The sequence below is a fragment of the Oncorhynchus keta genome, chromosome 2 (genome assembly GCF_023373465.1).
Source record: "Oncorhynchus keta strain PuntledgeMale-10-30-2019 chromosome 2, Oket_V2, whole genome shotgun sequence".
NCBI lineage: Eukaryota > Metazoa > Chordata > Actinopteri > Salmoniformes > Salmonidae > Oncorhynchus > Oncorhynchus keta.
In genome coordinates this window covers 74,402,440-74,471,985 of record NC_068422.1, presented here as the reverse complement: position 1 = coordinate 74,471,985, position 69,546 = coordinate 74,402,440, and the positions used below count along the sequence as shown (strand labels likewise).

Below are 69,546 nucleotides of genomic sequence, written 5' to 3'. Positions count from 1 at the left end.
TCCCACCACTACTATTATTCCTACAACTCCTTTTTTGTAATAACTGGTGAAACAGCGAAACCATCGATTCCAGTCACAATACACCATGATTGTTCTTCTTGCTATTTCAATCATACTGATTCCTCATTGGTAAGTTTTACTTTTCACCTTTCCAAGTTTTAAACCTTTTGTACTATTAGTTCAGCTGTTAGTGATGTTCAATTTGTATGTCATTTGCCATGTTAAGTTGGAAAACTTGCTTAATGATTACACCTCAAATTACTTTCAGGCTCAATTGTTTATAATGTCTCTGACCATGATGGATGGTGCTACATTGGTCTCTGCAACAAGACTTGTGAAATAGAAACACATTTGACCAGCTGTGGTACATCAACTACCCCAGTTACTCCTACTTCACCAACCACTTCACAGCCCCCAACAACAACAGTTCCACATGTAACATATCCATCTGAGAAGAACTGTGACCATGACCATCCTCCAAGACAGGTTTTACTCTGCTATAGATAATAACTTTTGTTCCATAGGAATTATTATTTACAAAGGGATGATTACATTACAAAAAAATAATCGAATGATTTTATGGACATTTCATGTAGGCCTAATATATTTCTGTGTTTGTAGAATGGTGACAGCTGGAACATAACCAATGCACCAACGGAACATGCGCCAACGGGAAGGTTATTTATGAGCATGTACATTGTGAGACTCCGAAGCCTATAGCATGTGAAAATAACTATCCTCCAATCAAAGTGTATGACGAATCTGATGCTGTTTCCACTATGAGTGTCAATGTAAGTTTACCACCTCCGACCCCAAAAATAGATATGTTTATTCTTTGTGTCACAAAATCCACTTTAGCCATTGATTTTAGTTCAAAATTATTCTTACTATTTGACTTGTTTAGGCTTATCTAATAGTTACCAGCAGTAAATGTATATGAATGTCTAACATTGGAAAACGTTCAGCACAGCACCATTAATTTAGCATAAAACATTCCACATCCGTGTCCTTTTAAATGCTAATCATTTCTCTTACTAAGGTATCTGCTATGGTTGGGGGAGACCCTCACTATGTCACCTTTGATGGAACATACTATGGCTTCCAAGGAAATTGTTCGCACGCCTTGGTCAAAGAAATCCTGCCAAAGTACAATCAGTGTTGTAATCGACAATTACTATTGTGATGCCCCAGATGGACTTTCCTGTCCTCAGTCTCTGACAATTTATTATCAATCTTACAAGATATTCATGACCAAGAAGGACGTTGATGGAGTTTTCACAAGTCTGGTAATTAAAATATCTCAAATACTGTATGTTCAAGAGATTTTCAGTTGTTTTTTCGTTTAAGAGGGATTAGTTTTGGGTTTAGCTTAGATATTGATTAGCTTCCATTTAAGATTGATATACTTCCTTTATGTATTAGATATAGGATACAGTTCTAGAATACTATTAGTATAAAAATATTGAATTATTGTAAACATTTTGTCCATCTCTTAATATTTTTGTCCTAGATTTATGTAAACCAGAAACGCATCATCCCAGCATATGAGACCAAGGACTTCCTCAGATCACACACAACGGAATTGAGACCCTTTTAGTCATACCAGCAATTAATGCCAAGGTGTCTTTCACTGGTCTCATGTTTAGCATATACCTGCCCTGGGACAAGTTCAGTGGCAACACTGAGGGACAGTGTGGTGAGTACAGGTGTTTTATGGTCACTTTGTTACGATGATTACCCCATGATGTCTCATTGTCTAACAATGGTTTTCAATCTTATTCAGGTACATGTGACAACAACTGACAGATGACTGCCGCTTGCCAAATGGGACTATAGATTCATCTTGTCCTGACATGGCACACCAATGGTATGTTGCTGACCACAATAACAGTCAGTGCACACCACCACCAGAGCCGATACCAACACCACCACCAGGCTGTGATCCACCCATTTGTCATCTCATTCAAAGTAAAGTAAGTAGCCATTAGTATTTACAGTAAACTAGCTCTTCTGTAGGATCGATAACCTCTCAATCATAATAATCTCAGTGCCAACAGTAACTTGACATACTAAAAACACGGCAATCATTTGACAAAGCCTGATGACAAAAACAAAGTGAATGATCATATTTAAGTATCTACCTAACTGAAGCGTGACATCTTTTCTAGGGTCTTTGAGAGTTGCCATAAGATAATCCCCTACGAGCCATTCCTTGTGGCATGTATCTTTGATGCGTGTTATATGGATGATGTTACCATTGGCTGCACCAGCTTGCAGACCTATGCTGATGCATGTGCACAAGCAGGAGTCTGTATTGGTGGAGAAATTATACAAATGGACAATGTGGTAAGTAGGTCACTCCTCAAGACCATAAAGCTCAGATAGCCTCTATGATGTTGCTTATTGGTTATTAACCTTTTTATCTCCCCCGCTACAGACTTCACATGTGAGAAACCCAAGGTTTATAAAGCCTGCGGTCCACAAGTTGAACCAACCTGTAATGCCTGGTATGTATAATGTTGTTGTTCAGTGGATGGGTATACGATGGGCAAAAGTCTTTCAGCTATTGATTTTTTTTTTTAAATATCTCTGCAGGTACAATTTCAAATTCATCCAGACTCAAAATGAGTTCAGTGTCATGGGAGATATACAATTGAGGGATGTTATTGTCCCCCTGGGACCACTCTTATGAGTTCCAGTCAAACTACTGTATCCCCAGCTGTGGTAAGAATTGTCAAATAACAGCATTGTATAATGAGGGTGTGGTGACTTACTGTATGGTGCTGTGATGGGCAGCTACATCCTGGCTGACCTTCACTTTGGGAAGCACAAAGTGTTAATTGTTCATTGCTACTGTAGTGGTCTTTGAAAGCTGGTTCAGCTTTTTGTATAACAAACAAAAAAATATCCACAGCATTTTTCACAGATACTTCACCAGCGGGTTTTGGTTTATTTTGATTGATATTGATTTCATCAAGTGCTTCCGGTATATAAAATGCATAATCAAAATGAAGTTGTGGAATGTATTTCAATTACTCCGTTTTTGTAATGTATTTTTTTTCTTTGGTTCATTAGATATTTGCCCATTGCCAAATGGAGAATGGAAAGAGGTAAAATTGTGTTTGAATTTCACTTACAGGTTTAAGCAGGGAAGAGAAACTATTAATTTCTGATATACACATTAACTTAGGATCGGCGCCCCATCAATGGGACAGTTGTAAATCATGCAGCGTTATGTCAAGATCGCAGATTTTAGAGAAACAACAAACGTCGGTAAATATAAGTGTCTTATATCGGCTGAAAGCTTAAATTCCTGTTAATATAACTGCACTGTTCAATTTACAGTAGCTATTACTGCGAAAAATGCCATGCAATTGTTTGAGGAGAGCTCCTAACAACAAAATAATTTTTTCACTGTGATAGGTTTGATAAATTCACCTCTGAAGGTAAAATGTATACTTATATTCTGAAATCTTGCTCTGATTTACTATCCAAAGGGTCCCAGAGATAACATGAAGTGTCGTTTTGTTTAATAAAATCCCTTTTCCTATCCTAAAAAGGTCCATATAGCACGCACAATCTATTTTGTATTTCCACTGCTCAATTTGCAAAGAAAGAATCTGTGAAAATCTCACCTTAAATGTTGTTTCAACGAGTCAAATCACGCTCGTATGTATTCAGAGATCCGAGAAGGTAACAAGACTTCACTATATCATTAGGGGTGTAGTATATCCTATAGAACACCATATTTGGTCAGAGAGTGACGCTTTCATGGCACGCCGATGACTCGGGCGGCCATCACTTGAACAATTGTATCTTTGTCAAATAAGCACCAATCGGGGTCAAACAAAGCTAGCTAGATAGCCAATGAGCTGGGCTTAACGGGAGTATCCGAAACCATGTATATGTCTTAAACTGTAGCTACTAACCTTGCACGACAGCATGCCTTTTCATTTTTGACAAACATTTCACAAACTTCAAAGTGTTTCCGTTCAAAATGGTACCAAGAATATGCATATCCTTGCTTCAGTGACTGAGCTACAGGCAGTTAGATTTGAGTATGTAATATAGACGAAAATTGGAAAAAATGTAATGTAGCTTGTATTTCACTTTTGGCAATCATGTAAAGTAATGTATGCACAATAATAATTATAATAATAATAATGTATTACAATTCTATAGTGCTTTCATAAAACCTCAAAGCGCTTCAGTAATTACTAATTCCACACACTGAATGATTGAACTTTGTACTGGTAGTGTCCATACAAACCTTAGTATACTTAAATTGTTCCTCATTGCAGGCTAATGAGACCTGGGTGAGCAACTGCCAGAGTGTGTGATCCGCACAGTCTGGAAATCCAGTGCCAGCCTATGGCATACAACATCAGCCTCCTCTCACCTGTGATCAGGAGGGCCTGTTGTTGTCGTAGAAACAGTTGACTGTTGTCAAAAGGACAAATGCGGTGAGTGACTTGTTTGGATAATGTGCTTTATATGTGGGCTTTTTAACATCTCGGTTAAAAACGTTAACATTTTCGGTGATTACCTAATATATCCAACCACTGTGGCCATTCGCAAAGTTTTTAAACAATCGTTTTCTTTCCAAACAGAGTGTGATGTCACACGATGCCTACTTCCAAGATAACTTGCCCAGTCGGATTCGAGACAGAGGCAACTATGGGAGTCTGCTGCCAACTTATCAATGTGGTGAGTTTGCGTCTGCATGTGTTTGAGTGCGTGTACAGTATTTGTGCATATCCTAGAAATCCCAACATGTTAGTTGCAGTATTGAATGATTATCCATGTTCTTGTGGCTTCTGTGGCTCAGTTGGTAGAGCATGGCGCTTGTAACGCCAGGGTAGTGGGTCTGATTCCCTGGACCACCTCCATACATAGAATGTATGCACACATGACTGTAAGTCGCTTGGATAAAAGCGTCAGCTAAATGGCATATATTATTTATTATTATTATTCTTTGCCCCACAGTGCCAAAGGATGTCTGTGTGTTTAACAACACTGAATATCAGGTGAGAATGCATTCTATGCTATTTTCATTTTGGCCAGTCCCACCACTTCTAAATTATCAACTTAATAAAAGAGTACAACGTTATTTTTACTTGCATACATAACTTAAAAAACAAGTTAAACTATGCAAATTCTTCCTTAAGCAATTAGAGGCCTCTATCAGGGTGCCAACAATGTTTTTTAGTCAATCCATTTATGAGATTAGATAGACAAAAGTGTCTCAATTCATAGACTTTCGATAGAAATATTATATTTTCTCATTCCAGCCTGGTGCCAATGTTCCTGGGGACAAGTGTAAGAATTGTGTGTGTGGTGACAGTGTAGATGCCCAAAGCCATCTACATATCATTGAGGTCATCCTACTGAATGTGACACTCACTGCCAGCAGGTAAGTGATCTCCATTGAAACATTGACACCCTTTGGCCTCATTATGTAATTCAACATACTTAGTGTAATGTGAGTTCTTATCCATGTCATAATATTATAATAACACTGATTCCTCTGTGTCCACTATTGGACTACTTCTGGATAAGTGTAATTACTAGTGAGTTACAAGGATCACACATTGGTATAAGAGAGATCATGTGCACATCATATCAAGGTTTTCTCCTCTCTGGTCTGTCTTCTTCCTTTCAGGCTATGATTATCAAGCCGTTCCTGGGCAGTGTTGTGAAGTGTGTACAGACAAGCTGTGTGGTTATGCTGCCAGATAACACCACACACACTATTCAGGTAAAATAGCATCAAGACGCATTATTTATCTCTCACAGATTCTCAAATTGTATTTTTTTTTACAATTCGTAAACATATCAGTCCTATTTCAGTTGATTATTTAAGAACATCAATATGTAATTTTACTATAGCCATAAAGTTTTATGCAAAATATCTTAACAATGACATACAGTACATCGTATGCACTTGAAGAATCTCCTGTTGATATCTTTCATATTCGCACCTCTACAGCCTGGTTCCGTCTGATACCATCGGGAGACAAGTGTCTGAAGTATGAGTGGTGAAGATTCAGGACCAACTCATCCCAATCGAGGCTAAGACTGTGTGCCCTGTCTTCCACCCAGAAGACTGGCGTACCCGTGAGTTACACAACCATCTGGCAAAAGATCTGTGTCTGGATAACTGGCCCATTTAAAAACAACTGGACAATGTGCAAAATCATATTCGTGAAATAAAGTTTAAACATGCCCAGTCACTCAGACCAAGGCCTGTTGCTTAATATAGTATGCCTACTGTGTATTTATGTGAGGTTATTGACACCTGTTGCTTAAAGTGAACAATACAAGAACACTGCACTGAAAAACATATGGAGACAGTTTGGTAAATGCTGCGTCAGTGACTTAAAAATGTTCTTGTTTTTTCTTCCATTTTCTTGTTTTTAAGGGAACTGAAGTCATTGCTCCCGATGGTTGCTGCCATGTCTGTGAGTGTCTTTTAACACCATCCTTTTTGATAGACATTTGTAAATCATTCTTGCCCTTTATCAGGCATTGGGGAAAGTGTTTTAGCTATTGCCATGGTCCTCAGGATGATTAACGTTAATTCATTTGAAAATGACACTTTTATGTGCAGGTATTCCAATAACTAAGCCATGCAATGTGACAAAGAGCAAAGTGTACCTGACAGCAATGGCTGCAAGTCTGCAAACAAGGTGGAAGTGACAACATGCAGTGGATCCTGTGTCACCTACGCCATGTGAGTATTTTGATCATTCCTGAAATATTTCAGAACACTAACACATTATTCCTCCCAATAAAATAGAATTAGGCTGCCTGTCTAAATGCAATCCACAAATGATATTTTCAGTAATAAATTATATTATAAATGGCTGTGTTTACAAAGGGAGCCCAATTCTGATATTTTTCCCAATTATTGGCAAAAGAGCTCATCTGATTGGTCAAAAGATCAGAATTAGGTAGCCTGTGTAAACGCAGCCAATGTTATATAATTACAACTGCTACCATCATTGCTTCCACATAATGACATCGTGTCTCCTTTCTGTTTTCAGGTATTCTCTTGAGGCCAACATGATGGAGCGCTCTTGTACCTGCTGTCGGGAAGAATCCACCACCAAGAAGGAAGTGGAGATGATCTGCCCAGACGGTTCAAAGTTCAACCACTCCTACATCCACATCAATAAATGTGGCTGCCAGAGGACAGAGTGCGTGACCCGGAGGAAACCCAGGTCACAAGGTCACGACGCAGGAGAAGATGAATGACTCTCCACTACCATCCCTTTACTGCTTAGATTAGTTCTCTATTTATGTTCAACTTGTTCATGTTCCTGCAAAGTAATCTGCTAAACATAGGAGAAATTGTTTCAGCTTCGTATTCATTTTTTATTTTATTTTTGCCAAAATAAAGTTGGCAATAGGCTGTGCATATATACCACAATCTTGTTTTCATTCCTTTTGATACTCCATTGAGAAATATTTGATTTCAGACACCCAGTTCAACAATGGCCTATCCTTTTCCAGACAAACAACCACAATTCAAAGTTTCAAACACTTTTTTTTATTTGGAGATGGTGTTAGGTTAGAGAAACGGATCAGTAATCAGAAGGTTGCTGGTTTCAGATCCCTGGCACCACTTCCTACTGTTGTTCTTGAGCAACACACTTAGTTAACCTTACATATCTCCAGGGGCAGCACTGAGGCTGACACTGTGCTCCTCCCTATACAGTACTAAAGACACATTTTCCACTTTGATGGACAAATAAAGTAATCAAATATTTGTCCTAACTCATCTATCATATTAAATAAATCATTGTCCTTGGTTTCACCGAAAACAAAAACAGATAATTTCATTTGAACTGTACCAGGTGTACAAAATGTACAAAATGCAAAGGGAAATACATGGGCCATGTGTGATTATATAAAACAAATGGAAATACATGGGCCATGTGTGATTATATAAAACAAATGGAAATACATGGGCTATGTGTGATTATATAAAACAAATGGAAATACATGGGGCTATATGTGATTATATAAAACAAAGTGTGAAATACATGGGGCTATATGTGATTATATAAACAAATGGAAATACATGGCCATGTGATTATATAAAACAAATGGAAATACATGGGGGCTATATGTGATTATATAAAACAAAGTGAAATACATGGGCATGTGTGATTATATCAATTATATTATATATTTCACCTTATTTAACCAGGTAGTTCTCATTTACAACTGTGAACTGGCCAAGATAAAGCAAAGCAGTGCGACACAAACAACAACGCAAAGTTACACATGGAATAAACAAATGTACAGTCAATAACACAATAGAAAAGTCTATATATAGTGTGTGCAAATAAAGTGAGATTACGGAGGTAAGGCAATAAATAGGCCATAGCGGCGAAATAATTACAATTTAGCAATTAACCACAAGTGTTAGATGTGCAGTAGATTAATGTGCAAGTAGAGATATTGGGTGCAAAGGGGAAGAAAATAAACAACATGGGGATGAGGAAGTTGGATGGGCTATTTACATATGGGCTATGTACAGGTGCAATGATCTGTAAGCTGCTCTGACAACTGATGCTTAAAGTTAGTGAAGAAGATATGAGTCTCCATCTTCAGTGACCCAGTCATTGGCAGTAGAGAATTGAAGGAATGGCGCCAAAGGAGAATTTGGCTTTGGGGGTGACCAGTGAAATATGGGTGGGTGCTGCGATGGTGACCTGTGAGCTGAGATAAGGCGAGGCTTTACCTAGCAAGGACTTATAGATGACCTGGAGCCAGTGGGTTTGGTGATGAATTTGAAGCGAGGGCCAGCCAACGAGAGCATACAGGTCGCAGTGGTGGGTAATAAATGGGGCTTTGGTGACAAAACTGATGGCACTGTGATAGACTGCATCCAATATGCTGAGTAGAGTGTTGGAGGCTATTTTGTAAATGACATCGCCGAAGTCAAGGATCGGTAGGATAGTCTGTTTTACGAGGCTATGTTTGGCAGCATGAGTGAAGGATGCTTTGTTGAGAAATAGGAAGCTGATTCCAGATTTAATTTTGGATTGGAGATGCTTAATGTGAGTCTGGAAGGAGAATTTACAATCTAACCAGACAACTAGGTATTTGTAATTGTCCACATATTCTAAGTCAGAACCGTCCAGAGTAGTGATGCTAGACTGGCAGGCAGGTGCGGGAAGCGATTGGTTGAAAAGAATGCATTTAGTTTTGCTTGCATGTAAGAGCAGTTGGAGGCCACGGAAGGAGTGTTGAATGGCATTTTATCTTTTTTTTTAGGTTTGTTTACACAGTGTCCAAAGAAGGGCCAGAAGTATACAGAATGGTGTCGTCTGTGTAGAGGTGGAGCAGAGAATCATCAGCAAAAAGAGCGACATCATTGATGTATACAGAGAAAAGAGTCGGCCCGAGAGTTGAACACAGTGTTATCTCCATAGTGCCTGCCAGAGGTCTGGACAACAGGCCCTTCGATTTGACACACTGAACTCTATCTGAGAAGAAGTTGGTGAACCAGACGAGGCAGTCATTTGAGAAACCAAGGCTGTTGAGTTTGCCGATAAGAATGCGGTGATTGACAGAGTAGAACGCCAGGTCAATAAATACGGCTGCAAAGTATTGTCTTTATCGATGGCAGTTATGATATCATTTAGGACCTTGAGCGTAGCTGAGGGTGCACGCGCAGCAGCTTGCCAATATTTAGGATCCCAGACGATACGAAAGAGAGGTTGAACAGGCTAGTAATAGGGGTTGTAAACAATTGAGGCAGACAATTTTAGAAAAAGAGGGTCCAGATTGTCTAGCCTAGCTGATTTGTAGGGGTCCAGATTTTGCAGCTCTTCAGAACATCAGTTATCTGATTTGGGTGAAGGAGAAGTGGGGGAGGCTTGGGCAAGTTGCTGTAGGGGGTGCAGAGTTGTTGGCCGGGGTAGGGGTAGCCAGGTGGAAAGCTCTGGCCAGTCAGTAGAAAATGCTTATTGAAATTCTCATTATCGTAGATTTATTGGTGGTGACAGTGTTTCTAGCCTCAGAGCAGTGGGCAGCTGGGAGGAGGTGCTCTTATTCTCCATGGACTTTACAGTGTCCCAGAACTGTTTGGAGCTGATGAAAATTCTAGCCTTTGCTTTCCTAACTGCCTGTGTATATATTCCTAACTTCCTGAAAAGTTGCATATCGCGGGGGCTATTTGATGCTAATGCAGTACGGCACGGGATGTTTTTGTGCTGGTCAAAGGCAGTCAGGTCTGGAGTGAACCAAGGGCTATATCTGTTCCTGTTTTTTTTAATGAATGGGGCATGCTTATTTAAGATGGTGAGGAAAGCACTTTTAAAGAATAACGGCATGAGGTCAATATCCTTCCAGGATATCCGGGCCAGGTCGATTAGAAAGGCCTGCTCGCTGAAGTGTTTAAGGGAGCGTTTGACAGTGATGAGGGGTGGTCGTTTGACGGCATACCCATTACGGACAGGGGCAATGAGGCAGTGATCGCTGAGATCCTGGTTGAAGACAGCAGAGGTGTACTATGAGGGTTTGAGGTTATACCTGGTAGGTTCCATGATCATTTGTGTGAGATTGAGGGCATCTATCTTAGATTGTAGGACTGCTGGGGTGTTAAGCATATCCCAGTTTAGTGGATCAATATACTCATTCAAATCAAAACTAATATTGCATAAAAGAGCACTCTGCCTGCTTTATAGCATGATCATGTTATACTGACTTGTCTACAACTGGCACGACAAGTGTTGGTGTCCAAAGGGACATTTTGCTGACAGATTTTGGTTAGTTGAGGCTTCAATGGCTCTTTAAAATGAGAAATACTCTCTAAGGTCTCTTGAAACCCCTTATCTTAAACAGAATGATGGTAATGGAATAATGGGCCCTTCAATAGACCACCACAGTCAAAGCACTTGACAAACATAAAATCGATTTCAATCAAAGTCAGTGTAGTGCCAATTGCTATGGACAGGACAGGACAGATATTTAGAAGATTATGCCTTGAGGTGCCACAGTGGATTAGATATGCATTTAAATTGTAATTAGATCAACAACTGTATTGACTCTGAATTAACATTGAAAGTCCCACCTAAGAAGCTAAACAACATTGTGTGCTCCACACTGACAGTTAATTATGATTAATTTCTCCCACTCTATTCAACATGTTTTAATATTACACTTACATTTACATAAAGGTTCCTGTTTCAACCTACCTCAATCTAACCTTTAGTTACACTTAACATTAAGCTGTCACCCATAAATCATCACAGTTTGTTTGAGTTATTCAGAGTGCTCATCAGCTTGCTCTGTATGATATTACTTCTGTATGCTGAATTGAGTTTACTCTCAACCTCAGTCTATTTACCCAGAGCTTGTGTAGTAATGGTTCTATACAAAAAACAAGTGTAGCTATGACGATAGAGCAGCCAAATACACAACCCGGAGCTGCTAAAATCATCAAACATTGTTTAAGTCTTTGGGTAAGGTGGAGCCGCACACAGCCTCTGGCAAGACCTAGGTGGAGATGCGTGGGGAAGGGTGGAGAGGCTATTCAGTCAACGAAGGCTTTGTTAAGAAAGAAACCACCTGGGGTGTAGACACAAGGGCATATGACATAGCCTAGGCAGTGTGAAAGACATTGAAAGGTTGGGCCAATTATCAGGCATAAATCAGTCAATAGCATTTTGGAAGAGCGCCCTAGGTGCGGTAGTGAGGTTTGAGCTCTGTATGAATTCCAGACTGACCACTATGAATATTCCATTGTCAATGTAAAGATGGGTCAGATACAAAAAGTACTAACCTACAAACCTTTAACAGATTCTTCCCTTTAGCAGATGAATGTAGACATGATCATATACAGATATAATCGGCTCTGTCGGCTCTTTTTTTATCATCCATTGCTGACAGAGCCTGGTCGGCTCTGTCAGCAATGGATGATAAAAAAAGTTACATGATTGACTTAATAAAAGAGGCAATTTTTCAACAAATGTTGATCACCTGACGGTACAATATTTAATGTCATGTGTTACATTCATGGCAGGAAAACCACTAAAACCAATCAGGATTTGGCTTGACCGAACTCCCAAATGAAGGAAACACCAACATAAAGTGTCTGAATAGGGCGTTGGGCCACCATGAGGTGCTATATAAGCTTCAATGCACCTCAGCATAAATTCTACAAGTGTCTGGTGGTACTCCATTGGAGGGATGACAAATTCCATAATTTGTGGTTTTGTTGATGACGGTGAAAACACTGTCTCAGGCTCCAGAATATCCCATAGGTGTTCAATTGTGTTGAGATCTGGTGACTGAAACACACAAACACAGACCATACACGCAATCTAAACATGATGGAATGTTAATTGCTTAATTAACTCAGGATCCACATCTGTGTGGAAGCACCTGCTTTCAATTTGCACCCCTCATTTATTCAAGTGATTTCTTTATTTTGGCAGTTACATGTACATCGGTTGTAAAATAAATTATTATCAAAGTAAAATGAAATGTAGAAAGGCATGCCGGTATATCAAACTTGTTTAAATGGGATTGTGCAAGTTCTCCCACTTAAAAAGATGAGAGAGGCCTGTAATTTTCATCATAGGTACACTTCAACTATGACAGACAAAATGAGAAAAGAAATCCAGAAAATCACATTGTAGGATTTTTTATGAATTTATTTGCAAATTATGGTGGAAAATAAGTGTTTGGTCACCTACAAACAAGCAAGATTTCTGGCTCTCACAGACCTGTAACTTCTTCTTTAAGAGGCCTCTGTCCTCCACTCGTTACCTGTATTAATGGCACCTGTTTGAACTTGTTATCAGTATAAAATACACCTGTCCACAACCTCAAACAGTCACACTCCAAAATCCACTATGGCCAAGACCAAAGCGGTGTCAAAGGACACCAGAAACAAAATTGTAGACCTGCACCAGGCTGGGAAGACTGAATCTGCAATAGGTAAGCAGCTTGGTTTGAAGAAATCAACTGTGGGAGCAATTATTAGGAAATGGAAGACATACAAGACCACTGATAATCTCCCTCGATCTGGGGCTCCACGCAAGATCTCACCCTGTGGGGTCAAAATGATCACAAGAACGGTGGGCAAAAATCCCAGAACCACACGGGGGACCTAGTGAATGACCTGCAGAGAGCTGGGACAAAAGTAACAAAGCCTACCATCAGTAACACACTACTCCCCCAGGGACTCAAATCCTGCAGTGCCAGATGTGTCCCCCTTCTTAAGCCAGTACATGTCCAGGCCCGTCTGAAGTTTGCTAGAGAACAATTGGATGATCCAGAAGAAGATTGTCATATGGTCAGATGAAACCAAAATATAACTTTTTGGTAAAAACTCAACTCGTCGTGTTTGGAGGACAAAGAATGCAGAGTTGCATCCAAAGAACACCATACCTACTGTGAAGCATGGGGTGGAAACATCATGATTTGGGGCTGTTTTTCTGCAAAGGGACCAGGACGACTGATCTGTGTAAAGGAAAGAATGAATGGGGCCATGTATCGTGAGATTTTGAGTGAAAACCTCCTTCCATCAGCAAGGGCATTGAAGATGAAATGACACTGCCCGGGCAATGAAGGAGTGGCTTCGTAAGAAGCATTTCAAGGTCCTGGAGTGGCCTAGCCAGTCTCCAGATCTCAACCCCATAGAAAATCTTTGGAGGGAGTTGAAAGTCCGTGTTGCCCAGCAACAGCCCCAAAACTGAAGACTTACAGAAAATGTTTGACCTCTGTCATTGCCAACAAAGGGTATATAACAAAGTATTGAGATAAACTTTGTAATTGACCAAATACTTATTTTCCACCATAATTTGCAAATAAATTCATTAAAAATCCTACAATGTGATTTTCTGGATTTGTTTTTGTAATTTTGTGTGTCATAGTTGAAGTGGACCTATGATGAAAATTACAGGCCTCTCATCTTTTTAAGCGGGAGAATTTGCACAATTGGTGGCGGACTAAATACTTTTTTGCCCCAATGTATGCTATGAAACATTTAAAAAATGCTAATATTTTACTGAAGCTAAGTTAATTTTGCAACAGCATGGGCTGTATGTGCTATATACAAACTAGTTATCCTGTTGAGTTTAAAAACACCCCAAAACTAATAGGTTGATACTGTTGATAGACTTAGTGGCCATATGAGAAAGCTGAAGTGATTATTAACGTTATAATAGTTGTGAAATAATACTTACAATAGTTGTGCAAAATTTCACATTAGTGTGTTAAAACAAATGTAAAATGATTTTCAATTATGTTTTTTATTATTTTTTATCAGGATGCAGTTCCTGGATCAGCTTGGTGAGTCACACTGGCCTATGAATCCTAACAATGAATACAATTAGCCTGATGGCTCCTTCGAGCAACAGCAGAGAGATAAATGTTTACATTTGGAAAATGTGTGCTCAAGCTACTGAACCAATAGAGTGGATGAATGTATTATTAATCTGTTATACATTGGCTGACTTTACGATGGCTGTGGAGATACACCATATTGTTCGATCAAACCTCAATACTTATTTATTATGAATATATCTGTAATTATACTTTAAAATATATATTACATAAAGAAAAAAAACATGTATTGTGTTATGGACACCAGGAGGAGTATCTGCTGCTTTCGGAATAATGGGGATCCTAATACAATACCAAATACCAAAAGCTCAAACCACTGGAGTGGAGATGATGCCTGAAATAAATAGATATTGAATGAAAGAAGTAAGGCACCTCTCCTTGTAAAAAAGGAAATCACATACAGTGAGGGGAAAAAAGTGTTTGATCCCTTGCTGATTTTGTACGTTTGCCCACTGACAAAGAAATGATCAGTCTATAATTTTAATGGTAGGTTTATTTTATTTGAACAGTGAGAGACAGAATAACAAAAAAATGTCAAAAATTGTATAAATTGATTTGTATTTAATAAATAAAATAATAAATAATAATAATAAATAAAGAAAAGAAAATAAATCTACCATTAAAATTATAGACTGATCATTTCTTTGTCTGTGGGCAAACATACAAAATCAGCAAGGGATCAAACACTTTTTCCCCTCACTGTAAGACTATTAAGTAACTTATCTTGTGTAATATAGATATATAGATACGTCTATAATAAAGGACATTATGAACCACCTGAGTTTATAATCCCAATAATAGAATACTTAATGAACAGCTAAATCTGTATGTAAATGCTCATGCTTAACGTACTGTTGATGTACTTAAAAACCTCATAAGACAGAACATTGAAGTCTTAAAGTCATGTTTAACCTTTGGCCCCACCTTTGTTTTAACCTTTAAGGTCCCTCCTCAAATACAGGTGGTTATAAAGACCAGATCCATCCTAAGCACCTCTCTCATATCACCTGTGCAGGACCTGTTCACTACCCACAGGATCACCATGGGGACAACCAAGGATACACCGATATGGAGGCTGATATGCCTGGTACTACTAATCAGATCAACACAAACAGGTTGGTAGAATATTCATTCATTTGCCTATATCAGAAACTGTTCTGATTATCACTATAATATAATTATTCTACATTTTTAAAGTCTGACAAATCTGTAAAATCTACATATTATGTCATAAATCAGACTGAATGTTAATTACAAATAGTAAATATTCAGGACAATACCAAATGATTATGATGATTGACACTCAGCAGGTCGATAGGTTTTAAAAGTTGTAACCACAAGTTTAGTATGATTAGGTCACTTTCAGATTTGATAACATATATATTTTGTATAAAATCTCATTATGTAAAAAAAATATATATTAACTACTGTGAAATGTACTAACACACAGAACATTAATTAAATGTATTAGAAAATAATTTTGAAGAATTCGACAGTAGGCATACAGTAGCAGTTGTTACGCAATCAGTAATAACAGTATGACAATAATAATCAGTTCTCCTGTTTTCTACTTTAGGGCAGCAAACACGATCATTATTCATCCTATTTCTGTTCCTTATTCACATTTGTTTATGAGATTGTTTCCATCTAAATTTGAAAATGTTACACATTTGTGGTGAAAAATCTGTAACTTTGTGTCATTATCATTAGTGATTGTTATCATGAGTGGTTGTAGCATAGTTTATAGTGTTATAAATACATAAAGCACTCCCCACACTGGGAGCGAGTGAATACTTTTCAAAGCAAATTTAGATCGGGAACAAAAAAAAGAACAGAATACAGTCAAAAACGTATGTATATCGTTCAAATAATAGTTGTGGTAAGTATGTCTGATATTATTCAAAAAGTACTGACAGGAAGAATTTGATGCCTAAATATGTAAAATAGGAACTGAATCGGAATTCAATGTGTTTGGTTAAGACAGCAGATGGCACTTGATTAAGGAATCTTCAGGCCTGTTGCATGTGTCAGCCAGGGCTGAGCATTTCATAAGATTTGACCCCACCTACGCAATTCAAAGAACATCAAAGTAGTTCAGGCACAGAAGACCATGAAACATTGATTTTACAATTGTTAGCCCCTTGCAGCTGTTTGACTTAATTGTCAAGTGAAATGAAGCGCCACAATAACCATGCAGCTTTTGGTAAAATAGGGGCTCGATTGAATCCCTATCGCCGTACTTGAAATGTGAAGGTAATTTCCGATTGAGCCGACATATGCAGCGTTTACCATGAACACAAACTCTGCGAACGCAAGAACAGTCCCTTTAAGATTCAATTGCACGATAGCGCTGAACTTTGGCAATACGGTTTGAATTGAGCCTTAGGTTCGCCGTAAATATTGAATGGGTCACATAATGCCTCAAATGCTCCTTGGTCTGGACATACTGCTGTGTAAATCAAATACACTTCTAAAAGCGCAGTGCAACAATCTATATCTGCAATGATTGAATTCCATCCGTAATGTACATATAATATTGTAAAATACTCATGAATTGCTTTTATTTCAGTGAGCCCCACCACAAGTGTAACAATCATCCCGACTATGATCACGACTATACCCACACTTTCAGGTAAATGACTGACAGAATGCACACCAAATAAATGACTGGGTATCCATCAATAAGCTAAGAAGGAACTGACATTTGTATTCCTTGTCCCTCAGGAATGAATGCCTCACACAATGACCAGGTCTGCAGCACATGGGGTAACTATCACTTCAAGACCTTCGACGGGGACTTTTTCCAGCTCCCCTCCACCTGCAACCATGTTGTGACCTCACTGTGTAAGAGCAGTTATGAGGCTTTCAACATCCAGATGAGGCGGCAGGTGGTGGACAACCAGCCCACCATTAGCAAGATCACCATGAAGCTGGATGGTGTAGTGGTGGAGCTATCCAAGGGTGTTGTTGTGGTCAATGGGCAGACGTGAGTTTCACTGTCATTTGACTTATACGCCATTCTGCAAGCACCTCTCTTGAGGATTTGATGTGCTACATTCTGGAGTTGAATAAAAATGACAATCATAACGATGACCTTTAACTATCTTCTTCCTCCTGAAGGGTGACCCTGCCGGTCAGCTTGTCTGGAGTCAGCATCATGAAGACTACTTCCAATGTGAAGGTCGTAGCCAAACTGGGGCTGGTTGCTGTTTGGAACAAGGATGATTCCCTAATGGTAAAATACCTGCTTTTATCATTTTCTAATCTTCAATGGTTGATTAGTTAACCACGTTAAATTTGTCTTTAGATTAAAAGCATAGCATCTTTGCCATTTGGCAATGATCAGCAGTTGATTGTGAGTGAAAGACACCTATTTTTGTCTGCACTTTGTCTCATGTTGGTTGAACCACTGTCTACTCCCCTCCTAAAATGTTAACATTGAAATGATCTGTGAAGATGTACACCCTATACACACAGAGGCTCATACTCCAATGTTTATTTGATGAAGTGTTTGCAAATATTTGTACATTTGAATGAGATTTTCTGTCACTCCCTAATACAAAGACTAATCAAAATAAAGTTTGGTAACGTGGAGGATAGCCAAGACTGAACATGTGAATAGTGCTGAAAAGGATGAGATTTTGTTGAGTAAACACATTGTGTCTGGTCATTCTACAGATTGAAATGAACGATAAGTACAGAAACCAGACCTGCGGACTCTGTGGTGACTTCAATGAAGTCCAAACATACAACGAATTCATCATCAATGGTAAAATAATTTCTGAAACTACCAAAACTATTGAAATGTAACTGTATTAGTGGAAAAGCTAATTATCAATGTTTGTGTTGTTGCAGGTGGGAAACTCTCCAGCTCTGACTATGGAAACCTCTGGAAACTGGATGGTCCTCTGGAAGTCTGTGAGGAGCCTACACTAACTTCTGATGAGAGTTGTGGAGATGAGGTATTACAATTCAAACCACAGAAGAAGAATACAAAAACAATATTAATAGAAGTTAGAAATGGCAATTATTCCATATGATCCATCAAATGTTTTCTATATGGGAACCTTTTATGGTTTGTCTCTATTTGTAGGAATTTTGTCAGCAGCTGTTCTCCAGTGCAGCTTTCAGTAGCTGCACTAATTATTTGGACAATGACGCCTTCGTCGAGACCTGCCTGGCTGACCTGTGCCACTGTGATAACAGCACCAACTCCTTCTGCCTGTGCAACACCATCTCAGAGTACTCCCGTCAGTGTGTTCATGCAGGGGGGAAGCCCCAGCAATGGAGGACTGAACAGTTCTGCTGTAAGCATGCAGATACTCTTCAACATGGCCACCAAACACTTAATGATCATGTTCACAATCTATTTTAAGCAAACTGTTAATCACCATGTTTATTTTCTCAGATAAGACATGCCCTAACAACATGGAGTACCAGGAGTGTGGAAGCCCCTGTGTTGACACCTGCTCCAACCCAGAGACCAGACAGTTGTGTGAAGACCACTGTACAGGCGGCTGCTTCTGTCCTCTAGGTAACACATAGGTTAAACTCTGTTGTACAAGTTAACCTTAATTAAGCACATCGTGAAAACACCACACTTTTACCCATTCTGCCTTTTATGTCAATGTGTGCAAAGTCTTTGATAATGATATAAATAAATATTTGATGTTTCTCTCAGTTACTTCCTGGAGTCAATGAAGTTCTCTGTGTAAAGAACACATTATAATAACTTAAATCTACTGAATTCTGCCTGATCTCTCACCAAAAAGGTACTGTTTTTGATGACGTCAACAACAGTGGCTGTATTCCAGTGAGTGAATGCCTCTGTGTCCACAATAGACAAGTATACAAATCTGGAGAATCTTACACCAGCAACTGTAAAGAATGGTAGGCCACGTACATTATCTGATTTAAACATCACATATCCCATGCCTTATTTTCATGAATCATGCCAAAATCTACAGTGTGATTATCAAAACTATATCCACGTAAATATTTCTAAAATACTGTATGAATGCAGTTGTGAGATGAGTATACATGTATAAATGTTCCCTTTAGCACCTGTGCTGGTGGTCAGTGGGCCTGTACAGACAAGGACTGTCCTGGAACCTGCTCTGTGGAGGGAGGATCCCACATCAACACCTATGATGGGAAAGCCTACACCTTCCATGGGGACTGCTCTTACATTCTGACCAAGGTCAGTGCATGTGGTGCAGCATAGCAAAGCAATAGAAGCAAGAAGAAACTCTTGATAAGTTTTCAGTGCAAACTAAGGTGAAAAGGTGAGGTAAAATAGCTTTTCCTCAAGCCATATGTTTATGTAGAAATAGGTTCAAACGAGTCACTATCGTTACATATTTCTGCCTTCAAACTCATGCTTGATTTCTTTCAGCAATGCAATGGAACTGAATTCACCGTGCTGGGAGACATTGTGAAGTGTGGGTTGACTGACACTGAGACGTGTATGAGGGCTGTTACCCTTGCCCTCTCCAGCAGATCCACCGTAAGGCAACTCTCCAAATATGTTTCAGAGCAAATAACACAATGACCTGTCATCTCATTCCAAAGCAAAACCGCTTTTAGTCAACCTTTTTGACTAAACACACAATAACCTTCTTTAAAATTGCCCTGATTAGGAAAATATTGCTGTGCTGTTTGCAATCTTATAAAGTGCTTATGTATGGAAACAAATGAGAATTTAATGAAATATATTATCTTCTCTAATTCACAGGTGATCCGAGTCCAGTCATGTGGAAGTGTTTTTGTAAATCAGATTCTTTCTCAGCTCCCACTCTATACAGGTGAGATAATCCAAATGAAACTGTAGTGTGGATCAGTGTATAAACACCATATCATTTATATTCACTAGATGAAGCATTGATGGTTTCCCTCTATTTCTTTCATGTATTGCAGCTGAAGTGACCATCTTCAAGCCCTCCTCATTCTACATTATTATCCAGACAACTCTTGGAGTTCAACTTCAGATCCAGCTTTCACCAGTTATGCAGATCTTCATAACTGCCATCTCATCCTACAAAGGAACAACCTGTGGTATGCTTCAGATTCATCCATCAGTTTCATACCTTTTTCTTCAGTATCTCTATTCATAAAAATCTAATACATCATACGGCTTCAACTATTTTTCCACAGGCCTTTGCGGAAACTACAATAATGTTCAGGCAGATGATTTCAGAGTCATCAGTGGATTGGTGGAGGGCACAGCTGTAGCTTTTGCCAACACATGGAAGACCATGTCTAGCTGCCCTGATGTCAAGACTAGCTTTGAAAACCCCTGCAGTTTGAGCATTGAAAATGGTACATATTTATTAAGCCTACAGATGAATCACTTGTTGAATGATTATAACAAATTTATATGAGATAGTATATGCGTATGTTGAAATTATGATTGTCTTTTTCACAGAGAAATATGCCCAGCACTGGTGTTCCATGTTATCAGATCCTAAAGGAGTGTTCTCGCCTTGCCATTCTGAAATAAGACCTGACACCTACAAAACCGTAAGTTAGTTAAGAAGGATACAATCACAAAGTAATACCATTAAACTCTTATGTGATGAGGTTTTAGTCCTGAAACACTTTGACTCTTTTTTTCCAACAGAACTGCATGTATGACAGCTGTAACTGTGAGAAAAGTGAGGACTGCATGTGTGCTGCCGTCTCCTCTTACGTCCACGCTTGTGCTGCCGAGGGTATCCAGCTCACTGGCTGGAGAGACACTATCTGCAGTGAGTAGACAATGCGGCATCAATGTGTCATTTTAATGAGTGCTGCAAATTGATTAGAATGGAATGATTTACTGAAACAACAACTGTAGGGTTGAGTTACTAAATACAAATAACATGAGGAAATAACTGCACAAATACAAAGATATAAGGAAAACAAAAATGGTCTTGCTAATAATAATCATATCTAATGACTTTTCTCAGATACATTTGCCACTTGCCCCAGTCAAACAGTTTATACCTACAACATGACCAGCTGTGGACGCACCTGCCGCTCCCTGAGCATGACAGACCAATCTTGCCAGGTGGAGTTTGTTCCAGTGGACGGATGTGGCTGTGCAGAGGGCACCTATATGGACGAGGCTGGCCAGTGTGTTGCCCCCACCAACTGTCCCTGCTATGACAAGGGCTCAGTGGTCCCTGCAGGAGAGACTATCAGCAGAGACGGTGCCACCTGGTAAGCACCTCCCTCATACGTATAAAGCTAGGAGACCAAAATAAATACAAGTACTAATGAAACTTGATGGATATATTCAAAGCTGTGAATTAAATGATGTCATAATGATATTTGCTGTTAATTTGATTATCTAACTATAACTATTAATACTGTAACTATTTAACAGCACTTGCAGACAAGGGACACTGAGTTGCACTGGGGAAGCAAGACTATTTAGTAAGTTTTATGTTCTTTGCTTCCAATGTAGTAGCTATTTATTAAATATATGGCTCGATATTATGTAACCCTTTACATGCATCCTTCACAAAACAGGTACATATGAAATGAACCAAGAGAATTCAAGCAATCCATTTAAGACAATGTGATTAATTATAATGAATGTGGATATTTCTGGATATATGACAATTATATTCTTCTTGTTTGAGAATTGAAAATTTAAACTTGTATTTTCATATATCCCCAGTATGCACCCTACCAATGGTTTTCTTCAACTGCTCAACTGTACCTCCAGGAGTGTCAGGTTCAGAGTGTCAGAAGAGCTGCAAAACTCTGGACATGACCTGTGTGAGTCCCTTATTCACTCTAAATGGGATTGTCACATACTGTCACTATTATACAGATTCGTGTTGAATGAACAAAACCTTGAAAATCGAAATGATGTCAAATAGACCCCCCAGCGCACAAAAACATAGTCCACATCTCTGTCATTTGCCATTACTTATTTATGTACTTTTTTTTGTTAAATCCCTTTAGATTAGCACAGAGTGCACATCAGGTTGTATGTGCCCCAACGGACTGGTGTCTGATGGAAACGGAGACTGCATCAAGGAGGAACTTTGTCCTTGTGCTCACAATGGAGCTACTTACCAAGCTGGAGAGACCCTTAAGGTTGACTGTAATACATGGTATGCCTGTTTTGTGTCTTACATCTCATGGGGAGAAAACATAAAGAACACAGACTTACAAATAATGAAAAACCTGACATTATGTGTGTGTTGTTCACAGTACTTGCAAGGACAGACAATGGCAGTGTACCACAAATCTCTGTGATGGAGTTTGTGCAATCTATGGAGAGGGTCACTATATCACTTTTGATGAGAAAAGGTTCAACTTTAATGGAAACTGTGAATACACTCTCATTCAGGTTTGTGTCTCTTTATTTGGTAGAATTGTATCAGCATTGAAAAGTGTGAGTTTGAACCATATTAATAATATTTTTCATTCTTACAGGACTACTGTGGCAATACTAATGGCAGTGGCAGCTTCAGAGTCCTCACTGAGAACGTTCCTTGTGGAACTAAAGGCACCACCTGCTCCAAGACCATCAAGCTCTTCCTGGGGGTAATGAGCAACTTGACTTCACACAATACTGTACATTCCATCCCTCGTGTAAAGAACAATTATCAAATCATCAACCAAACATCAGGTTGAGATCCGATTTCAGACCAAGTTATGTATGAAAACATATTTTTCTTCTTCAGACCAGTGAGCTCATACTGGCAGATGGGACCGCTCAAGTTGTCAGGAGTACTCCAGAAGAGCAGTTTCCTAAACAGATCAGCCTTCTGGGGAATTATCTGGTCATTGAAGTCAAAAGTGGTCTAATCCTCATGTGGGACAAGAAGACCAGTCTCTTTATCAAGCTTAGCCCACAATACCAGGTACATTAAGATACTCTGATAAAGAACTGAATTCAGTATTCAGTCAAAACTGATATTACCAAGACTTTTGTAGAACCCTGCCAAATCAGTCATTTTAATTCATGATCTATTTTCTTCAGGGGCTGGTGTGTGGTCTGTGTGGAAACTATGATGGCAACGCAAACAATGACTTCACCACTAGAGCCCAAGCGACTGTTGTTGATCCGGTAGAATTTGGAAACAGCTGGAAAGTTTCATCAAGCTGTCCAAGTGTATCCGCTGTAGCGCACCCATGTGCCTCCAACCCGTACAGAGCGTCTTGGGCCCAGAAACAGTGCAGCATCATTAACAGTGATGTTTTCACAGCCTGCCAGAACCAGGTATGGATATATTCAACTAGGATATATTAGTAGTGTGGTGGCTTATTTCTGCTTTACCAAATGAGGATAGTTAAACTTCACATACCAGTCAGATTTATGCTTAAATTACATTTTTAATAATAATAAGCTTTGCAATAGCATTTGACCTTCAATGATGCGCTATCTCTAATGAACCATTGAAAGTAACTACAGAAAAGTACAAAGATCTTTTATAGCCAAGATACACCCCTCTCAAATTACATGACGAACCACAGATCTTACAAACAGTTCACAAAGAAATACTTTTACTTGAGAGAGAGAGAGGAGTATCCCATAGCCAGATAGCATTCGCTATAAATTATCGTTCAGTTTGGTCCCTAAAACGATGTTCTAATCTCGTTCCTGGTACTTCATAGCACAGACCCATTACCTCATCCAATGGCATAACTCAATTGTCAACTCTAGATACACCCATCTCAAGTAAATCCCCTCTTGACCCCTCTCCTGGACAAACTCACTGAGGGGAGTAACTTGCGCACAAACAAGTAATTTGTTCCCCCTTAATCACGCCATCCCTTCACGTGGTTTAACAGATACATTCACAGCCGAAGACAATGTTCCATCCTGTCCTCTTCCCTTTCTGATATTCTGCATAGCACCAGGGGTATGTGAAAGACAAGTCTGACCTCTCCCCTCTCTGGGCCGCAAGTGACAGGCCCAGCTGAGGGAAGAAATGCAACTGCCAACACTAGTCTATTAGAAATACATTCTAATAAAATGTATATCCCATAAGAATATTATGCAGATATCAGATCAAATTTATTTATATAGCCCTTCGTACATCAGCTGATATCTCAAAGTGCTGTACAGAAACCCAGCCTAAAACCCCAAACAGCAAGCAATGCAGGTGTAGAAGCACGGTGGCTAGGAAAAACTCCCTAGAAAGGCCAAAACCTAGGAAGAAACTTAGAGAGGAACCAGGCTATGTGGGGTGGCCAGTCCTCTTCTGGCTGTGGCGGGTGGAGATTATAACAGAACATGGCCAAGATGTTCAAATGTTCATAAATGACCAGCATGGTCAAATAATAATAATCACAGGCAGAACAGTTGGAGCAGCAGCACGGCCAGGTGGACTGGGGACAGCAAGGAGTCATCATGCCAGGTAGTCCTAAGGCATGGTCCTAGGGCTCAGGTCCTCCGAGAGAGAGAAAGAAAGAGAGAATTAGAGAGAGCATACTTAAATTCACACAGGACACCGGATAGGACAGGAGAAGTACTCCAGATATAACAAACTGACCCTAGCCCCTCGACACATAAACTACTGCAGCATAAATACTGGAGGCTGAGACAGAAGGGGTCAGAAGACACTGTGGCCCCATCCGATGACACCCTCGGACAAGGCCAAACAGGAAGGATATAACCCCACCCACTTTGCCAAAGCACAGCCCCCACACCACTAGAGGGATATCTTCAACCAGCAACTTACCATCCTGAGACAAGGCCGAGTATAGCCCACAAAGATCTCCGCCACAGCACAACCCAGACAGGAAGATCACATCAGTGACTCAACCCACTCAAGTGAAGCACCCCTCCTAGGGACGGTATGAAAGAGCCCTAGTAAAACCAGTGACTCAGCCCCTGTAATAGGGTTCGAGGCAGAGAATCCCAGTGGAAATAGGGGAACCGGCCAGGCAGAGACAGCAAGGGCGGTTCGTTGCTCCAGAGCCTTTCCGTTCACCTTCACACTCAGACTACACTCAATCATATGACCCACAGAAGAGATGAGTCTTCAGTAAAGACTTAAAGTTGAGATTGAGATTCAACAGAAGATCTCTTTGTTTCTTGGGACCTAGAACAAGCATCTCTGTTTTGTCCGAGTTTAAAAGTAGAAAGTTTGCAGCCATCCACTTCCTTATGTCTGAAACACATGCTTCTAGCGAGGGCAATTTTGGGGCTTCACCATGTTTCATTGAAATGTACAGCTGTTTGTCATCCGCATAGCAGTGAAAGTTAACATTATGTTTTCGAATGACATCCCCAAGAGGTAAAATATATATTGAAAACAATAGTGGTCCTAAAACGGAACCTTGAGGAACACCGACATTTACAGTTGATTTGTCAGAGGACAAACCATTCACAGAGACAAACTGATATCTTTCCGACAGATAAACCAGGCCAGAACTTGTCCGTGTAGACCAATTTGGGTTTCCAATCTCTCCAAAAGAATGTGGTGATCGATGGTGGATAGCAGCCTGTAATATGACATCTTAATTACTTATGTTACCCAACTAATTCTGATTCATCCACTACACTAGTAAGATATGTAGATTTGTGTTTTGTGGACAAAGAAATGTACTTCACCATGCAACTTCTGTATATCTTACAACACATTTCTGTGCTTTTAAAGGTGGACCCCTCTCCTTACTACGATGCTTGTGTGAGAGACTCATGTGCTTGTGATAGTGGTGGAGACTGCGAATGCTTCTGTACAGCAGTGGCAGCTTATGCAAAGGCCTGTAATGAAGCTGGAGCATGCGTAGCCTGGAGGACCCCTCGAATTTGCCGTAAGTTTCTTCACAATCAACAGTGAATGTGATTTTCGAACTACATTAAGGCGCTTGTCAATTCAATATTGGACTAGGTTGACACATTATCATATAGGAGAGTTGATCATGAAAAGGCATCATTATTCTAGTTCAAATAATGGCAACTTTTTTCTCACCATATTTTGTACACCACATACAGCACTGTTCTGTGATTACTACAACCCTACTGGAGAATGTGAGTGGCACTACAAGGCATGTGGAGCTCAGTGTATGAAGACCTGCAGAAACCCTTCCGGAGACTGTTCTAGTTTAATTCCAGCATTGGAAGGTAGGGATATGACCGTCTAACTCATATTTTGTCTCATTTTGGATATTATTTCTGAATAACAATTGTAATTGAAACTGACCCCAACAATTGTTATACGTCTGAGCAGCCTCAGGCTACATTTACATTGACAAAAATACTTTTTGTAACCTCTTGGCTATTGTGCTTATTACAGGCTGCTATCCTAACTGTCCTGCGGCACAACCTTACTTCAATGAGGAGACAATGAAGTGTGTGGAGAGGGAACAATGTGGCTGTTATGACTATGAAGGAAACCAGTACACCAATGGACAGAATCTTCCGGCACAAAATTGTGAAACATGGTATGTTTGAATAATTCAGTTCACAGTACCTGTACTATTTCAGAGCATATTCTGAATGTTACAACTGTGAAAGTATTATGTTTTATGTTTTCTGTATTGCATTAATTTTAGAAGAGGTTGGGTAGGGGTTTGTCTAAGATGGGAAGGTCATATGCTAGTTTTTCCATAGTGATGCCAATTATGGCTATATGGCAATCTCAAAACGTGCCCTGCTCCACAACCATTTCACAACTTACAGTACTGTATTACCAAGCCCTTACTAGTTTAATCTCTATAATGGTATTTTGAACAAAACATTTATATCTGTTTCATTTGAAACTGGGAATAATTAAAATGTTTACATTATTTTTCTTATTTTAAAGCACCTGCACAATGACTGGAGTGAGCTGTAGTTATGATGTAAATGGTAAGGATGACATCCCCAAATAAAAGTAACATATTTAGCAATAACCAAAGCAACATTGATTAAATCTAATTGTAAAATACTTTCCCCCCTGCAGATTGTACATGCTTGCATAATGGTAAACAACACCCATATGGAGAAACCCTCTACAACACAACAGATGGGATTGGTAACTGCATTGTTGCTGTTTGTGCCGCGAACGGAACCATTACCAGGAACATTTCTCCTTGTCAAGTGACCACAACTCCAGTACCAACCACAACTTCCCCTCTGACCACAACAACTGTCCATGCAACTACAACACAGACCTCTACAACAACACTAAAGCCCACAACTGTCTTCCACTTCTCAACACCTGGTAAGCAGAGAAGCTCTTGAATGATTCAAGTGCAGCCCAATTTTTGCTAACTACCATACTGATAAATGGAAATCTTGATGGAAATTAATAGCAATTTGTAGTAGAGGTCTTCTCGGGTCCAAACAGTTGGACCCGGAACCAAACGGACCCAAGGGCAATCAGACCCGGACCTGAACGGACACAATCATTTAAAATGAAGTGGGACCTGGACCCGAACAGACCCGAGAACAATCAGACCCAAACACTAGACCTAGACCCGGCCCATACCCTAATGGGTCCAGGTCTAGACCAGACCTGATTGGACCCAAGTGACAAACTAATTATATTTATCAGCCAAGATGCTCCTCTGGTTAATTAATAGGTCTTTATATTTTGCCTAGGCCTTCTATAAGTCAATAAATGTACCATATTAGCGTAAAATAAATATGGTACAGGCTATGCAGAGCTGTGGTCGGGTCCATTCAGGTCCACTCAAGTCAATCACCTGTAATTACATAGACCCAAGACCCGATGACAATCAAACATGACTCGACCCGACCCCCAAGGAATAGTTAGAAATTTGGACCCGTACCAGCCTGGGACCCTAGTGGGGTCTCGGGTATTCGGGTGGACCCTAGGTGGTAGTGATGAGTTTAATTCATATTGACGATATGTTCAAATTGAATATGGATGGTAAGTATTGTAAATACGAGCTATTTGGTAAATTCAAATGTTATTTTTCTGGACTAGTTAACAAAATATATATATTTTTCAAAAACAGAACCAACATCTACTTGGTCATCCACAACAATGGAGACAACACCAGAAATCACTATTGGCACCATAACTTCATCATTAAATCCTTCAACTACAACATCTGGAGCAAGTACAGTCACAATTCCCAACCCGACAACTGTAACTACAACAACTACGGTACCCTCGACCACAGCTACGTCGACCACAGCTGAAACTTCAACTATGGAAGAAACCACAACAAAGACCATCATATCTACAAAGCCACCTAAAGTAGTCACCACTGGTACCAGAACAACGACATCACATGTCACCACCAAACCTTCAGTGACTAAAATTGAGTCAATTACAAAAACACTACCTTACTTTACAGGTACAATGTGGCCTTTAACAACAACAACACAGCCCTCAACAACAACAGAATCAGTCATCACAGGTGGAATATTGACAACAGAGCCTACCTCCCAGATTACCAATACAACTACATCTGGGATATTCACACACAACACAGTATCATCATCTTCAACTGTAAATGTTGAAGCCTCTACCTCAACATCCCAGCCATCAACTTCAACTTACACCACAAAGGCACCCACAACAAATGCAGAGGTAACTACATATACTACTACTGAAAGATCTACACAGCCGCCTAAAATTGTCACCGCCGGCCCAACAACCACTTACACCACTGTAATTGTTGAAACCTCTACCTCAACATCACAGCCCACAACAACAAGTGAAGAAACAACAGGGCCAGTTGTCATAACTTCCAATCCCACTACTTTAACAACAACAACAATTGCACCCACAACAACGACACCTACTACAGGTGGAACGACAACAGGTGAAGAAACCACAAATGAGACAAGTCCATCTACATCCACAAAGCCACCTAAAGAAGTCCCCACGGGCCCAACAACCACTTCCACCACTGTAATTGCTGAAACCTCTACTTCAACATCACAGCCCACAACAACAGGTGAAGAAACAACAGGGCCAGTTGTCATTACATCCAATCCCACTACTGTAACAACAACAACAATTGCACCCACAGCAACGACACCTACAACACCTACTACAGGTGGAACGACAACAGGTGAAGAAACCACAAATGAGACAAGTCCATCTACAAAACCACCTAAAGAAGTCCCCACGGGCCCAACAACCACTTCCACCACTGTAATTGTTGAAACCTCTACTTCAACATCACAGCCCGCAACAACAGGTGAAGAAACAACAGGGCCAGTTGTCATAACTTCCAATCCCACTACTTTAACAACAACAACAATTGCACCCACAACAACAACACCTACTACAGGTGGAACGACAACAGTTGAAGAAACCACAAATGAGACAAGTCCATCTACATCCACAAAGCCACCTAAAGAAGTCCCAACGGGCCCAACAACCACTTCCACCACTGTAATTGCTGAAACCTCTACTTCAACATCACAGTCCACAACAACAGGTGAAGAAACAACAGGGCCAGTTGTCATTACATCCAATCCCACTACTGTAACAACAACAACAATTGCACCCACAGCAACGACACCTACCACAGGTGGAACGACAACAGGTGAAGAAACCACAAATGAGACAAGTCCATCTACATCCACAAAGCCACCTAAAGAAGTCCCAACGGGCCCAACAACCACTTCCACCACTGTAATTGCTGAAACTTCTACATCACAGTCCACAACAACAGGTGAAGAAACAACAGGGCCAGTTGTCATTACATCCAATCCCACTACTGTAACAACAACAACAATTGCACCCACAACAACGACACCTACCACAGGTGGAACGACAACAGTTGAAGAAACCACAAATGAGACACGTCCATCTACAAAACCACCTAAAGAAGTCCGCACGGGCCCAACAACCACTTCCACCACTGTAATTGTTGAAACCTCTACTTCAACATCACAGCCCACAGCAACAGGTGAAGAAACAACAGGGCCAGTTGTCATAACTTCCAATCCCACTACTTTAACAACAACAACAATTGCACCCACAACAACGACACCTACTACAGGTGGAACGACAACAGTTGAAGAAACCACAAATGAGACAAGTCCATCTACATCCACAAAGCCACCTAAAGAAGTCCCAACGGGCCCAACAACCACTTCCACCACTGTAATTGCTGAAACCTCTACTTCAACATCACAGTCCACAACAACAGGTGAAGAAACAACAGGGCCAGTTGTCATTACATCCAATCCCACTACTGTAACAACAACAACAATTGCACCCACAACAACGACACCTACTACAGGTGGAACGACAACAGTTGAAGAAACCACAAATGAGACACGTCCATCTACAAAACCACCTAAAGAAGTCCCCACGGGCCCAACAACCACTTCCACCACTGTAATTGTTGAAACCTCTACTTCAACATCACAGCCCGCAACAACAGGTGAAGAAACAACAGGGCCAGTTGTCATTACATCCAATCCCACTACTGTAACAACAACAACAATTGCACCCACAGCAACGACACCTACCACAGGTGGAACGACAACAGGTGAAGAAACCACAAATGAGACAAGTCCATCTACATCCACAAAGCCACCTAAAGAAGTCCCAACGGGCCCAACAACCACTTCCACCACTGTAATTGCTGAAACTTCTACTTCAACATCACAGTCCACAACAACAGGTGAAGAAACAACAGGGCCAGTTGTCATTACATCCAATCCCACTACTGTAACAACAACAACAATTGCACCCACAACAACGACACCTGCCACAGGTGGAACGACAACAGTTGAAGAAACCACAAATGAGACACGTCCATCTACAAAACCACCTAAAGAAGTCCCCACGGGCCCAACAACCACTTCCACCACTGTAATTGTTGAAACCTCTACTTCAACATCACAGCCCGCAACAACAGGTGAAGAAACAACAGGGCCAGTTGTCATAACTTCCAATCCCACTACTTTAACAACAACAACAATTGCACCCACAACAACGACACCTACTACAGGTGGAACGACAACAGTTGAAGAAACCACAAATGAGACAAGTCCATCTACATCCACAAAGCCACCTAAAGAAGTCCCCACGGGCCCAACAACCACTTCCACCACTGTAATTGTTGAAACCTCTACTTCAACATCACAGCCCGCAACAACAGGTGAAGAAACAACAGGGCCAGTTGTCATAACTTCCAATCCCACTACTTTAACAACAACGACACCTACCACAGGTGGAACGACAACAGTTGAAGAAACCACAAATGAGACAAGTCCATCTACAAAGCCACCTAAAGTAGTCACCACTGGTACCAGAACAACGACATCACATGTCACCACCAAACCTTCAGTGACTAAAATTGAGTCAATTACAAAAACACTACCTTACTTTACAGGTACAATGTGGCCTTTAACAACAACAACACAGCCCTCAACAACAACAGAATCAGTCATCACAGGTGGAATATTAACAACAGAGCCTACCTCCCAGATTACCAATACAACTACATCTGGGATATTCACACACAACACAGTATCATCATCTACAACTGTAAATGTTGAAGCCTCTACCTCAACATCCCAGCCATCAACTTCAACTTACACCACAAAGGCACCCACAACAAATGCAGAGGTAACTACATATACTACTACTGAAAGATCTACACAGCCACCTAAAATTGTCACCGCCGGCCCAACAACCACTTACACCACTGTAATTGTTGAAACCTCTACCTCAACATCACAGCCCACAACAACAAGTGAAGAAACAACAGGGCCAGTTGTCACAACTTCGAAACCCACTACTTTCACCAGAACTACAATTGCACCAACTACAACTACAGAGGTAACTACACCTACCACAGGTGGAACAACAACAGTTGAAGAAACAACAGGGCCAGTTGTCATAACTTCAAATCCCACGACATCAACCACAACAACGACAGAGGTAATTACACCTACCACAGGTGTAACGACAACAGTTGAAGAAACCACAACGGAGACTTTTCCATCGACATCCACAACACCACCTAAAGAATTCACCACTGGCCCAACAACCACTTCCACCACTGTAATTGTTGAAACCTCTACCTCCACACCTCAGCCCACAATAATAGGTGAAGAAATAACAGGGCCAGTTGTCATTGATTACAATCCCACGACTTCAACCACAACAACCACAGAGGTAACTACACCTACCACAGGTGGAACGACAACAGGTGAAGAAACCACAAATGAGACAAGTCCATCTCGACACAAAACCACCTAAAGAAGTCCCCACTGGCCCAACAACCACTTCCACCACTGTAATTGTTGAAACCTCTACTTCAACATCACAGACCACAACAACAGGTGAAGAAACAACAGGGCCAGTTGTCATAACTTCCAATCCCACTACTGTAACAACAACAACAATTGCACCCACAGCAACGACACCTACTACAGGTGGAACGACAACAGTTGAAGAAACCACAAATGAGACAAGTCCATCTACATCCACAAAGCCACCTAAAGAAGTCACAACGGGCCCAACAACCACTTCCACCACTGTAATTGCTGAAACCTCTACTTCAACATCACAGTCCACAACAACAGGTGAAGAAACAACAGGGCCAGTTGTCACTACATCCAATCCCACTACTGTAACAACAACAACAATTGCACCCACAACAACGACACCTACCACAGGTGGAACGACAACAGTTGAAGAAACCACAACCGAGACAATTTCATCTACAGCCACAAAGCCACCTAAAGAAGTCCCCACGGGCCCAACAACCACTTCCACCACTGTAATTGCTGAAACCTCTACATCAACATCACAGCCCACAACAACAGGTGAAGAAACAACAGGGCCAGTTGTCATAACTTCCAATCCCACTACTTTAACAACAACAACAATTGCACCCACAACAACGACACCTACCACAGGTGGAACGACAACAGTTGAAGAAACCACAAATGAGACAAGTCCATCTACAAAGCCACCTAAAGTAGTCACCACTGGTACCAGAACAACGACATCACATGTCACCACCAAACCTTCAGTGACTAAAATTGAGTCAATTACAAAAACACTACCTTACTTTACAGGTACAATGTGGCCTTTAACAACAACAACACAGCCCTCAACAACAACAGAATCAGTCATCACAGGTGGAATATTAACAACAGAGCCTACCTCCCAGATTACCAATACAACTACATCTGGGATATTCACACACAACACAGTATCATCATCTACAACTGTAAATGTTGAAGCCTCTACCTCAACATCCCAGCCATCAACTTCAACTTACACCACAAAGGCACCCACAACAAATGCAGAGGTAACTACATATACTACTACTGAAAGATCTACACAGCCGCCTAAAATTGTCACCGCCGGCCCAACAACCACTTACACCACTGTAATTGTTGAAACCTCTACCTCAACATCACAGCCCACAACAACAAGTGAAGAAACAACAGGGCCAGTTGTCACAACTTCGAAACCCACTACTTTCACCAGAACTACAATTGCACCAACTACAACTACAGAGGTAACTACACCTACCACAGGTGGAACAACAACAGTTGAAGAAACAACAGGGCCAGTTGTCATAACTTCAAATCCCACGACATCAACCACAACAACGACAGAGGTAATTACACCTACCACAGGTGTAACGACAACAGTTGAAGAAACCACAACGGAGACTTTTCCATCGACATCCACAACACCACCTAAAGAATTCACCACTGGCCCAACAACCACTTCCACCACTGTAATTGTTGAAACCTCTACTTCAACATCACAGCCCACAGCAACAGGTGAAGAAACAACAGGGCCAGTTGTCATAACTTCCAATCCCACTACTTTAACAACAACAACAATTGCACCCACAACAACGACACCTACTACAGGTGGAACGACAACAGTTGAAGAAACCACAAATGAGACAAGTCCATCTACATCCACAAAGCCACCTAAAGAAGTCCCAACGGGCCCAACAACCACTTCCACCACTGTAATTGCTGAAACCTCTACTTCAACATCACAGTCCACAACAACAGGTGAAGAAACAACAGGGCCAGTTGTCATTACATCCAATCCCACTACTGTAACAACAACAACAATTGCACCCACAACAACGACACCTGCCACAGGTGGAACGACAACAGTTGAAGAAACCACAAATGAGACACGTCCATCTACAAAACCACCTAAAGAAGTCCCCACGGGCCCAACAACCACTTCCACCACTGTAATTGTTGAAACCTCTACTTCAACATCACAGCCCGCAACAACAGGTGAAGAAACAACAGGGCCAGTTGTCATAACTTCCAATCCCACTACTTTAACAACAACAACAATTGCACCCACAACAACGACACCTACTACAGGTGGAACGACAACAGTTGAAGAAACCACAAATGAGACAAATCCATCTACATCCACAAAGCCACCTAAAGAAGTCCCCACGGGCCCAACAACCACTTCCACCACTGTAATTGCTGAAACCTCTACTTCAACATCACAGCCCACAACAACAGGTGAAGAAACAACAGGGCCAGTTGTCATAACTTCCAATCCCACTACTTTAACAACAACAACAATTGCACCCACAACAACGACACCTACCACGGGTGGAACGACAACAGTTGAAGAAACCACAAATGAGACAAATCCATCTACATCCACAAACCACCTAAAGAAGTCCCCACGGGCCCAACAACCACTTCCACCACTGTAATTGTTGAAACCTCTACTTCAACATCACAGCCCGCAACAACAGGTGAAGAAACAACAGGGCCAGTTGTCATAACTTCCAATCCCACTACTTTAACAACAACAACAATTGCACCCACAACAACGACGCCTACCACAGGTGGAACGACAACAGTTGAAGAAACCACAAATGAGACAAGTCCATCTACATCCACAAAGCCACCTAAAGAAGTCCCCACGGGCCCAACAACCACTTCCACCACTGTAATTGTTGAAACCTCTACTTCAACATCACAGCCCGCAACAACAGGTGAAGAAACAACAGGGCCAGTTGTCATAACTTCCAATCCCACTACTTTAACAACAACAACAATTGCACCCACAACAACGACACCTACACAGGTGGAACGACAACAGTTGAAGAAACCACAACGGAGACTTTTCCATCGACATCCACAAAGCCACCTAAAGAAGTCACCACTGGCCCAACAACCACTTCCACCACTGTAATTGTTGAAACCTCTACCTCCACACCTCAGCCCACAATAATAGGTGAAGAAATAACAGGGCCAGTTGTCATTGATTACAATCCCACGACTTCAACCACAACAACCACAGAGGTAACTACACCTACCACAGGTGGAACGACAACAGGTGAAGAAACCACAAATGAGACAAGTCCATCTACAAAACCACCTAAAGAAGTCCCCACGGGCCCAACAACCACTTCCACCACTGTAATTGTTGAAACCTCTACTTCAACATCACAGCCCACAACAACAGGTGAAGAAACAACAGGGCCAGTTGTCATAACTTCCAATCCCACTACTTTAACAACAACAACAATTGCACCCACAACAACGACACCTACCACAGGTGGAACGACAACAGTTGAAGAAACCACAAATGAGACAAGTCCATCTACAAAGCCACCTAAAGTAGTCACCACTGGTACCAGAACAACGACATCACATGTCACCACCAAACCTTCAGTGACTAAAATTGAGTCAATTACAAAAACACTACCTTACTTTACAGGTACAATGTGGCCTTTAACAACAACAACACAGCCCTCAACAACAACAGAATCAGTCATCACAGGTGGAATATTAACAACAGAGCCTACCTCCCAGATTACCAATACAACTACATCTGGGATATTCACACACAACACAGTATCATCATCTACAACTGTAAATGTTGAAGCCTCTACCTCAACATCCCAGCCATCAACTTCAACTTACACCACAAAGGCACCCACAACAAATGCAGAGGTAACTACATATACTACTACTGAAAGATCTACACAGCCGCCTAAAATTGCAACCGCCGGCCAAACAACCACTTCCACCATTGTAATTGTTGAAACCTCTCCTCAAACATCACAGCCCACAACAACAAGTGAAGAAACAACAGGGCCAGTTGTCACAACTTCGAAACCCACTACTTTCACCAGAACTACAATTGCACCAACTACAACTACAGAGGTAACTACACCTACCACAGGTGGAACAACAACAGTTGAAGAAACAACAGGGCCAGTTGTCATAACTTCAAATCCCACGACATCAACCACAACAACGACAGAGGTAATTACACCTACCACAGGTGTAACGACAACAGTTGAAGAAACCACAACGGAGACTTTTCCATCGACATCCACAACACCACCTAAAGAATTCACCACTGGCCCAACAACCACTTCCACCACTGTAATTGTTGAAACCTCTACCTCCACACCTCAGCCCACAATAATAGGTGAAGAAATAACAGGGCCAGTTGTCATTGATTACAATCCCACGACTTCAACCACAACAACCACAGAGGTAACTACACCTACCACAGGTGGAACGACAACAGGTGAAGAAACCACAAATGAGACAAGTCCATCTACAAAACCACCTAAAGAAGTCCCCACGGGCCCAACAACCACTTCCACCACTGTAATTGTTGAAACCTCTACTTCAACATCACAGACCACAACAACAGGTGAAGAAACAACAGGGCCAGTTGTCATAACTTCCAATCCCACTACTGTAACAACAACAACAATTGCACCCACAGCAACGACACCTACTACAGGTGGAACGACAACAGTTGAAGAAACCACAAATGAGACAAGTCCATCTACATCCACAAAGCCACCTAAAGAAGTCACAACGGGCCCAACAACCACTTCCACCACTGTAATTGCTGAAACCTCTACTTCAACATCACAGCCCACAACAACAGGTGAAGAAACAACAGGGCCAGTTGTCATAACTTCCAATCCCACTACTGTAACAACAACAACAATTGCACCCACAACAACGACACCTACCACAGGTGGAACGACAACAGTTGAAGAAACCACAACCGAGACAATTTCATCTACAGCCACAAAGCCACCTAAAGAAGTCCCCACGGGCCCAACAACCACTTCCACCACTGTAATTGCTGAAACCTCTACTTCAACATCACAGCCCACAACAACAGGTGAAGAGACAACAGGGCCAGTTGTCATTACATCCAATCCTACTACTTTAACAACAACAACAATTGCACCCACAGCAACGACACCTACTACACGTGGAACGACAACAGGTGAAGAAACCACAAATGAGACAAGTCCATCTACAAAACCACCTAAAGAAGTCCCAACGGGCCCAACAACCACTTCCACCACTGTAATTGTTGAAACCTCTACTTCAACATCACAGCCCGCAACAACAGGTGAAGAAACAACAGGGCCAGTTGTCATAACTTCCAATCCCACTACTTTAACAACAACAACAATTGCACCCACAACAACGACACCTACTACAGGTGGAACGACAACAGTTGAAGAAACCACAAATGAGACAAGTCCATCAACATCCACAAAGCCACCTAAAGAAGGCCCAACGGGCCCAACAACCACTTCCACCACTGTAATTGCTGAAACCTCTACTTCAACATCACAGTCCACAACAACAGGTGAAGAAACAACAGGGCCAGTTGTCATTACATCCAATCCCACTACTGTAACAACAACAACAATTGCACCCACAGCAACGACACCTACTACAGGTGGAACGACAGCAGGTGAAGAAACCACAAATGAGACAAGTCCATCTACAAAACCACCTAAAGAAGTCCCCACGGGCCCAACAACCACTTCCACCACTGTAATTGTTGAAACCTCTACTTCAACATCACAGTCCACAACAACAGGTGAAGAAACAACAGGGCCAGTTGTCATAACTTCCAATCCCACTACTTTAACAACAACAACAATTGCACCCACAACAACGACACCTACTACAGGTGGAACGACAACAGTTGAAGAAACCACAACCGAGACAAGTCCATCTACATCCACAAAGCCACCTAAAGAAGTCCCAACGGGCCCAACAACCACTTCCACCACTGTAATTGCTGAAACCTCTACTTCAACATCACAGCCCACAACAACAGGTGAAGAAACAACAGGGCCAGTTGTCATTACATCCAATCCCACTACTTTAACAACAACAATTGCACCCACAGCAACAACACCTACTACAGGTGGAACGACAACAGGTGAAGAAACAACAGGGCCAGTTGTCATTACATCCAATCCTACTACTTTAACAACAACGACACCTACCACAGGTGGAACGACAACAGTTGAAGAAACCACAACCGAGACAAGTCCATCTACATCCACAAAGCCACCTAAAGAAGTCCCAACGGGCCCAACAACCACTTCCACCACTGTAATTGCTGAAACCTCTACTTCAACATCACAGTCCACAACAACAGGTGAAGAAACAACAGGGCCAGTTGTCATAACTTCCAATCCCATTACTTTAACAACAACAACAATTGCACCCACAACAACAACACCTACTACAGGTGGAACGACAACAGTTGAAGAAACCACAAATGAGACAAGTCCATCTACATCCACAAAGCCACCTAAAGAAGTCCCAACGGGCCCAACAACCACTTCCACCACTGTAATTGCTGAAACCTCTACTTCAACATCACAGTCCACAACAACAGGTGAAGAAACAACAGGGCCAGTTGTCATAACTTCCAATCCCACTACTTTAACAACAACAACAATTGCACCCACAACAATGACACCTGCCACAGGTGGAACGACAACAGTTGAAGAAACCACAACCGAGACAATTCCATCTACAGCCACAAAGCCACCTAAAGAAGTCCCCACGGGCCCAACAACCACTTCCACCACTGTAATTGTTGAAACCTCTACTTCAACATCAAAGTCCACAACAACAGGTGAAGAAACAACAGGGCCAGTTGTCATTACATCCAATCCCACTACTGTAACAACAACAACAATTGCACCCACAACAACGACACCTACTACAGGTGGAACGACAACAGTTGAAGAAACCACAAATGAGACAAGTCCATCTACATCCACAAAGCCACCTAAAGAAGTCCCAACGGGCCCAACAACCACTTCCACCACTGTAATTGCTGAAACCTCTACTTCAACATCACAGTCCACAACAACAGGTGAAGAAACAACAGGGCCAGTTGTCATTACATCCAATCCCACTACTGTAACAACAACAACAATTGCACCCACAGCAACGACACCTACTACAGGTGGAACGACAGCAGGTGAAGAAACCACAAATGAGACAAGTCCATCTACAAAACCACCTAAAGAAGTCCCCACGGGCCCAACAACCACTTCCACCACTGTAATTGCTGAAACCTCTACTTCAACATCACAGCCCACAACAACAGGTGAAGAAACAACAGGGCCAGTTGTCATTACATCCAATCCTACTACTTTAACAACAACGACACCTACCACAGGTGGAACGACAACAGTTGAAGAAACCACAACCGAGACAAGTCCATCTACATCCACAAAGCCACCTAAAGAAGTCCCAACGGGCCCAACAACCACTTCCACCACTGTAATTGCTGAAACCTCTACTTCAACATCACAGCCCACAACAACAGGTGAAGAAACAACAGGGCCAGTTGTCATTACATCCAATCCCACTACTTTAACAACAACAACAATTGCACCCACAGCAACAACACCTACTACAGGTGGAACGACAACAGGTGAAGAAACCACAAATGAGACAAGTCCATCTACAAAACCACCTAAAGAAGTCCCCACGGGCCCAACAACCACTTCCACCACTGTAATTGTTGAAACCTCTACTTCAACATCACAGCCCGCAACAACAGGTGAAGAAACAACAGGGCCAGTTGTCATAACTTCCAATCCCACTACTTTAACAACAACAACAATTGCACCCACAACAACAACACCTACTACAGGTGGAACGACAACAGTTGAAGAAACCACAAATGAGACAAGTCCATCTACATCCACAAAGCCACCTAAAGAAGTCCCCACGGGCCCAACAACCACTTACACCACTGTAATTGTTGAAACCTCTACTTCAACATCACAGCCCACAGCAACAGGTGAAGAAACAACAGGGCCAGTTGTCATTACATCCAATCCCACTACTTTAACAACAACGATTGCACCCACAACAACGACGCCTACTACAGGTGGAACGACAACAGTTGAAGAAACCACAAATGAGACAAGTCCATCTACATCCACAACACCACCTAAAGAAGTCCCAACGGGCCCAACAACCACTTCCACCACTGTAATTGCTGAAACCTCTACTTCAACATCACAGTCCACAACAACAGGTGAAGAAACAACAGGGCCAGTTGTCATAACTTCCAATCCCACTACTTTAACAACAACAACAATTGCACCCACAACAACGACACCTACCACAGGTGGAACGACAACAGTTGAAGAAACCACAAATGAGACAAGTCCATCTACAAAACCACCTAAAGAAGTCCCAACGGGCCCAACAATCACTTCCACCACTGTAATTGCTGAAACCTCTACTTCAACATCACAGTCCACAACAACAGGTGAAGAAACAACAGGGCCAGTTGTCATTACATCCAATCCCACTACTGTAACAACAACAACAATTGCACCCACAACAACGACACCTACTACAGGTGGAACGACAACAGGTGAAGAAACCACAAATGAGACAAGTCCATCTACAAAACCACCTAAAGAAGTCCGCACGGGCCCAACAACCACTTCCACCACTGTAATTGTTGAAACCTCTACTTCAACATCACAGCCCACAACAACAGGTGAAGAAACAACAGGGCCAGTTGTCATAACTTCCAATCCCACTACTTTAACAACAACAACAATTGCACCCACAACAACGACACCTACCACAGGTGGAACGACAACAGTTGAAGAAACCACAAATGAGACAAGTCCATCTACATCTACAAAACCACCTAAAGAAGTCCCAACGGGCCCAACAACCACTTCCACCACTGTAATTTCTGAAACCTCTACTTCAACATCACAGTCCACAACAACAGGTGAAGAAACAACAGGGCCAGTTGTCATTACATCCAATCCCACTACTTTAACAACAACAACAATTGCACCCACAACAACGACACCTACTACAGGTGGAACGACAACAGTTGAAGAAACCACAACCGAGACAATTTCAACTTCATCTACAAAACCACCTAAAGAAGTCACCTCCGGCCCAACCACTTCCAGCACTGTAATTGTTAAAACCTCTACTTCAACATCACAGCCCACAACAACAGGTGAAGAAACATCAGGGCCAGTTGTCATAACTTCCAATCCCACTACTTTAACAACAACAACAGAGGTAACGACACCTACCACAGGTGGAACGACAACAGTTGAAGAAACCACAACTGAGACAATTCCATCTACATCCACAAAACCACCTAAAGAAGCCACCACAGGCCCAATTACATATTCCACAACTGCTGAAGTTGTAACTTTGACATCACAGCCTTCAACAACAAGTACAGAAACAACAGAGCCAGTTGTCATCACAGGCCCATTAGAAACAACAAGAAATCCTTCAACATCGCCACAAGTGATTATTACACCAACATCACAAGTAGTCACCACCAGCCAGTGTATGTGCATTGTTAATGGGACACAATATCTACCAGGTAACATGTTATAAATGTCATTTAGACAATCAAAATCAATTTCATTTCACTAATCTTTTAATTAATTTTAATTTGTAAAAGGAAATGTTTTAACACTTGTCTTTCTTAACAATCAGGGAACCTAGTGTATAATGTGACTGATGGTTCAGGGTGGTGCTTCACCGCTTACTGCAAAGCAACGTGTCAAGTTGAAGTGGAATCAAATCCATGTCCTTCCTCTACACCACCCACTGTTTCACCCACAACGTCAGAAGAGACAACGACCACACCACCAACAACTCAATCCTCCCCAGACTGCACTAGCATTCAGCCACCAAGAAAGGTAATTTATTCCCTAAAAATCTTTTTTGGGCTGTAATAATAAAATGGGTGAATATGTTTATATCTCTTTGTGGTGTAATGCTTGAGACATGGAATATGTATGTGTGCAATTCAGAGGTTGAATGGGCAAGACAAAATATTGAAGTGCCTTTGAACGGAGTATGGTAGTAGGGGCCAAGCACACTTGTTTGTGTCAAGAACTGCAACACTGCTGCGTTTTTCACGCTAAACCGTTTCCTTTATGTATCAAGAATGGTCCACCACCCAAAGGACATCCTGCCACTGTGGGAAGCACTGGAGACAACATGGGCCAGCGTCCCTGTGGAAAGCTTTCGACACCTTGTAGAGTCCACTTAGAGTATATTTAACCCTCCTTGTGAATGTTTGAGTCATTGCTTTCCCTTATCAAATCAATGTCAGAATGGAGAGTCTTGGCAGCTGAATCGCTGTACCACAGCAATTTGCCAGGACGGCATTGTTGTCCAGCTACCAGTAAAATGCAAGCCAGTGGAGCCACTACAGTGTGAGAATGGTCGTCCACCTGTGAAGGTCTATGATTCAACTGGATGCTGCTTTACATATGAATGTGAATGTAAGTGACAACATACAACCCAACAATCTGAGTGAAAATAAGACATTATTGCTCATTAGCTTTCATTGTCCTGTGTCAATAGCTTAGATTATTATCAACTCATATTTTAACATGTTGCAGGTGTATGCAGTGGATGGGGTGGATCTCACTACATGACATTTGATGGAGTATATTACAATTTCCAGGAGAACTGCTCATACACCTTAGTGAAAGAAATCAACTTCAAATACAACCTTACCATTATTGTTGATAATCACTACTGTGGAAATGCCGACAGTGGATTCTGTCCTCAGTCCCTTATCATTCACTACAATTCCTATGAAGTGATTCTTACCCAGCAGAGATCTGGTGAAACAACAGAAAATGTGGTAACTATTTAAAAAATATAATTCCCGTTGCTTGTATTTTTCTATGCTGCTGCGTTTTTATGCTGCTGCATTATTAAAATCCCATAACTTTAAATGAAAACCAATAACGGGGTTAATATTGTCATGTTACTACTTTCAAAATAACACATGACTCAACCATCTAAATGTGTATCCATTTTTGCACAAATGCAGGTATATGTCAACAGTAAACGAATCTACCCAGCTTACAGAATGGGTGACATTGCTCTAACAAGTACTGGTGTGGAGGTCGTGCTGGAGATCCCTGATCTTAAGGTTCAGGTGTCTTACAAGGGGTCATCATTTAGCATCAACCTTCCTTACTCCCTCTTCCAAAGCAGCACAGAGGGCCAGTGTGGTGAGTATTATAAAAGAGGGTCAATATACATTTCACAGTTTCAAACTGTCAGTAGATGCTCCTATCTAGACCACCCTATAGAAATTGCATACAACAACAAACTATGGCCTGGCCTTGCTAACTAGGTTTTACACTATGCAATATCCCTATTTTTTAAGGTACCTGTGATAATTCCCAGAAGAATGACTGCCAGTCACCTAATGGTCAGATACAGAGCTGCTCAGTCGCAGCTAGCCAGTGGCTAATTCCAAACCAGGACTGTCCAACTCCTCCAACAGCACCACCCCCAAGCACATCCCCTACCCCCTGCAAGACAGCCGTTTGTGAAATCATGAACAGCAAGTAAGGAACATATCAAACTAAGTTCGAGAAAGGGAACAAGCACACAATGGGAATGGCTAAATGATCATTCACTTCCTAATGTGTTTTATCAATTGTAATGTACATTTTCTGTCATGTTAATTTGCTTGTATTTGAAACTTGTTTCTATCATAATACAGGTACTGTTCCATTGGCATTTCTGGTTAAAGGTTGCACTCCATGCATCTCTCTAAATCACTATGTCCTTTTCTGTCAAAGGGTCTTTGAGGAATGCCATAAAGCGGTTTCTCCTGATGCCTTCGTTCAGGCCTGTAGATCAGATGTCTGCTACAATGCTAATTCTAGCTGCTCTAGTCTGGAGGCATATGCATCTGAATGTGCAAATAAAGGGATCTGCATTGAATGGAGGAAGTTCACCCATGGAGAATGTGGTGAGCTGTGAATCCAAGCATAGTAGTTATGCCACAAATTCATAGGCAGCGACGTGCATTTTTTTTTGCTGTTGTTTAGCATAACTGTGACCTATTTTTGTCCTGCAGAGCATACATGCCCAGCCACGAAGGTGTACATGCCATGTGGTCCAGCAGTTGAACCAACATGTAATACCAGGTAAACTTTAGTCTGATTGGATGTCATATGAATTCCTTCATATTCTTTTAAATAAAGGATCTCCTGTATAATCCCAAACCTATTTTGTACGCAGATATAATGAGAAGTATTTGAACAACCAAACCCAAATGATCAATAAGACGAAGGAGGGTTGCTTCTGTCCATCTAAAACCGTCTTGTTCAGCACCTACTCTGATACTTGTGTGGTCTCCTGTGGTAAGAATGGGTTATGGGTCATTTTGCAGGTATCTATCAATATAAGAATTAGACATTTCTGTACTTTTAAAAGTTGAATTCAGCATGAATCACAGTTTACTGGCTTTATTTGTAATGGAAGAGTTAAAAAATGTGGAGGTGTGAAGAACTTGACCCCAACTTGACCCCAACTACAAACATTTTAAACACACCCTGTATTTATTTTCAGGCTGCACCGGACCTGATGGCAACCCCCAAATGGTAAGAACTGCCTCCATCTAAATATTCTCCAGATATTCATTCTGACATAGACATATGATGAGATGCATTTCACATGAGTCAGGGAAACTCACATACTTAGGATGGATACTTTTCATTGATAGGTCGTCCTCTTTATTCCTTCCAAAGAACAGACCAGAAAACGTTTAATCTCTGAATAACCACTTCCAACCCATTCCTTCTCACCTTGTGATGGTTCATATTAACTGCCATGGTTAAATCCACTTCATTTCAGAACAACAACATTTGAGTTCGTCTTTTCTATCTATGTATTGACCTGACATTACCCTGTTTTTCCATTAAGCCTGGTGATACATGGGAGAGTGGTTGCCAGCAGTGCACCTGTGACATGGACTCTGTGATTGTCCAGTGCCAGCCTATCACCTGCCCCACACCAGCCACACCCATCTGCAATGAGACTGGTTACAGACTGGTGAACAAGACAGAAGGCTGCTGCCAGAAATATACATGTGGTGAGTGATGGAACAGACCCTTCGGTAAAACATTAGAAGGCCAACTCTTATTCATACAGTACTAGACCAAGATCATCTGAAGTGTTGTGTAGGGTCATAGGGGTTATTTGACCCTCTATCGGCTTGTCTTTTAATCACTTCTCATTGGTTACCTCTGTAACAGAGTGTGATGCACTGCTTTGCCCCAAAGTCATGATGGACTGCCAGCCAGGGTGGGAGGCAATTATAAGCACATCCAACTCAAGCTGTTGTCCAGAGTATACCTGTGGTAAGACCCTTTGATTTTCTTCATCAGCGGTTTAGTTAGTTCATTGACTTTGTAATTCCCAGGTATCACTGGTTTGAATTACGTTTGTGTTAACTATGACATGAATCACTGGTATCATTGACTGATTCCTTCTCAATGTGTGTATGTTCAGTTCCTAAGGGTGTATGTGTCTACAATAACATTGAGTACCAGGTGAGAATAAATCATTTCAAATCAATTAAATTCAACAAGCTTCTGAAAGACACCCACACACATAGCTTGAGATAAGCTGTATTGTGCTTACTGCCCTCATAATTGGATGCATTATACTATAGAACTGCTCCCTTTGCACTCTGACCCTCCTCTATTCAAACAGTCTGTTATTGTGGATTATAACGTGTCTCTCTCTTTCACTCCAGCCTGGTGCTGAAGTTCCTAAAGGAACATGTGAGAATTGTATCTGCAGCTCGACCATGGATCCTAGCACCAAGCTCAACAACATTGTGTGCACAAATATCTCCTGCGACACTACATGTTCACAGGTAGTCATGTCTCTCTTAACAAACATGATACATGGATTTACGTATTTATAAGAAACTTGCAGTAGCCTACTCTGGAGAATTATGAAGTAGGTTACCAATAATTTACTAATATACTCTCCATGCTCGTATTAGGGCTTCCAGTATCAGGCCATACCTGGTCAGTGTTGTGGGAAATGTGTACAGACAAGCTGTGTGGTTAATATGCCAGATAAGACCAAACACACTATGCAGGTGAGTACCACAAGAGTGTATGAGGATGCATAATCTGTCTGCATGATCTGAAACTCCATCATAATTCTTCATCTTCTTCTCCTTGTGCGACAGGTGAACGAAACATGGTCACCACCTGGTGACAAATGTGTGATGTACACGTGTGACAAAAGTGATGACCAATATATACCAGTAGAGGTGAAGACTGTGTGCCCTGATTTCAGCCCAGAGATCTGTGTCCCAGTGAGTTTCTGTCCTATCTCACCTCCGTCTTGGGGACAATTAACACTGCAGTTACACTGTTTTCCTTTCTCACTCAGAATGTTACTATCATTCCTAGCACTCTTGGGTCATAGAGATAGATGTTTCAGTAACATTTAGAATGGAAGGGAGCTCAAATGTATACAATCTGCCGCTTATAAATCATCTCTCCCATTTTTCACTGCAGGGCACAGAAAAGACAGATGCAAATGGATGCTGCAAGACTTGTAAGTAACACGTCCAGCCAAATCAATCCTAATAACCACCTATCTACTGGTTAATAATAGCATGCTATGTCACCAAAATAAGACCAACAGGAAACATTGTGTGCCTACATACTGGCCAAAAATGTATATGTTGGCGGTCTCTGCTTCATCTACTGTCATACTGTTTCAAACAATAACTCTTGATGCATCTTTCCTGACCAGGCACAGAACGCAGGAATGTCTGTGAGATGAAGTACACCACCACTAGCATTGTCATCAGTGGCTGTGTGACCGCTGAGCCTGTGGAGATCAATTCCTGCTCAGGAAACTGTGGAACCTCTTCCATGTAAGTACTATGGATATTGAACGCAGCACTAGTCAATGTCCTGCAGGCCCCAGTCAGTCATCACCTATTCACTGTCTAGTGTGCCCTTTATGAACTACAAGCCAATTTGACTTACTTATTGCTCCTGTGCTCATCTTGTCAAGACAACCCAGGGAATTCAAGCCCTCTTTTCAACTTGTCTTGTGTTTCTGTGAATGTGCAGGTACTCAGCAGAGGCGAACACCATGATGCACTACTGCTCCTGCTGCCAAGAGGCGACCACTAGCCAGAAAGAGGTGGAGCTGCTCTGCCCTGATGGGTCAAAGGTCAAGCACTCCTACATCCACGTGGAGTCGTGCGGATGTCATGTCACAGACTGTGATGCAAAAACGACCGCCGCCCCGGGGACGACGAGAAAGCGCAGAAGGAGGCGCTAAACGTCTAGGGAGACAACATGCACACTGATATAGGAATTATCCTCATAACATTGAATGTTTTACTCCAAATTTATTTTCTTGTAACATTTTACTTAAATCTGTCATGTCAGTGTATTTCCACAATCGGCAACACTTACTATTATGTTCTTATACTTTCATTGTAGAATGAATGTATTTTCTATGATAAATGTAGTGGGTAATCTCTTTTCTCATTTGTAGTGAGTAATAAACAACAGCAACATCATGTGCTTCTGCATGTTGCTTTGCTCTTTCAGCAATTCTCACAATCCTTCAAGCTATTCACAGTGACCATTATAACAGTAACATTATGCTACTTAGAAGTATGTACAGGTAACTGACAAAATAACAGTAACATTATGCTACTTAGAAGTATGTACAGGTAACTGGCAAAATAACAGTAACAACATAAAGTGTCCTAATAAGGCATTGGGCCAACAGGAGCTGCCAGAAGAGCTTCAATGCACCCTGGCATAGATTCTCAGTGTCTGAAACTCTACTGGAGGGATGCGACACCATTCTTCCAAGAGAAATTTCATAATGTGGTGTTTTGTTGATGGTGGTGGAAAACGCTGTCTCAGGCGCTGATTCAGAATCTCCCATAAGTGTTCAATTTGGTTGAGATCTAGTGACTGAGACGGCCATGGCATATGGTTTAAATAGTTTTTATGCTCATCAAACCATTCAGGGACCACTCGTGCCCTGTGGATAGAAGTTATTCATCAGAAATTGAAGGTGACCACTCAGAATGGTTGTGTTTGTACTGTACTGGTGTTTATCTTGCCCTCAGGGCAGTGGTATTCAAAGTCAGGGTTGCGACAGAACTGCAGTGGGGTCGCCAAAATGTCAACAACAAAAAAATAGGGTACCAACGATATACAAATGTTTTCGAGAAACGTACCAATAGGATACCAACGATATACAAATGTTTTCGAGAAAGATCATTTGAAAGATAACATTTTAAGTAAATTGTTTTTTTTCTTCATTTTGATAAGAGATGAAAATGCAATGAATATAAGGTTATTTGTTGATGTAAAAATCTGGCTGAAAAAATTGGGGATTTACGCTGAAATAATGTGAATACCACTGCTCTATGGGTTGAGTGGTCATTAACCATGGCAGGAAAATGCACCACACCATAACAGAGCCACCAGAACCCTCATTTACTCAAGTTTTTCTATTATTTTGGCAATTACTTGTAGATAGCTACTAGTGACTTTTGAAAATATATTGACTCAACAAAACTTGCCAAGCAGTAAGTCACAAGATAGTAAAGGTATAATAAAATATGTAGCTAGAATAGGGTAGTGATGTTCTTGTATCATTGACAACATGGTGAGGTTTAAAGGGGCAATCTGCAGTTCAGACTGTCTCTATTGATGTACCATCCATGAGTACAAAATTTTAGTTTAAGGGCCAGATTCAATCCAATCACGTTTTGTCCACTATATGCACATTTTAAAGGCAATGTTCCAGTGATCGTAGAGACCACATTAACGGTAAACGCAGCACATGTCGGCTCGATCGAAAAATACTTTTATATGTCAATTGCGCTGTAACACAGATCTTCCATAGTCCGGATTGAATGTTGGCCTTCATCATGTTTTGAGTCTATACAGTGTTTAACTATTTCATTGTTTACAAAGATGTAAAACAAGCTTATATTTTGGGTTATGGCAGTTGAACTAAGCTCATGAGTCATTTTTAACTGATATTCGTCAAAAGTCTATGGTATATTTCAATCATCAAGTCCAAAAATGGCATAGCAAACAAACCAGGATGAGATCTACACTACAAGACCAAACACGTGCAGATAAAACATTTATTTCCATAATGTGTCATGAGTAAAAGAAACAAGAGCAAATGTCAAATTGCAAACATAATTTGATGCCAAAAAAGTGTTGTACATTCAAACCAGATAAACTGCTGTAGCACGTAGCCTTGCCATTCCATTGCAACAGAATCAGAACAACCTTCCTAACTTCCGCTAGAGTGCCTTCGAACATCCTTGTGCACATTGATCTAACTAAAAGGACTGTAAAAGTGAAATAAATGTCATGGTCTCTTTAGCTTAGGAAGGTACATTTACTTATGGACTATCACCAACAAGTAGAATGGCTAAACGTTGAAAGTGTTAGGGATTATACAGATGTCTGGCTAAACATGACACAATCATGTTCAAAATATGTCTATGAGAATGGGACATGTGGGAAAACAGAGAAGAAAACTTAATATTTCAAATGAAAGTGCTTGCTGTGTCTTCACGAAAGTGAAAGGTAGAGGAATGTGTTAAATCAAGAGGGGATAGAGTGCTAAATCAAACACAAGTGCCCAGAATTGGGTCTTTTAAATTTAAACAAGAAGTATTTTTTACATACTGTATGACACTCATGGAGATGGCCTAAGCATAAAGAAATGCACTATATACTTTCTTTAATGAATCACACCAAAACAGAGGATCTTTCCTTGGAAAAATATATGCACATCTTTGAAGATTAAGCTTATACAAATAGAAAATGAAAACCCCATGTCAAAATCAGACCTTTGGGGGGGGGGCAACATTCAATACCTCATGTCAATGGATCTTTACAAGTCTCCTCTATGTGTGGGCCTATATATGGTAGTGGTAGGACATTACATTTAATCTGTAAGATAGTCATACCAACAATTTTCTGAATATCATGGTATTGGGCTGTGCACACAGTTTTGTTTATTAAACCAGCAGGGATTTTCACAGCCTATAACGGTTTGAAATAAAACCTGTGAATTCAGATTGGGTGAAAGGAAAGGATGATATTAATAATATGTTTATTTCTTCACTGCATTCAATCATTTTGTATTACCATGTCATTATTTGATATTGGATTACCATGATATATTCTTCAACCATAGTTACCCACTCTTACTAAACAACTGACCAATGATATTGAAACTTTCCGAGGCATTTTTGGTTGGAGAAGTACAAAATCATATGGCATTATCCAAAGTAGAGTGGAATGGTGGCAAATGAACCTCAACATTTGAGAAGTTGATAGGCATTGGCTGTGTGGCTATGTGGGAATTTTCCCTTGTCCTAAGTCATCGTGGTTTGTTATATTGTGATAAGTCCCCTTTCTGCTCTGAACCGATAGAAATACCTAAATCTCTTGTCTTCATAATTTATCATATTTTGAATATATATATAACTATATTTATACAGATTGATTGATATATATCAATCAATCTCAATCAAATACAGATCGGCTCAGGACAGTACTGGTCAATACACATATACAGAGAAGACAGGTTAGGGAGCTCTCAACAATGTCTCACAAAAACTTCTTTCATAAATATCTAAAGCTTCTGCAGGATCAATTCCTTTCTTTATTCCACATACAGTAGCACTGCATCAATTGTACATAACCCATTCTGAGTGAAGTGGAATGTAACATTAAGCCAACCAGCCATCACAGCACTTATCAATAGGTAAACCAATGTCCCAATCCCAGATGTGGACTGGGAACAAAGCTATACATTGTTTCATAATACAGATGGTAATGTATACAGATGTATACATGTGTGACACCTCAGATATGGACATCTGCTTATGGTAAAAAAAAAAACAGCTGGATTTTATTTAGTGTGAGTGACAGTTGAGAGCTCGCAGGCCTGAGTGCATATTTACAGACTGTGCAGGGTGCTGTTGCTGTGAATGGGCAATGTTCTGGCAGCCACAGTGGATTTATTTGTGGCTCCACTGTTACAGCTCTTCTGTCATCTGGAGCAGAGAGTTGATGGCGGCATCCTTGTTACCTTGCTGGGCCTCAATTACAGTGCGGATCACTTCCCTGTCCAGATTGGGGAACATGTCCTGCAGTGCCTTAAGATCCTCCTCACTACAGAGAGCCTCTTGTGGGGCGACTGTGGGTGCTGCAGGCATACCCATGGGCACCATTCCCTGGTTGTATACAGTGGGCACTCCTGAGAAGAGCAAACCAGAGAGAAATGGGTAAGCAACAATCTCCTATTATTAATGTAGAATTTAAACAGGTCAACAGTTCTTAAGGGCAACACACACTAATAAACATCTCCCGTGCACAGTAAGTAGATCACTTGCTGGGTGCCGATGAGCAGTGGCAATTAAACATGTACAATAGTCAGAAAAATGTACAGAAAATGACAATGTTCTGTGGTCAGTCAGAGGCGTGGTCTATTTCGTCCTTTCGTTTCACTCGCTATGCCCACTTCCATTTGGAAAGTAGACTAGCAATCAAAATAGAACTGGGCCTTAGATGGCTGCAGTGTCTCTGTCTAAGATTGCCAACTGTTGAAGACTGACATGAGCCCATTTTAATCTGTTTATAATTGTATAATTAGCCTAGCATTAGTAATTATTATGTTATGGGTTAGATGGAAAGATCTATGTGCATTGTATTTGGGAAGAGGGAAATGGGTCTCTGAGGGCAAGAATGATTCCATAAGGGTGGAATAGAGCAGATGGAGTTCGAGCTGACAGATCATAATTACTGTTCTATAACACTGTCTTGTATCTTTACTGTTTTATATACTCTGAATATGAATATACAGTTTTTATATATTATTGGAGATCAAAAGTAGTGTTAGATTTAGGCTCTTTGTGTATGAGGAGTGTAATTATCTAGTGAATTGCAGTAGCCTGTAGTCGTGTTATGACCGGTATGTGTGCTTTTGCAGCTGCAACACCAACAGGTGAATTAATCTATCTTGAGTTTTCTTGGAGTCTCTTTGGATTATTGTATCAAACATTCAACCTAATACTACATCACAGTATGATTCTACTCACCTGCAATGGGTACGTATCCTACCCCCTGCTGATAGACTGTGGGCATGAGGACAACGGGTGGAGACATATGCATACCTGCTGGCATGTTCTGAAAGCATGAGAGCCAAGAGGAATATCAATCAATCACTTTCAAACTGTCCTACAATGACAATGTGAGCATGTGTGTTTTATGAACTCACAGCATAAGACATGACCAGGTTGATCATGCCCTCCTTGTCGTCGCCTTGTCTGCCACTGAGGCTGTACCACTCATCAACCACACTGCCCTCTCTCAGGCCTTCCGGGATGGTGACATGTGTCCATGCAATTCTGTCATCCATGGAGAATGCCCTCTGGAAAAGTGACCAGCACAAACACCTCAAATCATTAACTTGTCCCTAAAATCAAGGATGATCATCAAGAAGAAACACTCAGAGTAGATTGCTATCAATAACTCCAGACATGACTAGTTGTCGAGCCAATAAGTTACGATCTTCCTCACCCACCGCCCCCTAATTCCTTCTTTCTCACCTCATCAAAGATCTCCAGGTAGAAGGAGTCTACTCCAGGTGGGACAGTGCACTGGATAACTTTGTTCCATCGTGGATTCTTGGCACCATTATGGGCTGTGGGTGTTTCATAAACAGCATACCCTAGTCGGACCCTGCAGTAAGGGTCCATGCGTGTCATACCATAGTTTTTAGCTAGCTTGGCCTGGAGAAAAGAGGGACATAACAGTGATTCACAGGAAAACATTCCCACTGCATTAATAACCTTGTGTTCCACAATAAGTCTTGACTATAGGGAAAGACCAAGCAGATGCACAATTAAAAACGCCTTACCTGCACTACAGTGATGCTAAGCCGTCCTACAGTGCCCAGGGATCCCCCATACTGCAACTGCTGCGCTGCTTGGGCATCCAACTGAACTTGTTGCTGCTGCTGGGTGGGAGTAATACGCAGGAAGTCTTGAGGCAACTCCCCAATGTATACCTAAAAAGACAAAACGAGCAGAGGAATTGTAAGAGTGAGGACAGGTAAACCACACTAGAGGATGAAATGGGTCAAAATATGCAGCGATTTCACGGACACACCATTGATATGGTGTTAATGGACGCTAGACCTCGACAGGTTAATGGACGCTATGTGAGAATTCTACAAAGAACAGGAGTAAACAAATCTACTTTCACCAAATGTCAATAATGTGGTCGTCAAAATACATGAATCATTTGAAAACATTAATGTGGCAGTTGTTAACAATGTCTAAAAATCCCAATACTGTATGTTATGATATTTATGAGCCGAAATCTAAAGCAAGTGCCATGCTAAGAATTCTGTGGGGCAGCCCTTTTTCTGAAACCCGCAAAATCAGCTTGTTCATATTTGCTCTTGGCGTAAGTATTCCTCAATCTACCAGAGTAATGTGTGACATTTTATTGCTAAGAAGTATTGGAAAGTCCTGAGGGTGTTTCATGTGTATTGGACATCCTTGGACTGAAATATAAGGTAAAACTATATTATTTTGGGTCTATCATTACACGTTTTCCTCAGATACACCAAAAAAACATAACAGGTTACAAAGTAGAGCGTCATAGCCAGTGTTGGCAACTATTTTTCAGTGAGATTAACTATCGGCTCCTTGATTTGTCGCTAGTTGACGTTTTGCCTTGCGGCACAGCTGCGGTGCCTGACGAAGCATTTTCACCCCCTCTCCCGGTGCAAACCCCCTCCCCTTGTGCCTCTGATGTGACTTCTGTTGCAGACAGCTTCTCCCACTCTTGTTTTCGGTAGAATTGATTGGGAAAATATGCTAAATGCCATCAAATCTATAGAGAACCGGGTGGCAGGTAGCATAGTGGTTAGAGTGTTGAACTTTGTTATATAAATAATCTAATATAAAGCGTTACTAGCAGACCAAAGCTCTGGTTAAACCGGATGCCCTCAGATAACTCTGGGCCCAGTGTCCTCAGTCAAGTCTAGAGCCTGTGTGCAATAACATGATTATCCGAAGGACACACAGCTACCATCACGCAAATATACTCCCCTGTAAAACTACAAAGAGCAGCCTGCAACACTAACGAGCTTAGAAGTGCCAAGCTATCTCACTGACATTGACCCTTGCATGCACTCCTGCAAAGACAGGAAACACCTGGGCCTAAAGCAGACATTACCAGTCCCTAAATCCACGTATCCTTGACACACATACATCTCATGAAGCACTGTACACTCACACTCTAGCCCCCCCTGTGCACCAATGCTGTGCACCAATGGGGCCCGCTCTGGCTAGAGCAAGGCCCGCCTCCAACTCTTCAGGACCAGTCAGAAGACCAACACAACGAGACTCCACCTACATTATTCTGTGTATACATTCTGCTGTAAACTCTGGCTGAGCAGCCTAATTATTCTGACTCTTCACAGAGTCACATTCCTTAGGTCCATGCACGATGTAGAACAAGATATCTTTGACCAATAAATTGCCTTTTTGATACACCCGATTCCACTCTGTCCAGCGTCGTTGATTTGCATTCCCTCTCCAGTATGAAACACTAACAACTTGCAACCGAAATCGAATCCCCGAGCTGACAAGGTAAAAATCTGTTGTTCTGCCCCTGAACAAGGGAGTTAACCCACTGTTCCTAGACCATCATTGAAAATAACCATTTGTTCTTAACTGACTTGCCTAGATAAAAGGTTAAATCTTTTTTTTTTAAATGTCAAAACTCTGCAAAAGGTAGCCTGAAAAGTAGCTGAATTTGTCGCTAGAACATTTTACCAATTAGTCACTGGATGGGTCTGAAAACTTGCTAAATATAGCGACAAAGTCACCAAATTGTCAACATTGTATCATAGCTACAATTTAATGTATGGGTTGTCAGGGATTGCTCCAAATTCTTGTTCCCCCACCCCCACGATGAGTGCTAGATGTGTGGGAGTCCTTGACACTGTTCCCTGAGGCAACTGGGGCGAGAGGCAGCATTATGCTACTAGCGATTTTTGTGATGAATGGTTTTATTCTTTCAAGTAAAACTACAAGAATTCAGCGGCGACAGGCCTACAACCGATAACAACATAGCTAAGTGAATTGAAAATGTGTCCCATCTATCTTTCTGTGCAGCTGGCTAGCAGGCAGCTCACTGTCTCTTCTGAGTCTAGGCTAATCATTGGTTGGAAATGGTGCAGTTTATCCTCCCTTCGCCAGAGAAAATGATCTAAAACCAAAAAATAACATTACAATGTAACCCAACTCAGGCGTAGGCCTACCTTAGAAGTAAGCTATATTATTAGACTAATAGATTTCTGTGTAACAGTTCAGACTTAGCCTAACACAGGCACACACTTCTCACTATGTGTGACGTGGTGTGTATGTGTTGGTGGGTGCTGTGTGAAGATTCTGAGAAATGTGTGTGGGGATGCTGTGTGTGCAGGTGGCACAGGGTTGGGCCTAATATTTGGCACTCTAGGCCTCTTCAGTTGGACAACTAAATCCAACATAACTGTGATTTAAACCGCCTAACAGTTGCTAATTGGTAAATACTAAATAGTAAGCCTGCTTTTTGTATTAATCCCAACTACATGTACTCTTGACACTCCTGGTGTGTGTGTGTGTGTGTACACGTACGCATGGGCTCCACCTTACAAAGAACCCAAACCAGCTGCATGCGTGCACCATCGTGCACAATAATGCATACATTTATTTGGTCCCCCCACACCAAACGTGATCACGACGCGCAGGTTAAAATATCAAAACAAACTCTGAACCAATTACATTAATTTGAGGACAGGTCGAAAAGCATTAGACATTTATGGCAATTTAGCTAGCACTTGCTAGCTAATTTGTCCTATTTAGCTAGCTTGCTGTTGCTAGCTAATTTGTCCTGGGATATAAACATTGAGTTGTTATTTTACCTGAAATGCACTTGGTCCTCTACTCTGACAATTAATCCACACAGAAAACGGTCAACCGAATCGTTTCTAGTCCTCTCCTCCTTCCAGGCCTTTTTTTCTATGAACTTTATATTGCGATTGGCAACTTTCATAAATTAGGTGCTTTACCGCCACCGACCTCGTTCGTCTTTCAGTCACCCACGTGGGTATACCCAATGTGGTCCTTCTGTAGCTCAGTTGGTAGAGCATGGCGCTTGTAACGCCAGGGTAGTGGGTTCGATTCCCGGGACCACCCATACGTAGAATGTATGCACACATGACTGTAAGTCGCTTTGGATAAAAGCGTCTGCTAAATGGCATCTATTATTTATCTATTAATGAGGAGATGGCATGTGGGTACCTGCTTCTATAAACCAATGAGAAGATGGAAGAGGCAGGACTTGCAGCGCGATCTGCGTCACAAATAGAAAGGACTTCTATTTTAGCCCTTGGCAAAGCAGACGCTCGTTGACGCACGCGAGCAGTGTGGGTGCATTAATTGAATAATATCGATTTCTACATTTATTTCGCAATGCTCACGCACGCGATGCGAGCGGTGTTGTCAGGGTATTACTCCTCAGTGTAAACTCCCAGTTCTGCATAAAACATCAATATATGTTAACAATGACCACCTTAGTTTAAATGAATGGTCTTAACTGGTTGTATTTTGTGTTTTCAGTCAATTAGCATATTAAGTATCACATTTTTATAAATCGTACAAAAAGTTGTTCTAATTTCATAAATTGTTACAAACTCTGTTTTGCATTAAACATTAAGATTTGTTAATATGACAATCCCTACTTTAAATGATTGGGATTTATTTACTGTAATTGTATTTTCCTACGGACTAATTTGTGTATTAAGTGCCACATTCGCATAATATGGCTTTTTAATTTCATACATTACATTTTATTTGAAAATATCATAACAATATGACCACCCTATCTTCAGTTATTGGACAAAAAGTGTCAGGTGATTTGGTCAGGGTTTAATCAGTCTGGGAAACCAGTCCAACATCATCAGATCTTGCTCGTCTCTGCCTCTCCATCACTGCCCTATAGAGGTAGTTCAGTAAAATGTTGCTTAATACCTCCTGCCTAGGCTTCAGCTCAAATGGCTAACAGAGGACACTGGTTTAGCTGTGTCCTGATAAACTCAAGCAAGTAACGTCAGCTAAACTGGCCCTATAGACACAAGCTACAGCCATTTGCCTCACATGCTGACCACTCCTCTCGCGTCGCGTGCATTGCAAAATAAAATGTCCAAATACATGTTATTCAATCATTGCACACACACTGCTAGCGAGCGTCTGCGTAGCCAGACGCTAAATAGAACTTGGTTCTATTTGTGACGTATAATGCGCTGCAAGTCCCGCCTCTCCCATCTTCTCATTGTTTTTTAGGAGCATATACCACGTGCCATCTCTTAATTGGATTTTAGGAGCATATACCCACGTGGGTGATTGAAAGATGAACTGAGGTCCACACTTAAGTCAGTAGTGGCAATGCACCTTAGTTGGTTGCCAACCGCCATATGAAGTCAGAAGAAGCAGCCTGAACGAGGAGAGATTACTAGAAAAACTTGTACCCTTTTATCTGTGGATTAGAGGAAGTTGTGCATTTCAGGTAAAATAACAACCCAATGTTTATATCCCAGGTCAAATTAGCTAGCAATAGCAAGTTAGCTAGCTAAATTGGCATAAATGTTTAATGCTTTTCAACCTGTCCCCAACTTAATATAGTTGGTTCAGAGTTGGTTTTGATATTTCAATCTGCGTGTCCTGATCGTGTCTGGGGAGGGGGGACACAATCAACTCCTGTGAATACAGTAGTTAGCTTGACGGAAGATGGCAGAAACTGAGGTTTTGTTTGAAACTGCTAGTGAGTCGAATGAAACTAATAGTACAGAAAGTGAGAATGAGTGTGTTACAGTGGTGAAGAAAAAGAGAAACAAGAGAAGTAAAGCTATGTTGGAAAATAGGAAACCACTAGACTCATTTTTGGTCCGAATCAGGGTTTTGGATCATTGCTACTTGGGAAATCCATTTAACATCTCCAGGAAAATATGGAATGTGTTGGAAGAAAGTATGGAGTCGGTGAGTCACAATAAGTGGTCTTGTTTAGATTTGTTTGTGTCTGCGGAGCAGAAGAAGCGTGTGTTAGAAGCATGTGTTAAGAGTCAAAAAGATATCGGAGTGGAATGTATCCTGCATGGATTTCCATAGCAGGACGCCTAATAACCCTACGGGTTAGTTCTGGTGTGGCGCAAGAAATAAGGGCAGAGGATATAACTGAAGACTTTGATGGAGTGGTTGGTGCACATTGATTGCCCTGTATAGTGGATGGAGAAAATAAGTTAACTTCATCAATGCCACTCTTTGATAAAGAGTCTCTCCCTAGATACCCTGTAAGAGCTTTTGTGCACAAGCCCCTTCAGTGTCATAAATGTAAAAGATTTGGTCTTGTGTCAAGTGTGTGCAGAAGTGAAGAATATCATATGCCAGTTGAAGGGAAATTCTGCAACTGTGGAGGTGAACATGCGCCTGAATTCTTGGAGTGCACTGTTAGGGTGAAGGAGAAAACGGTTGGAAAGGGTAAAGAGTGTCCAGCGTGTCTCCTATCAGGAGGTGGTGAGAAAATTGGAAGGAACAAGTGGCGGGGGGGAAGAAGCAATGGTAGAGCTACCACGACCAGTGAAGGTTTCTCATCAACCGAGAGATAGTGAAATGCTACATATTAAAAAGGTGGACTTTGTATTATTTATTGCAATGGTCATAAACTGTACAGCACAAGTGGAGAAGACGTCTAAAAAAATTGGAATCATTGAATGCTGCTGAACGTTTGTCTTCGTGATTTCACAGCCATGCAATAAATCCTGTCAGTGTATGTAGCCCCATCACAGGGATGCATTTTTGAGTGGACTGTGATTGGGGAAGTATGATGCTTTTTTTTAGTTGACGTGTTTTATTTTGTATGTCGTTTTCTCCCTTTCCCGGAATGTTTTCTTGTTCATTTCTTATTCAATACCCCGTCCAGCTGGAGGCGGTAATGGACCATTAACATTAGAGACCAATCGCCATTAAATCCCATCGAAGAAGTAGTTAGCTAGGTAACTGTCTAGTTGACTTTAGATTTAACCAGTAAGTAGCTCATTTTCATAGCTAGTTAGCCGAATGCTAACTACGCCTTTGTGGTTATTGCTCCTGGCAAGCTCTAGCTAAGGAGCGCAAGCTAGCTATATGGCTATATCCAGAGAGACCTGGCAAACTTTAGGCTTCTAAATTAGCTGGCTGTCGTAAAAACGACCCAGCAAGCTAGCCTGAAGTTAGTAAACTACTGTAGCTAGCTAACGTTTGTTAAATTAACTAACGTTACGGTGTTGTTTGCATTAAAACGTTGCAGCTAGCTACAGCTAATCTGGCCAATTTGGGTTAAAATGAAAAAGAGTGATTATTGAAGCTAACGTTAGCTAAAATGGTGCTTATCCGTGTTCGTTAGCTAATTTAACATTAGCTAACTTCTATAGCTTGTTATCTAACATTAATCGTTATATTTACCTGTCCTCGTTGGGTGCTAATGGTAGTACTCATTCCGTTTTGAAGTGTGTCAATTTCACAAATAACGAAAGCCTACTGCAACCGTATACCGTTAGAAAGAAGAGGGCAAATATTACTCGCAAAAAGTAAACAACTCAAGCTCGCCAGTCATCCAATCGTGTCAAGCCAAGAATTCTTATCCAGGCAGGTTTGATAATCAGCTGACTTGACCTCTTTCCGCTTCTGATGGGTGCGTTGCAGAACATCGGTAAGCGTGAGGTCGCAATTTCAAGTCTGATTTGGGCGAGAGAAACATAGTGCCTCTCAATGGTCCATAATATTCAATAGCTTTTCTCCTTAATTTTCACAAAATAACAGGACAGCCAGAATATGCTTTAACCTGTTTTATTTCTTTACCAACATGTACATAGAGGAAAAGCAGATGACGACAGGAAGGCATAGGCTATGCACTCATGGTCTCGAGTTCATCCATCAAATCTATTATGTTCCTCCTATTAGATTGAAGTGAGTTGTGAGTATAAACTCGTATTCACACTGCAGGGCTTAATGCTCAAATCAGTTTAGATTTTCAAATCCATTTAGGAATACTGACTGTCCAAATAGCAAGTTATGGTGACCAAATCGGATTTCAGACAGCAGTCATTAGTTGACGTGGCCAAGCTAGTTGTCATAGTAACGATTAGTGTGCGCACTGGCAGTGGTGTAGGCTGATTGGTGGTGGTGCTCTTACTTCTTCCTATCAATCAGAAGTTATGTAGCAAGCTAAGATGACAACAATGCCCTGCCATATACGTTTCACAGTTGCTTCGAATGGTCAAAATCATAGTGTAAGAACACTTTTAAAGCTTCGAAGGATAAGATGATCCAACATTCAAAACAAGCCATTTTTGGCCACAGTAGTCAACTAGCTAGCTAGCCGTTTAGCTTTCAAGCACATTCACTAATTTGTTTGCAAACAATTAACAAGGTAGTTAGCTACCACCTTCATGTGGTTTGATATCTGATTCCATGTGCTTTTTGACTGTTCAGACTCAGTAGCGGTACATGGGTAGAATCTCTGGGGAAGCCATATTACAACCTATGTGTTGTGATAACTGTTGTTTGTTCTTTAACCTGTTAGTTCATATGCCTTGCCACCATGATATATAGGCCTACAGCCTATAGCCTATATAGGCCTGAGCTGTTTGTAAATTCAGAGTGTGGTCAGATTGTCCTTTCCTAAATTCAGACCATTTTCTGACTTCACAATAGCATCCAAGCTAACTGGCTAATGTTGGCTAGCTTGCTAGCTTCTTCCAGACACAAATAAGAGTACACCTCACTCTGACCATTTTACTCCCCCTAGTAGAGCTGGTTAGGCTGTTTTCGTGTTATCTAGAGCATTGGTGACTGCAACTGTGCTGCTGGCAACAATTTAATTACACTTTTTTGTCAACGTTTACTGACACTGGCCATATTCAACTGGTTCATTCATCAGTTATTCAGTTCATCAGTAATTCATCAGTTATTCTGCGCTCTTGCACACTCAGAGAGAGTGCTCTGAAATCGGAGTAGATAGCCACAGCGAATTTATGAACACACCCAATGGCTGAATAAATTCAACCACACTTGTTTCATCACAAAACCGGAGAGCAACTGTCAGATGGAGTCCACAAAGCATTTTGGATGTAACAAACAGCTACATTGCCTTTTATTTTTATTTATTTTATTTAACCTTTAACTAGACAAGTCAGCATTGTCAATCAAGTTAATGTTTTCAACATTTTCAGACTACTAAACAACTATTGTTTCCTGTGTGTGTGTGTGCGTAAGTAGAAAAATCATGTTGATTCACCCTAGCTGTAGAGAAATACCAATGTGATCTTCCTCTGTTTTTCAGCTTGCTCACCTAACTTCCTTTCATGGGCAATGATGAGCCAGATAGTTAACATTAACCTACTACATCTAGCTACACTGAACAAAAATTTAAATGCAACATGTAAAGTGTTGGTCCCATGTTTCATGAGCTGAAAGATCTCTGATATTTTTCATACGCACAAAAAGCGTTTTTAGGGAACATCTAATTGGCATGCTGACTGCAGGAATGTCCACCAGAGCTGTTGCCAGATAATTGTAAATATTAATTTCTCAACCATAAGCCATAATGTTGTTTTAGATAATTTTGCAGTACGTCCAATCAGCCTCATAACCGCAGAACACATGTAATCACGCCAGCCCAGGACCTCCACATCTGGCTTCTTCACCTGCGGGATTGTCTGAGACCAGCTGTGGGATTGCACAAACAAAGAATTTCTACACAAACTGTCAGAAACCTTCTCAGGCAAGCTCATCTGCGTGCTCGTCGTCCTCACCAGGGTCTTGACCTGACTGCAGTTCGTAGTCGCAACCGACTTCAGTGGGAAACTGCTCACCTTCGATGACCACTGACACGCTGGAGAAGTGTGCCCTTCACAGATGAATCCCGGTTTCAACTGTACCAGGCAGATAACGTTGTGTGAGCGAGCAGTATGTTGATGTCAACATTGTGAACAGAGTTCCCCAAGGTGGAGGTGAGGTTATGGTATGGGCAGGCATAGGCTACGGACATCGAACACAATTGCATTTTATCAATGGCAATTTGAATGCACAGATATACCGTGACGAGATCCTGAGGCCATTCATCCCTGCCATCACTTCATGTTTCAGCATGATAATGCATGTCGCAAGGATCTCTACACAATTCCAGGAAGCTGAAAATGTCCCTGTTCTTCCAGGCCTGCATACCCACCAGACATGTCACCCATTGAGCATGTTTGGGATGCTCTGGATCAACGTGTACAACAGCATGTTCCAGTTCCCGACAATATCCAGCAACTTTGCACAGCCATCAATGAGGAGTGGGACAACATTTTCCAGGCCACAATTAACAAACAGCCTGATCAACTCTAAGCGAAGGAGATGTGTTGCGCTGCATGACCAAATGGTGGTCACACCAGATACTGACTGGTTTTCTGATCCACGCCCCTACCTTTTTTAGGTATCTGTGACTAACAGATGCATATCTGTACTCCCAGTCATGTGAAATCCATAGATTATGGCCTACTTAATTTAAATTTCCTAATGAACTGTAAAATCTTTTAAATTGTTGCAGGTTGCATTTATATTTTTGTTCAGTGTACATATTGGACTTTCAACCTCTCAGGCCAGAGGCACAATATATTAATTTATGGTTGGATCAGAATCCAGTACGGAGAATGAAGTAAAACTACAAGTCCAAATCCCTATCTCATTCCTTCGCTAATTTAGCAAAAGGGCCAATGTTAGCTAGCTAGCTAGCCATCGGAGGACAACAACACAGCAAGATGAAACAATTAATATTGTTTTCTGTAAAATGATGTTTTGCTTGATGTGAAGTGATTGGTGTGAAGCCAAATCCAAATTGGCTTCCTTTGCATTCACTGCTATGGCGGCAATAATATCATACTCTTTTTGACGAGACAACATCAGAAAGATGGGTTACACATACAGAGACAGAGGGGCGCTGTTTCCCGCGCTTGGATGCTTTCTCAGGTGAGATACAGTCAGCCTCTTGCGAATTGAAGGAAAAGTACGAAATACAGAAATGAAACAGAGTGAAGCTTTGCATAGGCACTTTGTCACTCAGAAACTTATTCCAGTGTCTGCCTGCAAAGTGAAAATCTTTGCTTGTGGATGATTAGGCTACCTGCCCCTTTCCCCTTTCAAAGCATAGGCTACTGTACTGAAGTTACAAGCTTGATTCAGAAGATAGGGAGAGAGATTTGTACTTACAGTGGTTCCTCCTTTAAAAGTTGCGAGCTTACACCGCGTGACTTAGAGGTACCCAGTGTCACAGCTTCATTGCTCCAGACCCACACAAGGGGGAGTTTGAGCACTCATTATGCATTTGCGTCCCAAGGTTTTTATATGACCAATCATATCGAGTGGTTCCAATGACGAATTTGACGCAAGCCACCCGTCCCTGGTGGCTTTCTTCAACAAAGATGGCTGACAAAACATTACAGGGGAAGCAGATGTATAAGTAGTTATAACGTCTTAACGAGTCAAGCTAAAAAGTACAATTGAGAGGAATATGTTTGTTAATGTAGAGACAAACGATTGTGCGTATTCTTTTGTCAAAGTTAATTTACGGAAAGCACAACTATGAAATAACACATAAAATCAGTTAATCAATCAAAATCAAATCAAATTTTATTTATATAGCCCTTCGTACATCAGCTGATATCTCAAAGTGCTGTACAGAAACCCAGCCTAAAACCCCAAACAGCAAGCAATGCAGGTGTAGAAGCACGGTTGCTAGGAAAAACTCCCTAGAAAGGCCAAAACCTAGGAAGAAACCTAGAGAGGAACCAGGCTATGTGGGGTGGCCAGTCCTTCTGGCTGTGCCGGGTGGAGATTATAACAGAACATGGCCAAGATGTTCAAATGTTCATAAATTACCAGCATGGTCGAATAATAACAAGGCTGAACAGTTGAAACTGGAGCAGCAGCACAGTCAGGTGGACTGGGGACAGCAAGGAGTCATCGTGTAAGGTCGTCCTGGGGCACGGTCCTTGGGCTCAGGTCCTCCGAGAGAGAGAAAGAAAGAGAGAATTAGAGAGAGCATATGTGGGGTGGCCAGTCCTCTTCTGGCTGTGCCGGGTGGAGATTATAACAGAACATGGCCAAGATGTTCAAATGTTCATAAATGACCAGCATGGTCAAATAACAGTAAGGCAGAACAGTTGAAACTGGAGCAGCAGCATGGCCAGGTGGACTGGGGACAGCAAGGAGTCATCATGTCAGGTAGTCCTGGGGCATGGTCCTAGGGCTCAGGTCCTCCGAGAGAGAGAAAGAAAGAAGGAGAGAATTAGAGAACGCAAACTTAGATTCACACAGGACACCGAATAGGACAGGAGAAGTACACCAGATATAACAAACTGACCCTAGCCCCCGACACAAACTACTGCAGCATAAACAACTTTTGAAGGAGGAACCGCTGTAGAAGAATGGATGAACTTTTTCAGTGCTAGTGAAGGATAGTCTAGGCCTCGTTATCACATTTCAAGTGTTAAGTCAGTTAAGAACATTCACAACAACAAAAAATGTGGTTCTGTTCAGAACAAAAGGATTGGAAAATAATTTGTTCCCACCCCTGGTTGTCAACTAACCTGAATTCAATGTGAAATCAACAAACAATGTCACCATGTTAGATGACAAAAAGATGGCTTTTTGCAATGAGTTTCTCACATTGATTCACCGTTATGACATTTAAGTTTTTGGTTGAAATGACGTGGAAACAATTTTGATTCAGTTTGATTCAAACTATTTGTGTTGTGTGATGTCAGTAACCTGTAGTTAGTGAATTTATCTTTCCAGCAGGGCTGTCAAGTGTCAGTTGTGCAGAGGTGAGGACGGAGTCAGGCTCAGGACACAGAACTGAGTAAAATAATGTACTTTACTTTACTTTAACAAACCCTAACACAAAACCAGGAACAATCACGCACAAAACATAATGAGAACCAGAGGGTTAAATAGGGAAATAATAATATAGTAATGGGAACCAGGTGTGTACAATCAAGACATGACAAATGGAAAAAGAAACGTGAATCGGTGGCAGCTAGATAGCCGCTGACTACGACCGCCGAACGCCGCCCGAACAAGGAGAGGCACCAACTTTAGCGGAAGTCATGACAAGGGCTCAGCAAAGAGTTGCCCTGGATCTTTCCCTTTAGTAACCGATAGAGAAGGAACAATCCACCTGTTTCTTTTGAGTAATTTGATAGTCCTGGAACTGATTTGGGTGTGATCATCATCATTCAGCTATATAAGTTGATACATTGACTGAGCTTATAAAATGGAGTTGAATATTTTCCCTTAGTAAACCCCAAATCATAATGTTATGACACCCAGTGGAGCCTGAGCCCCCTGCTCTTCTCAGTGTGTGATTGGGTGTGGGCCTGAGGAGTGTGACTCTGGGTGCTCTTTAACAGCTTCCCCATGGCCCTTATAAGCTTTTCAATTAGGGGCGGTGTAGGGTTTAGCGGGCCACGACGCTGTTTCTAGCCTGCCCAAGAGCACTCATGTCACATGGGGAGATACGAAGCCCCCCCACCTCTACTCTCTCTACCATTTACTCAATTAGGACAGATTGCATGGCAGCTTTGACTAACATCTCCAGACATTTCAGAGAGGGCTGACGATTCTGAGAAATCCTTATTGTTCCACCAATGGGAATTACCATGCAGTGATATTATATATAGTGCATCACAGAGAAATAAAGAGACAAAGAAAGCGTAAGATGAAAGATAATCCTTTTCATAACACAGCAGGAGGACATGTCTAAGCCGGAGTGGGTAAAGAAATGATTTTCAATGTTATTCAAAGATGTGTTGAGAAACTGTCATAACTAAAGAGTACGTTGGACCTGTATCTAACACAGCACAATGAGCCATAGAAACAACTGTGCATTGAATATATGTTGTGCTTAAACTATATAATAGGAACATATAATTCAGTATGTTGTGTATGTTGAACTATTTCACCAGAAGAGGGCACATATTTTATCAACTCATTGGCATATCATCAAGTGTGTGTGTGTGTGAGGGAGAGGAGAGGAGGTAACATGGACGCAGACACAGCAGGGGGTGTGGGTCCCTGAGGATTCTGGGCTAGGGAAAGGCTGCATGACCTCTGACCCTGCAGAGGACTTGACCTATCAGAACCCTAAGCCCACGATCACTCCTACACAAGGTGAGCGGGAAAGGAGGAAGAGGGGGAAAGAACAAAAAGTCAAACCAAGAAGGGCGAGTATGAGTCCCAGCAGAGCCAACACATACTCGAGAAAGTCAGGAAGAAAGAGAGGTAGAGAAAGAGAGAAGGAACTCTGTCAACCCTGTCATATTTAATCTCTCACACTCAGTTTACAGTGCATCTATTACACTCAGCCTACAATGTATTGCTTGACCCCAAACAAGACCTTTTCCAAAAATAAATGCTTTCATAAGATCTTTTCAGGTCTTGGAGAAAGTAAAGTTTTGTAATTCTCCATGTTGGCTCTTGGAAATGGTCCGTGAGATGTACTGGGTGGTTAAAAATCCTGCTCTCTTTACAATTAAAAAATAATAATAATGTTTTGTTATCTTAGTCACGATGTTGCCCAATGGGAAGGCTTTGTGTGGGTCTTGCAGCCGTGGCTAAAGATGCCATTTGGCATTTTTTGGGATGACTCATGTACTGGAGGCAGCCACAGCTCTGCAGGGTAGTCACAACTGGCACAGCAACAAAGTTATAAAATCTGATTTGAAACCTAACCCTTACTGTAACCCTAACCTTAACAGCACTGCTAACGTGCAAGATGGCACCGACAGAGATGCCAGGTCCTTAGAAAACGATGAAGTTATTTGTTTTTTATATTGATTCTTTCTTACATTGTTAGCCCAGAAAATCTCAAGTGTTATTACATACAGCCGGGAAGAACTATTGGATATAAAAGCGATGTCAATTTACCATCATTACGACCAGGAATACGTCTTTCCCAAAGCGGATCCTTTGTTTGGACCTCCACCCTGGACATGTGATCATATCCCAGAAGCCAACCCAAAACAACGTGGTGGACGCAGCGGAGGCAGACGGTGCGGCCTACTGGTCAGACTCAGAAGGCGAGCACACCATCCACCATTTCCGAGCAGATTACTCGCCAATGTCCAATCTCTAGATAACAAGGTGGACGAAATTAGGGCACGAGTTGCCTTCCAGAGAGACATCAGAGATTGTAACATTCTCTGTTCCACGGAAACATTGCAAATTCAGGATATGTTGTGAGAGTCGGTACAGCCACCCGGTTTCTTCATGCATCACGCCAACAGAAACAAACATCTCTCTGGTAAGAAGAAGGGTATCAGCACAGCACCCAATGTCACAGGAAGGCCAAATCGGTGTATGCCTTTATTATTAACGACTCATGGTGTAATCACAACAACATACAGGAACTCAAGTCCTTTTGTTCACCCGACCTAGAATTCCTTACAATCAAATGCCGGCCGCATTATATTCCAGGATAATTCTCTTCGATCATAGTCACAGCCGTGTATATCCCCCTCCCCTCAAGCAGATCCCTCGTCGGCCCTGAAAGAACTTCACTGGTCTCTATGTAAACTGGAAACCATACACCCTGAGGCTACATGTATTGTAGCTGGGGATTTTAACAAAGCTAACCTAAGAACTATACTTCCTAAATTCTATCAGCATATCGTATGCGTGACAAGAGCTGGTAGCTTTCTGGATCATTGCTACTTGAACTTCCGTGATGCGTACAAAGCCCTCCCCCGCCTTGCCTTCGGAAAATCTGACCATTACTCCATTTTGTTGCTACCAGCCTATAGACAGAATCTAAAACAGTAAACGCCAGGGTCTCAGGTTAATACAACGCTGGTCTGACCAATCGGATTGTACGCTTCAAGATTGCTTTGATCACGTGGAATGGGGTATGTTCCGGATAGCCTCAGACAATAACATTGATGTATATGCTGGCTCTGTGTTGATGGAATTTATATGAATGACTAGAATATTCCACCCTGAAGCCATATAATCGTATGAAATTGATTAGAATTATGTGTAACCATAATATGTACATTATGTCTATAATAATATCTTAACAACAGACTGTCTGGGCAAGATTCGGTGCCGATCTTGGCTGGGGCCACAGAGTACTTCCCAGGGTCTCGGTCTCCCTATCTTGAGGGAGGGAGTTTCACGGATTCCCCTAATCTTTGTCGGCTGGGTAGCAGGACATGTTGTGCTAATGTTAGTGTGAATGTGTGTGCGTATGTTTGTGTGAATGTGTGTGCGTGAGAAGTTGTGCTAATGTTAGTGTGAATGTGTGTGCGTGTGTTTGTGTGAATATGTGAGAAGCCAGTGTAAAATGAATTGTTTTGTACAACAGACTAGCGCTCTCGGGAATAAATCTTATTGACTATTTCAGCTGGGCCTCTGTCTGTTTCATTTCAATCAGTATCTTACAAATCCTGATTTAGCAGACTGAGTAGTTTAATTGAATTGGTTTATGAACATTGAGAACATAATTCTCGTATCACTCTGTGAGCGAGTTTATTAGCAAGTGCATCGGAGATGTCGTACCCTCTGTGGCCATTAAAACCTTCCCTAACCAGAAACCGTGGATTGATGGCAGCATTGCCGCGAAACTGAAGGTGCGAACCACCGCTTTTAACCATGGCAAGGCGACCGGAAACACGACCGAATACAAACAGTGTAGCTATTCCCTCCACATGGCAATCAAACAAGCAAAGTGTCAGTATAGAGACAAAGTAGAGTCGCAATGCACCGGCTCAAACATGAGACGTATGTGGCAGGGTCTACAGTCAATCACGGATTAAAAAAGGAAAACCAGCCCCGTCGCGGACACCGACGTCTTGCTCCCAGACAAATTAAACAACTTCTTTGCTCGCTTTGAGGACAATACAGTGCCACTGACACGACCTGCTACCAAAGCCTGTGGGATCTCTTTCTCCATGGCCAATGTGAGTAAAACATT

General features: G+C 41.4%; 2 protein-coding genes and 2 long non-coding RNA genes across 54 annotated transcripts; 2 read left to right on the top strand and 2 right to left on the bottom strand.

Moving 5' to 3' along the window:
- Positions 1-110: 110 nt before the first annotated feature.
- LOC127912812 (uncharacterized) lies at positions 111-780 on the top strand. Its single transcript, XR_008083492.1, has 3 exons — positions 111-129; positions 269-486; positions 622-780. It is a non-coding gene; the product is annotated as an uncharacterized LOC127912812 (long non-coding RNA).
- Positions 781-15,389: 14,609 nt separating this feature from the next.
- On the top strand, positions 15,390-47,993 carry LOC118371097 (mucin-2-like). Of its 50 annotated transcripts, XM_052482963.1 has the most exons (59): positions 15,390-15,485; positions 16,940-17,002; positions 17,095-17,356; positions 17,491-17,605; positions 18,049-18,139; positions 18,226-18,332; positions 18,464-18,677; positions 18,779-18,904; positions 19,143-19,260; positions 19,432-19,570; positions 19,766-19,876; positions 20,105-20,174; positions 20,287-20,424; positions 20,524-20,688; positions 20,795-20,889; positions 20,990-21,116; positions 21,318-21,570; positions 21,737-21,786; positions 22,034-22,134; positions 22,324-22,475; positions 22,576-22,714; positions 22,801-22,911; positions 23,052-23,231; positions 23,351-23,590; positions 25,977-26,133; positions 26,315-26,443; positions 26,616-26,763; positions 27,126-27,169; positions 27,264-27,524; positions 28,285-29,100; positions 29,353-29,724; positions 29,962-30,054; positions 31,474-31,998; positions 34,052-34,294; positions 34,775-34,867; positions 37,275-37,424; positions 37,662-37,754; positions 38,562-38,711; positions 39,198-39,533; positions 39,750-40,856; positions 41,337-41,957; positions 42,074-42,279; positions 42,699-42,870; positions 42,991-43,238; positions 43,431-43,614; positions 43,773-43,956; positions 44,194-44,366; positions 44,475-44,544; positions 44,639-44,760; positions 44,969-45,000; positions 45,323-45,491; positions 45,655-45,759; positions 45,911-45,951; positions 46,158-46,280; positions 46,413-46,511; positions 46,605-46,733; positions 46,939-46,978; positions 47,180-47,303; positions 47,506-47,993. In XM_052482963.1, exons 1-59 carry the CDS (start codon positions 15,413-15,415, stop codon positions 47,717-47,719), a joined length of 11,013 nt encoding a protein of 3,670 aa, XP_052338923.1. In that variant the 5' UTR covers positions 15,390-15,412; the 3' UTR covers positions 47,720-47,993. The 50 variants fall into 50 exon arrangements, with proteins under 50 accessions (XP_052338923.1, XP_052338843.1, XP_052338920.1 ...); XM_052482883.1 differs by lacking the exons at positions 34,775-34,867; positions 37,275-37,424; positions 37,662-37,754 and adding exons at positions 34,388-34,624; positions 35,110-35,259 and having other exon boundaries at positions 34,052-34,144; positions 37,905-38,711; XM_052482960.1 differs by lacking the exons at positions 34,775-34,867; positions 37,275-37,424 and adding an exon at positions 36,939-37,181.
- On the bottom strand, positions 29,320-41,527 carry LOC127912811 (uncharacterized). 2 transcript variants are annotated; one of them, XR_008083490.1, is made up of 17 exons: positions 41,421-41,527; positions 40,941-41,177; positions 40,533-40,703; positions 40,105-40,292; positions 39,813-39,867; positions 39,409-39,590; positions 39,039-39,165; positions 37,575-37,745; positions 35,817-35,882; positions 35,173-35,343; positions 34,616-34,687; positions 34,208-34,378; positions 33,161-33,226; positions 31,072-31,242; positions 30,283-30,354; positions 29,638-29,808; positions 29,320-29,394 (listed from the first exon to the last, which is right to left on the bottom strand). It is a non-coding gene; the product is annotated as an uncharacterized LOC127912811 (long non-coding RNA). The 2 variants fall into 2 exon arrangements; XR_008083491.1 differs by lacking the exons at positions 29,638-29,808; positions 30,283-30,354 and adding an exon at positions 30,112-30,166 and having other exon boundaries at positions 29,322-29,394; positions 31,127-31,242.
- Positions 47,994-49,545: 1,552 nt separating the features above from the next.
- LOC118360057 (toll-interacting protein) lies at positions 49,546-60,375 on the bottom strand. The gene is made up of 6 exons (XM_035739120.2): positions 59,997-60,375; positions 53,360-53,509; positions 53,049-53,231; positions 52,718-52,870; positions 52,539-52,626; positions 49,546-51,697 (listed from the first exon to the last, which is right to left on the bottom strand). Exons 1-6 carry the CDS (start codon positions 60,027-60,029, stop codon positions 51,477-51,479), a joined length of 828 nt encoding a protein of 275 aa, XP_035595013.1. The 5' UTR covers positions 60,030-60,375; the 3' UTR covers positions 49,546-51,476.
- Between the last annotated feature and the right edge of the window lie 9,171 nt (positions 60,376-69,546).

Coding starts and splice junctions, on each gene's coding strand:
- LOC118371097 (XM_052482840.1), top strand. CDS start 15,413: ATGGGGACAACCAAGGATACACCGATATGGAGGCTGATATGCCTGGTA. Junction 21,787..22,033: donor TGGGGAAGCAAGACTATTTA/GTAAGTTTTATG, acceptor ATATATCCCCAG/TATGCACCCTACCAATGGTT. Junction 22,476..22,575: donor AAGGTTGACTGTAATACATG/GTATGCCTGTTT, acceptor TGTTGTTCACAG/TACTTGCAAGGACAGACAAT.
- LOC118360057 (XM_035739120.2), bottom strand. CDS start 60,029: ATGAGTACTACCATTAGCACCCAACGAGGACAG. Junction 53,510..59,996: donor TTAGCACCCAACGAGGACAG/GTAAATATAACG, acceptor TTGTCTTTTTAG/GTATACATTGGGGAGTTGCC. Junction 52,871..53,048: donor ACCTGGAGATCTTTGATGAG/GTGAGAAAGAAG, acceptor TCACTTTTCCAG/AGGGCATTCTCCATGGATGA.